General features: G+C 38.3%; 2 protein-coding genes across 2 annotated transcripts; both read right to left on the bottom strand.

Annotated features, from left to right (window-relative positions):
- Positions 1-27,067: 27,067 nt before the first annotated feature.
- PSAT1 (phosphoserine aminotransferase 1) lies at positions 27,068-42,080 on the bottom strand (the record flags this gene model as incomplete). Its single annotated transcript, XM_080638658.1, has 9 exons — positions 27,068-27,173; positions 27,804-27,941; positions 30,320-30,448; positions 34,113-34,282; positions 35,364-35,536; positions 37,159-37,364; positions 38,466-38,535; positions 39,718-39,778; positions 42,021-42,080. 9 exons carry the CDS (start codon positions 42,078-42,080, stop codon positions 27,068-27,070), a joined length of 1,113 nt encoding a protein of 370 aa, XP_080494784.1.
- Positions 42,081-48,393: 6,313 nt separating this feature from the next.
- CEP78 (centrosomal protein 78) lies at positions 48,394-71,834 on the bottom strand (the record flags this gene model as incomplete). The annotated part of the gene is made up of 16 exons (XM_080636771.1): positions 48,394-48,918; positions 50,413-50,566; positions 51,264-51,430; positions 53,149-53,226; positions 59,691-59,834; positions 60,504-60,549; positions 61,337-61,472; positions 62,440-62,457; positions 63,123-63,231; positions 67,400-67,464; positions 67,672-67,785; positions 68,925-69,099; positions 69,881-69,984; positions 70,501-70,573; positions 71,186-71,361; positions 71,582-71,834. The coding sequence occupies 16 exons, from the start codon at positions 71,832-71,834 to the stop codon at positions 48,394-48,396; spliced, it is 2,337 nt and encodes a 778-aa protein (XP_080492897.1).
- Between the last annotated feature and the right edge of the window lie 255 nt (positions 71,835-72,089).

Below are 72,089 nucleotides of genomic sequence, written 5' to 3'. Positions count from 1 at the left end.
TCAGTTGACCAGATCTATTTTTGCCCAGCTGCCAGGATCAAACTCTTGCCAAAGGTTTCTCAATCCAAACTGTTATCTTAAATATTAAACATACTGGTTGAACTTTTTAAATTGATCTCTAACCCCATACACAATATAGTCACCACTTCTGTCACCACTGACAGCCTAAGACCTGATAAGCTTAACCGTCACCTACAGGTGAGCAAATTATATCCCAGTCTCTAGAAGGGAAAACAAATCCCAGAGCCCCAAAGTACTGGGTCTTCCTCAGCCGTCCAAACTGAAAAGTACTAGGACAAACATCCTAGACACTCACCACTGTCAGATTTCCACATTTAGAGGAAGCAGTAATAATAGAAAACACAAGCTGCTTCTACTGTTTCTGTGACTGTGCCTGCGGCAGGCAGCTGGAGTTCTAAGAAAAACCTTAAGACTGTAGATCATAAAGCAGTATTAATGATGCAGGTTTTCTAATGACTTCAGTTCATTTTTGCCTCTCTCTTCGTATCATCTCAGGTGTACTAGGAATTTGTCCCAGTGGGTATACTTCATCTCTATCCCCACCTTTCAGGAAGAGGACAACTTTCTCTATGGGCTCAACAATCTTCAGGTTAGGAAAATGGAAGCCAGGCATGACATGCCTGACAACTCCAAATCTTTATTTTTTTTTTTATTTTTGACAAACATGATGTTTCAGACACAGCTGCGTGGATTTGCGGATGTGTTTGTTCCCCCTGTCCATATTGATACAGCTATAATGACACAGCTATAATTTCTCTTTTTTACAAGGTGCTCTTAGAGCTCTGGAATATGAAGCTCTTCAAAAACTTCCGGACACCAGAGATCACATGAGGCAAGTAACTTTTCATACACGCAGGCACCATACAGAAGCTAGAGATCACAGCATGCAACTATGTTTTAAATGAGGAAGTGCATGCACATTATTGCTAGTGTTCGTGACAGTAATTATCACTTTTAAGTGATACAAAATATTAAAAAGGAATTAAGGTTGCAATAGCCAAAGACAGACATTCAAGTAAACACCTTAGTGTTCATTTATCCCTGACAGAGCAGTAACCAATGCGGTGTGCTCTCAGACTGCTTTAGAAAGGAGTGTGATAGTGTTATCTTTACAGTCTCTCTTAGAGACTTGTTCAGCAAGACTTCCTTAAGTGAGACTAGACAGCGAAAAGAGTAACAGTGAAATTGTTGAATTTGTTTTTTGAGCAACTATCTCACTCTTGTTCAAGAGCACTTGCCCTCAAAGATTATTTTAAATTGTTCTCTATTGATGAGCACTAGCATAATAAAGCATTCTGCCAACATCTATGAACATTTGGCGCTTTTGGTATTTAATATCCCCAAGAAAAATATACTGCCATCTTCACATGGCTTTACACTGATATGTAGGCACATTTATTTTGAGAATTAAAAGCATAAAATGCTTCAAATGTGCAGGTGCATGAGTTTCCAGATTTGAAAATGGAATTTGAAGTATGCTGTTTGACTTGAATTTGTAAGCATTTTTTTCCTATATGATGAGTGGTGATGTATATCAAACTAGGACTGAATACATAAATTACTTGGAGAATGTAACTTCATTACAGAGACTACAATTCCTATTATGCAGTACGGATATACTATTTGTGTTTCCCTATTACAGTGTACTGACTAGAATGTTGTTTGCATTTTGCCTTTCGTTCAGATACAATTTTTTGATTATTTGTTGCTGTGTCAGAATCCACAGGTCTGGGTGGTTCTCTGAGATTTAGTGCTTCCTTTCAGAAATTCAAGCTTATTTCTAAATTACCTTCTCTCACAGCTCTTCCACTAATTTTCATGACATAAGGACTGGACTTGGTGTAGTAATTTAGAACAAAATTACATTGGTTTAGCCTACTAAAGAAGTAAACAACTTCTTTCACTACTGTACAGAACAAACATTGAACAATTACTGTTTGTTTTGTAATTTATGTCATATATATCAGCAGAATTACTATTTTAGTCTCCCATGATAACCTAATTTCTGATTTTAGCTGGTTTTTATTCACTGGCTCCTAACCATAACCTAATAATGCTTTCCCTGGTGCTTTCCTTGATTGCTTTGACTGATTACCTTCCTCATTGTTCAGTACAACTTTTTTCTCAAAATATAAGAACTGTCTCTATGTCTCTACTTATTTCATATGCTTTCAGGCGTGGAACATGATACTTCTCAAGCTAAGCTCATTTTCTATTGCAGAATATTTGATAAATGTCAACATTTCACACAGGTTCCTATCTTTATTAGTAATCACTGGCTTATTTGTTTTCATTGTTCTGAAAGAAAATACATGGTTTTGCCAGTTTTGCTCACATCATCTGTCTGCGGCTGCTATTAGACTTTATTTCGTGCTACCCGGATATTATATTTTATTTTCAGGTTTGTTTTTAGCTTGGCCATACAAAAAGTTATTGGTTGAAATCTTGGTCCCTGAACACCTTTGTCTGTGTTTTGATTAAAAGTTTTCTTACTGTCACTTTTCAGTTTACCTGAATTTACCTTGCCACAGGTTTATTCTGTCCTAACCTTTACACCTTCTGTCAAGGAGCATATTTCCAAAGTGGTAGTGATTGGCCTTCTTCCTCTGTTCATTCTCCTCTGGGACTCATCCCTCACTCATTACCGACCTGCTCCCAGATGTGTCTCAAGTCCAAGTAGATACACACTTCATTGGCCAACACAAGACAATATTGCGTGGTCCCCAGTTTGGACAGGAAGAACAATATTGGCACTTGTACTAAGGTCCTCATACACAGGCAAACATTGCCTACAGGCTTGCCTCAAGACTTTTGCAGTGTGAGTGCTTCCCAGATGCTCACCAGCAGAATTTCCATCATGTCAACAGCTGCATCCTTCTCAAACCCATGTCATGCAATTTCTGCCCCAGTCATCAGTCAACAGAAACTATTGCCAATCCCTGGTCTTGCATGTGTTGGCAATCCTTCATCAGTCATTTAGATCAGACTCAATATATTGAGCAAGATCAACCACTGTTTTCTACCTCTAATCAGGGAAGAAATTAATCCCTGTAATTAACAAAGCTTCACCATACCTAATTTCCATAATGACAGCAAGTGAGGTCTGCACATCTTCTACAGAATATCACTGCTCCGTGTCTTTTATGCCATTCACCATGCTGTGCTCCATTGAGAACTCTTCCCCGGTACATCCAGGAGTGCAGGGTTTTTTTTAAAATGGTCTGTTGGTCTACTCAATGTATGTAAGGGTAACTTACGCAAGTGTCGTTTTCTGGGATGTGATCTGTATGTCTTTTTGCAGTTGGTGTGTGAACTTATTCAGAATCATTTTCAGGGTCTCCAGGTTTCCTATGAAAGTTTTACAAATTTGTTAAACCATCCAGTGGTCGTTCACTTTCTATTTTCACCTGTCTGATTGATTTTTGCAACGCCCCAGGCAACAGCAGATTTCCAGTAAAAGCAAACTGTGTCACATCATTCATTTCACTCACTTCCTCAGAAGCACTTACTGGTTTCTTTCCTCAGATTGTTTTGTTTCTGATCATGTTAGAAGGTGGGATTTTACCCCCTTTTTTTAGCCTGTGTTCTGTAATGATAGCAATCTATATGTGTGTATATCTATGTATTCTATATAGAGAGATATATACAAGATGGCAGGGGAGTTGGAACTAGATGATCTTAAGGTCCTTTCTGACCCTAACTATTCTATGATTCTGTGATCCTATGATTCTATAACAAGATATATTAAATGAAATATATCTTATTTAGATTTTTATAAGATATGAATACACATGTATATAAAATATATCTAATATCTTGACACTCAGGGTAATTATAGATACCAGCACTTTTTGTGTGGAGAGAAGTTGAACTTTAAGCCCTCAGGCCTCCCTAAGTCCTAAAGCATCCTGAAAATGATAATAACACATGCTTTGTTTTGCCATATTACTTAATTAATCCAGCTACTCTAGAATTGTATTCTTCTTTCACTGGATATTAAACCAACTTGTCTATCGTAATTGCAGATCTCCTTTTTCCCTTATTACAGTCATTTTTAGTCAAATGGAAATGCAAAGTATTAAAGGTTGAAATAAAAAAAACCAAAACAACAAGTTCATGAAATAATAATTGTAATTTATACAGAAACTTAAATAACATTTCAAAACATTTTCATTGTAATGATCTTAAAAGTTAGATCTGTGGAACTGTAATAAAAGTCAACCACTTACACAATAGTGTATAGGCCACCGTGTTATATGGATAATTCTAACACATCAGTAATAGATAACTTCAAGTTTTGAGTAAATTTACATTCTGTTCTGTTAAAGATGTGCCAGTTTGTTAAAATGGGCTTGCATTGCAGCTCTGCCACGTGCAGAGGAAAATAAGTACTTCTGAGGAACATCAGGAAATATTCAGTACTTGCAAAATTGCTTCTCTGTGCACAAGCACACAAAGCTCCTTTTTAAAAAGTAGATGCATAGCTTTCTTGTCTTCATTTGAATTTGACTTCTCTCTTCTATCGACACTGAAAGGAAAATATGTGCAGAAGGTGATATAGAGAAAACATGAACAATGTAGCAATGAAATAAGGTAAATAAATAACCTTTCTCCCTCAGACCAGGGGGAAGAACTATCTGGCTCTGATATTCTTGCCTTTCTGAGAGATGTGACCTTTCTGTCATTTTTTGTGTTGTTTTGCCCACCAAACATTGTAGAATCAAGGGCTGTGAGCGGCTCACTTAAAAGTCTGCGGAAGTTCAGCCTTTATAATAACAGGGAATGAGATCAGGCACAGATGAACAAGCAGACCTGTAGACACACAATTTTGCCAGCTAGAGACTGTAAATGAGCCTCAGCTTTTCCTATCGTCTTCCCATAACAGTCCCCATTTTCATTTCTTCTCGCAATTTGTGTTCTTCACATGGCTTTTTTTTTTTAAGTCTCTGTCTGCAGCTTTACACCAGAAAATTTTTGTTCATTTCCCAGGGAGCTGAAACCTAAAAACTACTGAATCAATGCTAACACGTGATACTGCGCTGCTCTTTTTATCTCTCTGTGCATTTGTTTTGATTATTTTCTCGAGTTTATTTAGTGTTGCAGTCTCTGTGTGGAGTATTATGTTTTTTAAATAATGCAATATTGCTGACAGGGTTTGCATGACAGAATCATTGATATTGATGTGACAGCCTTGATGTCTCTCTTCTTATTATTATGAAGTATGTCTGCTGTGATGCAGAAAGAGTATTCTTGATCCCCTCTTCACTCTACATGATTAGTTGTGCTGCCCTAAAACAAAATCTTAATTCACTCTGAATAGTGACAGTGATATTGACAATCATTAACACTCATCCTCAGTGTGAAATCCATTCACAGACTCTTCCTTTCATTCCCATTTTTATGAGGCAATAATCCGGTCCAGGTGGATACATCCAGCACTCACTTGAATCATTCGTCACCCGGAGGAGCTGCAGGCAGCCAGTACACACCAGCAGTACAGAGTGAGCATGCCTCCACGAGGCACCAGGGAATAACAGGAGGGATGAGAAAGAGAGACTTAAGCGTCAGTAAATGGAGAAAGCACTGCAAACTGAAGTGCTAGTGTTATCCGAAGTGAGCTTTCTTAACATTTCTCAGGTTCTGTGTCTCAGCTACAGCTCAGAGCTGTCACATCTAGTCAGAGGAATGTCCTTCTGTCTTACGCCAGATCCTCTGGGAGTAGTACAGCTGTCTTTTGGGAGCTGTTTTGGTCCTGATCCCTGTGCAACAGCCCTCCTGCCCAGGAAAGAGCATAAGAAGGCAGCAGATGCTAACCAGGAGAGGAGTGACAGGCACTGGACTAATAGCCCAGAGTAGAGCTCTGCATCCTTTTATCCATCTTTTGAGACATCTAGTCTCCATTTCCTCCAACAGCACCACTCTTCATTTAATACTTTCACTTCTGCCATCTCAGCCTTTGAATACTAGCATTTCTTTGGGTGTGGAAATACGATGAAATTCTTAAGAGACTTACGTAGCTGGAATCCCCACAACTGTCTTGACAACTGCTTAAAGAATAAAAAGAAAGAGTCTGAGTCCATTCTTGCCAGCTTCCAAGGATGATGAACTATGCCATAAGGGCAGTTCCTGCACAAGAAGCTACAATAAATCAGGCTACTAGCCTCATGTCTGAAGAATACCGTCTCAGCCTGAGAGCACAAATATTTTGATGCCAAGTTTTTAAGCTAAGTTTCAAAGTTACTGCCAGTGAATAAGATGCTGCACTCCATTCCCAGCATCCCCGTTCAAAAAATAAATTAAAAGTGCATGTACTTAAATGAGCTTTAGAACAAATTAGGATTAGGTTACAAGCAGGATTCTCTGCAGACTTCTAAGGCACATTGTACACCCGGAACACAGAACCTATAAATGAACCTCAGTACATTCCACTTCCATTCTCTGAGAAGTTCATGCTCCTGAAACAAAGTTAGTCTGTTTTAGTGAAACCTTCTTTTCTGCCTTAGGGCTATGGGATTAGTGGCCACAGAAATACAGAGTTAGGAAGGAAGTCCACTTTGTCATAGTTAGGTGAGTTGCAGTGAAAAGCCTACCAACATCCACTAGTGTCTACAGGTGTATTTTCTTATGATTTCATACTGGTGCAATGGTCTTCCTGTAGCTCTGCCACTTGTCAATGGCTAGGTTTTATGAGCTGAACTACCCTACTGACTAAAACTCCAGTGGCTTGCACTGTGCCAATCGCTGTAACCAGGAAAGATCTACTGGGAAGCTGGCACAGCAGCCTCATCATTTTAGAAAAGGGACAGTAGAGAGAAGAGCACTGTGTCTGCCACACAGCCCAGGTGGCTCTTCCCAGACTGCCTGAAAGCCCCTTTTGGTATCTATTTTAAAGCTCTGGCTACCCACCGTTCCAGCAAAGATAGTTATTAAATAGCTCAACAGACTCACCTGGTTTGTGCCTATCAATTTGCAACCAAAATTGTTCATATTTAAGGAACTTCCAGATGCTTCTAGAATACAATGGGTTTCTCTAAACTGAAAGAAATTGCTTTCAGGTTGTTCTGCCAGTCTAGAAGTTACACAGATGCTGCATCTGTGTAGCTTAAACACATACCTCCATTAAACATCTGGTTTGCATGTTCTTATTAATAAAGTGGAAGTTAGCTACGTTTCATGAGGTCTTAAATACCCAATATGGTAATCCTTCATTTTGTTTCTGAAGATTTCTTGTTATTATGAATTACATGTGGAAGTAACAGAGCTCTCTGATGCAGTTTGTGAATGTTGTTTAGCTAGTTGCAATTCATAACAAGATGAAGAAAGCTGCATGATTCTAGGTCTGAGAAGAGAATACAGAACTATCCAGTAATCCAATTCTGAATTGATTATCTACAGAGTAGTACTGAACCAATTTACTCATCATCCCCTGAACTTAATTGCACTTTAAAGAATTAATTCCTGATCACATGGAATTACTTTTGCACATTTTTAATCTACCAAAACGTAAGGATTAATTGGTGTTTTCATTTTATAATGTTGTAAGCATATATAAAATACAAAAGCAGTGTTACAATGACAGAGTAGCCAACTTGGTAAAACCCACATGGCTAACTAGTCCTACTCAGCAGTTTATCCACATTATCACTTTGCTGCCTTATTATACCCAGCTCTTCCCCACATCTTTAAGTCAGATGACAGGATGCATTTTTAGATGGATTTATATTTTTTGCTATATGGTTACAACACAAAGTCCATCCTCTGGCTCTTTGATGACCAATATAAGCAGCCTCAGTTCACCTGCCAGCAAGGAGGAAACTGTATCAGCAATCAGAAAAATCAGCAGATTTTCAATCTCAGGAGACAGAAACCAAGTGTACAAGGAAAATTAATTCCTGGGGAGGCTTCTTCAGAGCTATGGCTGTCTCACACTGGCAAGGGCAAGCACATTGTTGTACTCCTACTGTAGAGAAAGAGGGCTTCAGCCTGCCAGATATCAACCAGCCAGCAGGTTTTCTCAACTCTACTTTCTCTGCAAACTATAAAAGACTGTAAAGATGGTGCAGTCATGGTTTGGTATTGTTTATGCCAAGGAATTTTGGAAGAAACCAAGAAGGTTTTAAAAATCAGTCACTATCACGTCTGTTTGTTAAGGGTTCTAAATGAGGAAAGGCACTGCAAAATACCATAAACATGTACCAAATGGTGTTATAATTAAAAAACAAGATAATAAAAAAATAATGCATCTTACTCCAAACATCAGTGGTGCAATCTGGAGTAAGAGACAACACAACCTTCACATGATTTAATGTAATTTTTCTACTGGCAAAGATACCTCCATGTCAGCTATAGGCACAGGCAGCAAGGGAAGACTGACTGTGATACCACTTCCAGAAACAGGCCAAGAAGATGCTGAATTATCAGTGTTTAGAAAAAGGAGAAACTATTTCTTACTGAGTAACATTAGGTGGCAATCTAGAAAGCAATATGGCATGGCATAAATTGTTATATTTAATCAGACATAATATTACAAATCACTAGCTGTATTCCTTCTGTTTCTTTCCTGAAGCTTATTCTCTGCTGCTCTGTCCTATTAACCAAGTCTTTGTCTCCCTCTTGTGTTCCCAGCCTATGATTAACATGAATTTGAGAGAGGTGAACGAAGATCTCTCAAATATTTACAGGCACTGCTTTAAACTCTTTTTTTTTTTCCAAGTAATTTGCAAAGCAACATGAATATTTCTTATATAAAGTAAATACTTTGTAGATAAAAAGTAGTTCACATTTGATAAAAGCAGGTCAGAAAAAACCTGCAAACTAGAATGAACAAAATCAGTGCAGCCCATTCGTGATTCATGATTGATTTCATCCCCTGCTAAAATACTGCATCTAACATTTCTTGGTAATCTGCAATACAGTATTTTGCAATAACTTATCCAAGACCTCTAAACCTTTCTTTTAACTGCCAGACTGCTGAATTTACATGATTTAGTCAATGGCTTTCAAAAACATTAATCTCAGAAGGGAGAAAAAATATTAAAGCACAGATGAAACATACCATTAAATCTTAACACTGATCAATTATTAAATTTTGTAATATCTTAGTAAAGTTGCCTGGTTTTATTTCCAAAGGGAATATATAAAGCTAGGGTGGATATTTCATGCATTTTTGATGCACATACACATCTATGCCTCAACTCATTAAGCAGTGCGAGACTCCTTTAAAAGAAAGATATGACTACATGGGAAAGACCCTTGAACACATTGTATAAAATCTACTCTTTTATTTTTTATTTAATTTCCTTTTTCTCATATTTGCAATGGCTGAGACAACTCTCATGGTGAAACACCTAGTATGCGGTTTGTTGTTAAGTTTTCTAGCGCTGAATGTGTTCTCCTTCTTAAGGGAAACTGTAGGGCAGAGCCTTTCTTTTTCTCTGTAAGGATTTAAACCAAGTCACATTCCTTGGAAGGCACAGCATTTCATGCATAAGCATTTGAATCTCCAGGGTCGGAGAAAAAGTGTTTCCAAAGTGTATGTGCCCTTTTGTATCAACTCTCGGAAATTTGTAAAGAATGTCCTAAATATTTCCAACAACAACAAAAAAAAGAGAGACACAAATAGACAGCCACCATGCACTCATTTTGGGGAAATAATAATACAATGGCCACCATTTTAATTAAATGGAAGTTTGGCACAACCCACAGAACTTCAGCTGTTGAGTTACATGCCTGTTACTTACTATAAGCTCATCCATCTGCAGCAGCTTGTAATCTTCCATTTCTCTTTGCTGCTAGCTCTGTGTATCTTTCCCACAGGAGAATGAAGATCTTGGGCCAAATCCTTTTCTCATATATGCTTTAGCCATATACATCTCAAAGTCAGGTCTCATAGGTACTTTTCAGTAAACTGGGATAGATGATCCAACCCTAGAAGTATTTAAAAGATTTTAAAAGTCCTTTATTTAATGAAAATAATGTGGTTTGTAGACCTTTTGTAGAGCTTGGATATATTTGCTATCATTGCTTTTTCCACTTCCTGCCTCTCAACAGGGTAATTAGAATTTCCAGCTAATTCTTGCTTTGGTTTAGTAAAATAAATAGGAATTGAACAAGAAGATCTTTAGGCAAATAATTTTTTAATTTAGCCACCAGTCTGCAAATAATGAGCTAATGCATAGCCAGTAATCATCTAAAACAATTTACGCACTCTTACTACTATTTTGAGTGACTTGGAGGATCTAAAACAGTTATGAAAATTTTGAGGATTGTGCCTTTAAATGCTACCTGATCTTTATGTTGCTACCTGATCCTCCTTTGACCCAATGGAGGGGTCAAAATTTTTCTTATTTTTCTAACTCTCAGTTTTTCTAAAAGAAAATATTAACAGTTCTCAAAGCGTTCCATGCTCTCAGTTAGAGGAATTTTCTTCTATTGAGCAGTCTGTATTCTTATTTTCCATAAGCCTCTACCTCCACTGACATCAGCAGGATGGCTCACTGCTCTCTAAAGTTGTAACCCATCAACCTGTTATGTTCTCACCATTCCTATTTACAGCAGAAATGAGATAGTGTTAGTTTCATGGCTTTGAGAATCCCTCCAGCAGGGCAAATAAGAGAATGTTGAAGCATTTCTCATATTAACTTTTCTTACCTAGCTAAAGAGGTAGGCAGTATAGTAGAACTGGAATGAAGCTGCTTCATACAGCTTCTTCAGCAGTTATCCACTTTGCCATATCTGCATTTGAATATTTTCTGCCCCCCTCCTTGCTTTCCTTCTTCTCCATCTTGATGGCTAGGGATGTTAAGGATAACAGGAAAGGATTCTATAGGTACGTAGCAAATAAAAGACAGACTAGGGACAACGTAGGCCCCCTCCAGAAGATATCGGGAGAACTGACCACCAGGGACTTGGAGAAGGCTGAGGTTCTTAATGACTTCTTTGCCTCGGTCTTCACTGGCAAAGGCTCTGACCACACCACCCAAGTCTTGGAAGGCAGACACAGGGACTGTGAGAATGAAGACCCTAGGCCCACTGTAGGAAAAGATCTGGTTCGAGACCATCTTAAAAACCTAAACGTACACAAGTCCATGGGACCTGATGAAATCCATCCGTGGGTCCTGAAGGAGCTGGCAAATGAAGTTGCAAAGCCACTGCCCATCACATTTGAAAAATCACTGCAGTCAGGTGAAGTTCCCAACGACTGGAAAAAGGGAAATATAACCCCCATTTTTAAGAAAAGAAAAATGGATGACCTGGGGAGCTACAGACCAGTCTGTCTCACCTCTGTGCCTGGCAAAATCTCAGAGCAGATTCTCCTGGAAGGCATGCTAAGGCACATGAAAAACAACAAGGAGGTGGTTGGTGACAGCCAGCATGGCTTCACTAAGGGGAAATCCTGCCTGACCAATACAGTGGCCTTCTGTGATGGGGCTACAGAACTGATGGACAGGGGCAGAGCAGTTGACATCATCTACCTGGATTTGTGCAAAGCTTTAGACACTATCCCACATGACATCCTTGTCTCTAAATTGGAGAGACATCAATTTGATAGGTAGACCACTCCATGGATAAAGAACTGGCTGGATGGCCGCACGCAAAGAGTTGTGGTCAATGGCTCCATGTCCGGCTGGAGACCGGTAACGAGTGGTGTTCCTCAGGGATCGGTGTTGGGACCGGTCTTATTCAACATCTTTGTCAGTGACAGGGACAGTGGGATTGAGTGCACCCTCAGCAAGTTTGCTGATGACACCAAGCTGTGTGGTTCGGTTGATACGCCAGAGGGAAGGGATGCCATCCAGAGGGACCTCGACACGCTTGTGAGGTGGGCTGATGCCAACCTGATGAAGTTTAACCATGCCAAGTGCAAGGTCCAACACCTGGGTCGTAGCAATCCCAGGCACAGCTACAGGTTGGGCAGAGAAGAGATTCAGAGCAGCCCTGCGGAGACGGACTTGGGGGTGTCGGTCGATGAGAAAATGAACATGAGGCGGCTTCAGTGTGCGCTCACAGCCCAGAAAGCCAACCGTATCCTGGGCTGCATCAAAAGAAGTGTGACCAGCAGGTCGAAGGAGGTGATCCTGCCCCTCTACTCTGCTCTCGTGAAACCTCACTTGGAGTGTTGTGTGCAGTTCTGGTGTCCTCAGCATAAAAAGGACATGGAACTGTTGGAACAAGTCCAGAGGAGGGCCACAAGGATGATCAGGGGAGTGGAGCACCTCCCGTATGGAGACAGGCTGAGAAAGTTGGGGTTGTTCAGCCTGGAGAAGAGAAGGCTGCGTGGAGACCTCATAGCAGCCTTCCAGTATCTGAAGGGGGCTATAGGAATGCTGGGGATGGACATTTCATCAGGGACTGTAGTGACAGGACAAGGGGTAACGGGTTAAAACTTAAACAGGGGAAGTTTAGATTGGGTATAAGGAAGAAATTCTTTACTGTGAGGGTGGTGAGGCACTGGAATGGGTTGCCCTGGGAGGCTGTGAGTGCTCCATCCCTGGCGGTGTTCAAGGCCAGGTTGGATGAGGCCTTGGGTGACATGGTTTAGTGTGGGGTGTCGCTGCCCATGGCAGGGGGGTTGGAACTAGATGATCTTAAGGTCCTTTCCAACCCTAACTATTCTATGATTCTATGATTTAGACAGCAAATGCAACCACAATGAGATATAAGTAGGATGTGTAATCCATCCTGAGGTTGCTGAATGATAGGCAGGTCAGAAGAAGACAGATATTGATGCAGTGATTTGTCTGTGGGATGAAGAAGAGCTCCCACACTTGTGTCACATATCCTTTCTAGTGCAATCTGACAGACTGATCTTGGACTAAAATGTACAGTCAACTCCAATTCTCTTCGACCTTCACAGAGGATTTGGCCTAAGTATTGAAGTACATAGCCCAGAACTCAATAGTCTCCAATAGGAACATTACTGAAATGAGTTTTGAAATGGCAGTAATATTGGTGCTTTCTTTGGCATTAGATGCTGCATAAATTCAGCTGCAGTTAGACAAGCCAAGCTTTCAATTACTGCAGACACCATAGTGGAAAGAGGGCTAGCATGTGGGCAGTAATTTTCATTGTTTGTTTTACTCCTGTATCCTTTGATAGCCAGCTGGTGATGGATGAGAAGTGGTGGAATGATGCAGTTTCCCTCTTCTGAAAGCTGTTTTGTACAGCAATTCAGATACTAATAAAACCCTGTGAAATACCACATTTTTAGGAACTGCTAAATTGCTATGTCTGTTATCATGCTGATAATGATAAATAGGAGGAGTAACTGGCAATAATTTATTACCCTTTTCCTTGAAGGAAAATTACTCATATGGCTAAATGTTACCAGCATACTATGAAAATGAAGTCATTCTCTTTTACAGCTAGAAGCCATATTTGCTATTTTTGCATCTTTCACTGCTGTCCAATTCTGAACTCCATGCAAAAAAGGACTTTTTTTCTCTTCTTTTTGTGGTACACAGAATGCTATGGTCCAGACAAGGAACACAAGATTTTAATCTTGTAACTAAAATAATAGCACCAAAATATTTTTGTAACCTAAAGAAATTGAAAGCAAACATTTCTTTATACAGTGCATAATGATACAGTATAGTTTCTTGACAGGTCACTGACCCAAGATCGTAATCTTATAGAGAAAAAAAAAAATCTAAATTAATTAAAGAGGTAGAAGGAGGGGGTTATCTGAATAATAAGAGTCATTCTTAGTTATTTGAAGCAAGAATACCTTACAAGAGCACATCTTTAGCCCTCATCTCTGAAAACATATAGAAGATTACCTGCTTGGGATGAGAACAAAATTCATTAGATCAGTAGTCACTCAGTGGAACCACTCACCCCAACAAAATCTGGCTTCTATCAAGTTTGTGATTGCAGAGTTTTAATAAACACACAAATAGCATGGAACATCCTTCGAAGAGCCAAAGGAATCATTTTGATGGCCACATGTCTATTTACAGCAGCATGAGCTCCTGAGCATTCATTTTTATAGGAAATGTTTAATTGCTCTTTATTGAGCAGAACCTTTCCTTCTGCTTGTAAAAGAAATTATTGCTTTCCCCCTCTGGTTCAGTCAGAGGAAGTTAATAGTCCCAGTTTCCTCTGGCAGCAGAGACAGTTAATGACTGGGAGACTACCATAAACAGGGTTTATTGTCCAAATTACAATCCAGTTCTTAAACAGCCTAACAGCCTTCCCTATTCAAAGTGCCCTCCTGACATTTTTGATCTTCTAACTTACTTTCTGGTTCACAAAGACAGTTCTCTGATATTCAAAGATTGAATGTAGTGGTTGGGTTTTGGGGATTTGTATATCTATATGTGTATATGTATGTATATGTATATATATATTATTCACAGGATATTGCTGCAAATTCTTAAGAGCATTTGTGATATGTGTATTTATTAACTTCATGACACCAGTCAAAGTTCAGCAAAGGTGATTCTTTGGTATGCAGCAAAACCTATGTTCACATACACAAAACAAACTAGTTCCTCTTCTGCCCTCATGCTGTTCCTCTCACTGTCACATCCAAGAGTTATTATCGATGCATACGTATAAAAAATATAATTGTATTCACACATACTTACAAATTTTTTAAGGTAGAAAAATGAATACAGTTCTGTCTATGTGATAATCATTCTTCCTATGACGTCATAGATGCACAGATATATTTGCTGTAAAAAACTAAAACCCCCGCCTTATAGCACAAAGAAAGAAGTCTAACATAAGGACCACATGTAGCTGGTATTATGGTTGGAAGCCACCATGAAATGAGCAGATTTAAAGAAGTTTTAAGTTGGATTTTCTCTAATTATTTAGAAAAAAAATCACTTTTCTATTTACTTTAGAAGAAAGAGAACTGTTACACAAGACAAAAATTGAGAATTGGGTTTCTTTGAAGGGGAGATTTCAGGAAGGAAGATTTTGAGACTACATATTTTGTTTTTACACTTCATAGTTAGGCCCCATATTTTTTGAATGGATAGATATGAAGCAGACACACAGAGTAAAATACAGCAGGAAAAATTGTAAAAGCCACATTCTTAGCAGGACAAAGAAATCAATATAAGCACTGTATAAACCCAGCCAGTAAGTTCTATTGTCAGAGATGGACAGCAGTAACAAAATTCTATGAAGATTACTTACTTGAAGTGTGACCAAGTCTCACTGTGAATTCCAAAAGCCATTATTGCCTTTGTATTCAACACACCTCCAAAATCTATCATCATTTTTTATAAAGCCAGGTTGTGCAGAAAATTATCTCAAATTCTTTGGAAATGGGAGAAAACAGTGATTCTTTTTAAATGCACAATCCGTTCCCTAAGACTCTCTAGCATCCGAATACATTAGTTCTGTCAGGCTACTTCCCTGATGCTGTATTCAGTAATTCTGACTGGTGGTCTTTTAAATTTAGGAGTATTGTATAAGCAAGACTATTGTATAAGCGTGTGTACTGCAGCTCCTGAAAACATTTACTATTGCTGCATCAAGATTTTTACATTTCGTGTTGATATCTTTATACTGTAAATACAAATCACTAGTGAGATACTGTGTCTTTCAGTTGCTCCTTGAACACAACAATGCTTCTGAAAAGAATGTGGATATTGAAGGAAGAAATAAAAATACTTGGCTTGGAGGTAACCTATAGTTTGGTTATGGTTAAGGATTCACACACAAGTGTACATATATACAGAAGTATCCATGTTTTTATAGAAGGTGTTGCAATAGGTGCCATAAAAACATTCTGAACCAACAAGATGATTTATTGGAATGTTTAATTGATAAAGAGCATTTCAATATCATTGGCTACAGCATGTTGCAGAAGACAATTAAAAATTGACAGTAGCAAGTAATAGAGCACTGAATAACCAGGGCATAAAAGATGAGTAAGTCCAGTGTCAGCCTAGCTTTATTCTTTCCTTATTCTGTCAGTATTCTCTTTGGCTCAGAAACTCATTTATTACAGGGTGACATACCAAAGAGTAATGCAAAAGGCTGCAGGTGATGACAAATCCCTTAATTTTTTTATTTCATATTTTTCCTGTGATATACAACAGCTGATTTTCCCAAGTCAGGTATCACGGTCTTCAGGGACCATAGAACACTCACAGGTCCTTTAGAAGAGCTGCCTCACTCTCCAGTTTCTGCCTGGGAATTGGAAGTTCTTCCACAACATCCAGAACAGCTGCACCCCAAACATCCTACAACAGTTACATCAATCTAGAAGAGAAAAACCACTTTAAATTAGCCCTGCTGAGCTGCACCACTTTCAAGGGAGCTCTGGTTCTAATAAAAGCCATCAGACAAGAAATTTGTTGCTCTGTGTCTTCTGCAATCAAATGCTATCATTTCACATTGACAGCAGAGAAGGGGTTAGTAGCCTCTTTAAAGAAAATCAAACAGACATCCCTTGAGTAGTATGTGAAAGCAAAATTGAGGGTTGGGTTGTTGTCTGCAGCAGATGCTTGTTTCAACAATTCCAGCAGTGGGAAAGAAAAAATGGGACTCTGAGCCCAAACCAGAGCCTCACAACAACTACGGAACAGCTGCTTCAGCATTCCTACTCCTACTGTCATCTTAATTTGTCAACTTCAGTCTTTATTTCAGCATGATTAAATCCTGAGTGCCTTCTCTAAGTGACAGAGTGACAGGCCGACTTGGAAATCAGAGCCTAACATGGGAAGTAGCATTATTCAAAGTGGACACCTGCAAGGACACACCTTAGGACAGAACTGCACCCCGGTTTTTCAGACCCCACTGTCTGAGCATAACACTCACTTATTCAGCCCCATGTTATGCCTTCCCTATTCCCAACAAAACACATTGGCATTCCATGTACCTGCAATGCACATGTCTGATAATTCTGTCATGGCATAAGACCGCAAAACAAGAGAAAAATAACCTGAGATTGGGAGGTTGTCTCTGCTTAATGGGAGACATCCCCTAGAGCAGCTCAGTGCCCTGCAACCTGCTTTGGCACCTGGCATTAAAAATTGGCATTATTGTAAACTCAATGTGATGGATGTGAACCTAGCTGAGAGTTGATTCCAACTCATGACCGAGAGACATAATGAAGTGTGATTTTTGCCACAGTATATTCAGTAGAGTATGTGTGTTTATGTTCATCATGACTGTTTGTCAGAAAGATGCAGGAAATCATAGGTGTGCAGCTGTTCTATGACCTTCATACTTGGCCACAACGGTGGGGATAACAGTGAGATCATGAGAAACTGCACTGCCCACAAGTAAACAATTACCAATCTAGCATAAAGCCAGTTGTTTTTCTAAGGGTATAAAAGCAGGACCCCCTTGTAGCCGAATCCAAAGCCTCCCCTATGGGTGTACGCACTGCACAGGAATTTTCCCAATTACCTCAGACTCCTGACTCCAGGGCTTCCCAGCTTGAAGTGTGGGCCTGGATGAGGATTCGGTGGTAACTGGTGATATATTTCTTCTTAATCTCTGTTCTGTCTATGCAGCAGTGACGTGATGCATTGCTAATTTTCCTCTGTGCTATATGTATATATCTGACTTGCTTTATTGTACTTATTTACTATAGATAGATAGATAGATAGATAGATAGATAGATAGATAGATAGATACCTGAATCGTTAGTGTGCTTTTTTGCTTTGGTGTGCGTGTTACACTGCTATGTGTGATCATTTTTTTGAATACCCTGCCTGTTAGCAGGACACTCAGCTATATAGCTCTATTCACAGGATTCAGAAAAGCAAACTATATGCCAAAAGCCCTAGTTTGTAGTTACTTTGCACATACTTGTTAATGGGACCTTTATTTTTTAAGTGAAAGGAGTTTAAAACAGATTGAGCTGATCCCTCAGCCCCATAGGTACCATGTGTTGGATTAGGAGATAACTGGTTTTGAGCTCTAAGAGCCAGATAAATAAAATCTATATCCCCTTATTCCCAAACCAAAAGGAGGCATGCAGTTTAAAAAATATTATAAAGTATGCTTTAATGGACTATTAACAGAGGCATAGCGTAACTGTGTGGCAAACAGCCTTTACTTTCTATCACTAAATACTGCATTAATGACCAATTAAAGAATCCCCTGAACTAGCGCATTTGCTGATAGAGTTAAGCTTTTAAACCATATTTTATAAAACTAAGTTGTTATCTTGTAGCACATTGGAGAATATTTTGCAGCAGAAGGATCTGTACCAGTAGCAATAACAAGACAGTAAAGTCCACAGCCATTCACCCAGATACACTTCAAGCTGTGGGTAACAGGGGCACCACACTGCCGGCTGCTGGGGGGGCTATCTGTTATAAAGAAGGAACTGAAATAACTTTCAGTGAGTGCAATAAAAGACACTGCCCTTTCCAAAGCCTTGCTTCACTTCATAACTATGGATATTACTTAACATCTATGCCCATATGCTTCGTCTTGAGACTATGGGTGATTCCAGGGTATATTGTCAATTATTGCCCAGGTGAAGGGAAACAGGATGGACATCAAACTTTAGAAGTAGGACACAGAGACCCATCCACCTCTCCACTAAACAGTGGCAGCCTCAGCCTCAGCTGGAAACCTGATCCATCTGCCCTTTGGCCAGTTTATCCCTAACTGTCACAGATTAACAAAGAAAGAGGAAAGCAAAAGGAAAAATGCAGCCCCTTTTAAAAACAAAAGAACTATCAAGGCTTTTGCACCACACCTCTTGCTAAAAGTCCCAGCACTAAGGCCCTGGGGCTACAGACTTCTGCAGACCAAGTTTCTGATGGGAAGACAGCCTACTTTCATGACTCAGAATAAGCCTGGAGTAGTGGTTCACACTAAGGCCCACACCACTGAGGTCTCTGGCTTAGCTACTACAGCTTCATATCTTGTTGCTATAATCAACAATGTGACATCAGTTCCCCTTAATAGCAGTGTACAGTGAAAGTAATTCAAATCATTTAAAAGAGCAGCAGTAACGGAATGTCATAAAATGCCCTTTTAGCCTATATTTTTACAGAAATTATATTCTTTTCAGAGACCAATCACTACTTTATAGAACTGAGCTTTTAATACTATTGCAAGGTTTTTTAGTGTAATGAATGGAACTTTTGAGACTTCATTTTAGACTACAGAATACCCCTTTATAGATAAAAAAATCATAAGGCATCACTCTAAGGATATACTTGAATCAGTGTCCACACTCAGGAACCTGGGACATTTCAACCCATAAGCTTTTTCTGGTGATGTATATAATGATGCATATAGTCTGTAAAAAGGTGCTCTGAACATAGTCAGTCAGACATGTAACAGCTTATTCACTGCTCTTTAAATCCTTAAATGAAATCAACTTCTCTTTCACACTTCCATGCTGCAGTATAAGAAGCTCATGATTTCACAGAGATGTACTGCAACTTGTTCCTGGTTGCCTGTGGGGACTGGAAAATTTCCCATTTGTGAGCCAGAATGGTAAACTGAGGCAGGAGATTTAGGCCTTGCAAGTCATATCAGAGCTACAGCCATCCCTGGTGATGCTATGGTTCAAGTAAAATACTGCTCATCTGGCTTTTAATGCCTGTGCAACTTACAAACGGTTTCTGTTTTGCATTCTTGGACCTCATCTGTATATGGAGCTGAATCATGCTAAGCTATTGGTAGTCCACAGAATATATTTCTCCCTGACCTGAACTACAATTTGCTCTGCAAAGTGAAAGTTTGTTAAGCTTTGTAACATGCTAATGCATTTATTGACTTTTGCCTAGCGTTGAACTTTCCAGATTTACTCACACCTAAGAACCGATCATTTGCTTTTACACTGAATAAGGCCTTGTCACAATGTCTTTTGCTCGCAGAGGCACACAAAGTGCTAGCAGGCACTGTGAGGCACTTAAGCACAGTGAGAAGCACAATATTGTGAACTGCTGATCCTCTTCTGTCGTTGTGGATCTTTCCCAACAGTATCTCCTGAGACACGGAGGACTTTCCAGCCTTTCACATTTTCTAAATGGCTAGTCTGTTTGTTTGCCTTAATTTGAAATAAAAGACGTCTAACTGAAATACAAGGTTATTCTTTGTGTGTCAAAGACATAACAAGGAGCCTTTCACATTCTCAGGGAGGTTAACAGAGAGGATAACGCGTACCAGCACTCCAGATTGTTTATGATCTCTTTGGAGCATCTTCTGTGAATATACTTTTATTATTCTACAAAGACACATACTTCCTACCTACTTCTTGCGCAGCCTTATTCCAGAGCTAAACTTCTTAACAAGATCCCTTTGTGTAAAATGTCCTCCCTTTCACAGGGATGGGGAGAGCCACACAAAGTATGTGCTACTTCATATTGCATCCCCAGACATCTGATCCTTTAAGTAAATTCCTCACTGCCTTTCATTCTGCATGAGCGTTCTTAATAAAGTAAGCTACACATTTTCTACAATTTGGAATGAGAATCTTAAATAAATGGTCTAAATAAACAAAACACAATTTTTATGAAAGTGGGAACTGGAAGCAAATATACCAGGCCAAACAGTCTTCTGATGCTGTTCATTTTGTTTCAGTCAGGATTTAGCAATGCTCTCAGCAGCATTTTGGCTCAATATTTGCAGGTGTTATTTCAGTATTGTTGAGCCATGTTGAGCCAAGGCTATTCTGATCTGTGAACTGCACTTGTTACTCATTTATCCCTTTCTCAGCACAGATTGTCAATCATGCCAAACTTCTATCATTTTACTATGTCCAGAACTGATTCACTGGTGGTACAAATCTTGTACTGAGATTTACACTAGCCTTACCCAAAAATAAAAAATTTGGTCTATCATAGTACCACAGAAGGGTTTGGGTTGGAAGGGACCTTATAGATTATCTAGCCCCAAACCCCGTGCCATGGGCAGGGACACCTCACATTAGACCAGGTTGCTTAAAGCCCTATCCAACCTGGCCTTGAACACTACCAGGGATGCCACAGCCACAGCTTCTCCGGGCAACCTGTGCCAGTTTCTCACCACCCTCACCATAAAAAATTCCTCCTTATGTCAGTTGTAAACCTGCCCTTTTGAGTTTAAAGCTGTTGCCCCTTGTCCTGTCAGTACAAGTCCTGATGAAAAAAAATATCTGTCTTTCTTAGAGTTCCCTTTGTGTATTAAAAGGCCACAGTAAGATATCCCTGGAGCCTTCACCAGGTTGAATAATGCAGAATGTCTCAGCTTTTCTCCACAGGAGAGGTCCTCTGCCCTCTGATCACTTTTGTGGCCCTCCTCTGGACCTGCTTCAACAGGTCTATGTCTTTCTTGTGCTGGGGAGTCCAGATCTGGAAGCAGTGCTCCAGGTGGGGTCTCACAAGAGCATCATTTCACACACAACCAATACATTTATTTTTCTTTTTGTCAGTTTAACATCTTGAAAGCAATACCCATGGAAGAATTATAGAACCAGTTTCATATTGTGTTAAGTCAGTCACATTTCAGTGTATATGTAAAGCCACAGGAATCAACATGATCAGAACACAAAACTCCATAAAAAGAAGTGTACCCGATATTGAGCTATATATGATAACTTTTAAAACTTGACTATTTGTGGCTGATTTTTGGGATGCATTGCATCACAGGTGAAGAAAATAGGTTGGGTTTTTGGTTTTTTTTTTTTCATTCAGGCACAGTTCAGATCACCTGCCAACCACTAAAGAGAGATCAAACCAAGTAAATTTGGCAGAGAGCTAGTATAAGAATCACAGACTTGGTTGTGTCTCTGTACCAACCGTAGTAGGGACAGAAGCAATATCCAGCTCATGGTATGACATATGTACATTTGTTTATTCTGCAAAAGAATGCTAACGGTTTGCTGATAATACAGTGGATTATTTTCTACTTACTAAAATGTACACTCAACTACCTGTTAAAGGTTCTGACTAATGCTGTCAAACAAGCAGTTTGCTTTCAAAGTAATGCTGTAATTAAAACCAGTGCTAGAGGGCATTCGGAACACAATGGGACTGCTTTTCCAATTGCAACAGAGATGTAAAGAGGTAACTGAATGAAGAATTTTGTTCCTCTGCAGTTATCATTACAACATGGATCAATTAAATTACACATTGGGGGTACACTGTGTGGCTGTGCATGCAAAGTGAGAGTTTACTCACATTTAACTGACATAGATGTCAGTCATAGGTGTAACCTATAACATATATAACACCTATAACACACCTATAACACATAGGTGCGTTCTGCCATGCTCCTTGCTCTAGACACATTTTGCTACATCCCTTATTGTGATATCAGTAGTCATGGAACCACAAAAATAAGCATTACTCCTCCTGCATGAGGAAGGCAGGGAAGCAAGGCAGAGGTCTACCTCTTTAAATGATTCTAACTCATATATCAATAGGTAAAACAGCTACTCAAAATTAACATCTTCATCTAGTCTTGCCCTTTTAAGGTTTTTCTTCCATTTCTCTTTAGTTTTACACAACTTAATTTCAAAGCCTTCCAATATATCTATACCTACTTGCCAGCTGTCACCCAACATTTACCTTCCACATACTTCTCTATTAACTTGGCCTAGTGCTTCCTCCAGATGTCACAGAGCACATAGCTCTGCTGTCAGTGTCCATCACCCTTTCTCTTGCCACATGATCACAGGACCCCTCATGCCACCAGAACAACGTCCTGTCTTACCTCACACTACTTCACATCACCAGCCAGATTTATAGAATTGAAGACAAGCTTCCATTCCACGTGAGGAAAGAGCAGGTACAGTTTGTGTGGCTAAGTAAAAAACCTCCAGACAAAACCTTTCATTTCAGTCCTGATACAGGGACCAGACCTGACATACAATACTGAGTACAGGGACATCTGGTGAAGCACAGTCACAACTGAGACAAGCATTAAAACCTGCCCAGCACTAAGACTGTTTTCACAACAAAAATGTGTCCAAAAGCAATGTGATTGAGGCTGCCCTGACAGGGAAGGGAAGCCATGAGCCAGTGTGATCCTATGGTGGTAGGGCAGTGCAAGCTAAGAACTACGTTTACTGGCTTTCATACTTCTTTATTTCCAGTTTGCCCAGCTACTAAACCCAGCACCAGGGTCTGAAAGTTTCATACAGTTTGTTTCAAGTTCAAAAACTAGTGCTCACTAAGGAAGAACATTTATTCAGTTATACAGCAGCAAGAGTTTGTTACTACTATCCCTAGTTTTAGCAGTATGTCTCTCAAATGTCTTCAGTTTACATAATGGAACCAAAACAAAGAATCAGTCTCAGATTTGCTCATTGTGTTATAAATTCTAAGCAGTTTAATGGCAGTTTCTCTTACAATAGCTTAGCAAACTTTCAACTTTTCTTACATGATTTCTTCACATCTTTTTTGTAATTAACCTGTTTGTACACACATTCAATTTTTGCTTTTTACGCATTGTGAATTCAAATTTTCTGCATTTTAGAAACTGCACAGCATTTGTTTTTGTCAAATCAAATACATATTTATTCCTTAACCACCAAAAAAAAACCCCAAAAAACAACAAAACAAAAAAACCCCAAAAAACATTTTCAGAAGCTACCATCTCTTCTGTGTATCTCTTTGCATCTCTCTGATCATGCTCCTCCAACCATTCAGTAATCCATCAGCAATTATAACTTCTTAGCTTCTTTAGCCTAAAAGGGACCAATTTATCACAGACTGTCAGGAATCCTGGTTTTAAATTATCAAGAGTCCAATTACCGACAGGAATGGGGATACCTCTTTCCAAGTGACTGATTTAGTGTGAAACCTTGTAACATTTCACTTTTTAATTATGTACATCCTTATCAAATAAAAAAAGGTTCACCCTCATTTTATTTTCTACCTAGAGAATGAAATACAGCAAACATTAATCATGCACCAATGTACCGCCAGACCTAGTAACACTTGCATCATACTTTGACAACTTCTAATCAATCAGTGTATGATGTCTTTTATTCCTGTTTCTTTCCGAACAGTTCCTTGAATGTCAAAAATAGACTTACACTTTTTACTTCAAAATATCCCTGGGCTCATTTAAAAATATTAAAATAGTTGCAAGTTGGAAAAAAAAACCATGATTAAACAGAAACAGGGAAAAAATATGAAAATACCAAGTGTCAGCTGATACAGGGGCAAGGCTGTCAACACAAATCATTTATATCCACTAGAATTACTAATTAAATAAGGATGCGCCAAACCTGACTTACTTAATTCTTTCATGCCGTGCTTAGAGGTGGTATTGCCATGGAAAGACCCTATCACTGACAACTGACAGTAGTTCCCTGGGATAGGGTACCTTCCTGATCTACAGTTTCCTCACCTGGGATAAAGCACTCCTTACTTTGCCAAGCAGGAACAGAGGGAGCACAAAAAGACAGCTTTCTCTTTTTAGACCAGGCCTGGTTTAGATGGTGGCTAGGGACTTTTAAACTACAAACTAAAGAGTACTCTAGCAACTGCTTTTACTAAATCAAAGACAAATGCTAGGAGATGCAGTAGAGACAACTCACTAGAAGAAGAATTGAAAGCAGCGTTCTTTGAAAAGACTGACAAAAAATCTTACAATTCTCTCCCTACACGCACAAACTCAGATAAGACCAGTACTTCCATTTTACAGCATCTTTAAGTGCCTCAGGAGAATTCATACCACACCAAGAAAAGCCCTACTTTCAAACACTGCAATTATTGACCCATCTTGGAAGTGCTGAGATAAGAGAAATAAATCAGGACTCTCAGCAACCCCTTGCTGAAATTCCTCCTACTAATCTGATGACTGGAAGTGGCATTTTTCTGTCCACCATAGCTCAATACCCTCGTTGCATCTTTCAGGGATACAGCTTGGAAGGGTAGAACTATTGCATGGATCAGTCAAACAAATCTTGGGTAACTAGCTCATTCAGCACATGCTCCAGTTTTCCCAGCATTCTTGCATCCCCCTCACATGAAATTCAGTCTAGTCTTACTACATTAGTCATTCTGCATTTTGCTTTTACAGGATTTTTGCCTTTCTAGGTAGAAAAGAAGTCTTTAATTGACAGGATGCTAGGCACAATTAAGAAGCAGCAAAGAGCTTCCCAGCTGGGTCATGAATCAGCTGCATGCAGCAGTGCAAGCTTTTTTGCAATCACAGGTGAAAGTGTTCTTGCCACAAGGAATGCAAGCCTACTATAAAAACAAAAGTTTCACTAGCTTTTGAAAAGAAGTATAAGCCACAGCTATTGTTGAAAGCAAGTATACAAAATTTAGAGGGAGTGGAATTTAAGAAAGTTAAAAAGCTTGATATGGAACCTGAATTATATCTTCATCATTGGCAGGGTACAAATAGTTTCAAAGCCTTCTTGTATTAATACTCTTGTTTCCATGCTAGTTACAGGAAAGATCATTTTCAGAAAGAAATAAAACATAAATGAGGGAAGCTTGCCTTCTAGGGGAAAAGGACAATACTGGAATCTAAAATTCTAACACATTATGCATGACCTCTCATCCTTCAGAAAGTGACAAAAACAAAAGCTTCAGACACACTGGTACTTCACAGCATGCTGTGATTAGTTTTATTTTCTTCACCAGATCTGTTTAATTACTTTGAATTAAACTAAGTTGACAAAAATCTCAAAACACTAGTTAATATAATGACCTTTCAGATAGGAATGTAACTTAACCTCAGCAAAACTCCACTGACTTGCTGTGAGGTTCCACTAACAAAGGGACAGTCCATCATTATCATTATTAAATTGTTACTACTGTATTGGTGTTACATAAAAATAAGAAAGCCCCAGTCCTGTACCAAAGAGTTTATAGTCTGTAAGCAGCTGCAGTAATGCTAAACAGTATGATACTAACAGATAGATACCTTCTACATAAGTTAAAGTAGGAGGGTAGTGTCTCTATATGGTAAATGGCAGTAAAGTCACAAGCTGAGAAAAAAAAAGTAACTTAAGGGTAGTATAACAGATCTTTGCATAAAACCACAGTTCCTTCTCTAGCCCAGACTATCAAAGTCTGCAAGGACTGAGTGAGAAAGCTGGGCCAAAAGTGTGATGAAGCATCAGGAAAAGGCAGGGAAGTCAAGACTTGTATTTACTGCAGCTGGGCAAATCCCCACATACAAAAAGGTACAGAACTGAAGCAATGAAAAGGCAGAGAAAACACTGAAGCAGTTAGAGAGGGAAGACATTTTATAAGCACCAAACAAAAAAGTCTGCTGTACTTTGGGCTAGGAAGTCAGTGCAGAGAAAGTCACAGATCCACCGAGTGGAATACAGCCATCTAGTTTGGCAGTAGGTTGACAAATTAAAACCAAGTTTTTGGCAGGAGCAGATATGCACACTCCAAAATAAGAATATAAAATTAATTAACCTAGAGAAGTTTAACATACAAAATGCACAAAGAAATAAACAACATCATATAAATTTATGTAATTAGAGACTCATGCATCCTAGCTTTAAACCTATAAATGATAACACAAAAAAAGGCTCAATCCTACAGACTTTAACTACAATGGGTATCACTACATGGAACTGTTGAGGTAGTGCTTCAAGCATGGGAGCAGGAGTCTGAAGGTAAGGTCCTCAAGTTAGGAACACAGACACTAACTTCTGAACTATATTCCTGATGGTGGAATATATCTGATAAACCAACTAGATGTCCTTAGAGAACACTTAACATTAGTTCTAGCTTCATTGTGTAGTCACAGGGTATTTGTGAAGTATTACAGAAAGCCCACGACAGATTTTGTCTCTTGACATTTACTGAAAACAAGGCATTGCTGAAGAAGTCATTTGTGACTAGAAGCAAGAATCAGACTCAGATTCATAGCATCTTACAATGTTATCATGTTTTAACTACATATTAGAACACTGTTTTGCAAATTTTGGAACCAATGTTTATCAGCCTGGGGATCCTTACCCTCAGTGAAATCAAGGCTGGCAAGTTATTGCAAGATTGAGCCTCAATCCCTTACAGTTGACTAAAATAGCTACAGGAACTAAAAGAAAATATAACTTGTGCGCTACAGCTGTGTGGTACCACAGTAACTCTCAAACCCTTTAGCTTTTATTCCATAGATGTGCAGCATGGTTCTAACCCATCAGCATTTATGACTGATGCATCTGCAGGAAGCTTCTCATGAATGCTGCAAGCTTCTGAACATCTTCTACAGTCACCGCATTGTATAAAGAGGCACGGATTCCTCCCACAGATCTGAATTGAAAACAGAAAAAAAATAGACAGGTTTTGTATATTCCGAGAAGAGACATTAATAACATTCACAGACATTTTAACCTACCCCTAACTCCAAAGGGGTAAAAATTCACATTTTATGTGAATAAGAAGCAACATTTAAGTTTTCATAGCAGGCTTACAACCTAGAGAAACTCAAGTGTTTTTTAGTTATTTGTAGCTCTAACACTGTAGCTCTGTGACATCAAAAAGCTATCTGTTTTTAATCCCACAAACACCACTGGACATGGGAAGGAGCTCTTGCAACCAGGCAGACAAGGCACACTGAAAAGCTTTATACGGTGACAGAATCTGACCTCGAGAGTCACCTTCTTTGGAGTTTGCACAGAGCCAGATTTACCAAACTGACAGCAGAATTGAGGAGAAAGCTCTCTGAAGCCCACCACACCTCAGCAGTAGCTGAGCCACCAGCAGTCTCTGGTTATAGTATCAGACTCTCTCAGACTGCTATTCCCAAATGATGTCAAACCAGCATGAGGAACAGCATGTGGGCAAGAAAGGCTGGTAAATCAATGCACAAGCCTGCTGCTATATCACTGTAGTTAACAGTTTATTCTGCACAGGAAAGGGATTCATCTGACTAATACTTACCGATGCCCTTTCAGAGATATCATGTTGAGCTCCACAGCTTTCTCAAGAAATTTCTTTTCCAGTGCTTCATCACCCTTGGTACTGCCAATACGGAAAGAGACATTCATTCTGCTTCGGTTCTTTTTCTCCACTGGACATCTAGAAAAGTTGCAGAATGTGATGATTAATCCATTTTGTGCTAATTTTACATTTTCAGCTACATACACTTTCAGAAAGCGAAACTGCACCTGTTTATCACCAAAGTCATTCCTCCATAGCTGAAAAGTCATTACTTTCTGTGAAAGAAAGCAACCTTCCTTTAAACAAGTATACTAACAGAAACAGTAAGTGGAAGACTTATTAACTCCTCCTGGCATACTCAGAATTGCCCCAGAAGAATGCATAGGCAGCATAATAAAAACCACCACCCCACCCACAACAGTCTCAGTTACATTCCCTAGGGTGAATGAGATTAGGTACAGTGAATTTTGACTAACTCTCAAGCAGTTTCCTCAAAGCTAAAGGAAGTATAAGAAAGAAATTTCCATAGACATTAGGGACTTCTGTCAGTGGTTTCAGTCCACCTTCTACATTAGTATTCAGAATCATGAACATCTCAAGTAGAGATCTGCAAAACAAATCTTGCATTGCATACACGGCCACAGCATCTGAGGTGCATCACAGCTCTTTAACCGCTTAAAATTCCCTTTAATCTAAACTAGAAAATTCAAGATACATTTAAAGCAGAATTTCTCTTCAATTATTTTATGAAGGTAAGAATAGGGGGGTGGCTTGGGGGTGATTTAAAGAGTTTTCTTTAGTGCGTCTAGTTACAAAGGAGATATGAAGCCTCCAGATTTATTCTTTCCTAAGGCTGTGATGTAGTTTCTTACAGGAACTCATTAGGAATAAATTCCCATAAACTGCATGCAAGTTTCATACCTATTATTATTCTATTTGACAAAGAATGGGTATCATTATTTTTCAGTTCCTCCCTTGGTTCCTTTGTACATATATCCATTTTGAAGAGAAAAAAGATCAATCATATCTGCCTATGCAAATTTTCTACTTGAGATGCAACCAGAAAAAAAACTTTTGAAAAAGAGCTATGCATGTGAGCATTCCCATATTTGCAAATCTGTAGCTATGCTATAGCTTTTGGAAGATCCAGTTACTATAAGGCAATCCAGTGTAACTCAGTCAGTGTACAGACTTTGGAAAGTAAACTGCAAATGGGACACAGCACTTCGTGGAAGAAAGTCTCCATTTGCTAACTGGCTTGTCACACTGCTTACGCAGTAAGGCATGCTACATTACAGCTGGGAAAGCAGCTCCAGATGAGTCTCCCTTTGAGTCACAGATAAAACAAAAAAAATTCCAGTCTTGAAGGTATTGCTTATTAAGATGTATATGGCTCTGTTTTGCCTTCCCAATGTTTACAATCCCATCTGCATTGCATATCCCCCTCACAGACCAGCCTGCCAGAAACAGATTTCTCTTTGTCACAAAATATTTTTTCAATGCTTCAATTGCTTACTGAAGTTTATGAAAAACCCTCAGGATTTCAGTACCGTAGGATCACAATCCTGATCATGACAATGCTAAAGGCAAAGTTCTCCTCATTAAATGGATAAGCAGAATGTATTAAATATTATGATGAAACTATATCCCTGCCAATTAAAGTTACAGCCAGCTTTAATTTAAAATCCAAATTTAATTTGCCCTATCCTAACTTTGGCTTGAAAGTTATTATGTCCCAAAAATGTGGATTTTATACTGAAAGTGAAGGAAAACATTTTGCAGTTTCACAGTTATTGGTTTGAGCTTGGCAAATATTACAGTTATTCCAAATTACAACATCTGCTTTTAACTACACATATATTTGGTCCTATGAGATCAAAAATACCTTGCAACAACATGTAAAAATCAGAGGGTTAAGTCTGCTTTGGAAATACATAAAAAATTACTGAGGAAACTAAACTGTATTACATTTTTATTACATCTAGGTCTGATCTTCCTCTTTCTATCCAGAAACTGTTTGAGAACACAGCATAATTAGCTAATTAAAATTCTCTGCTTGACAGAGAGAAAGCAGAGTCTGACTACTGAAAGAGACAGTAGGAAGGATGTGATGCAAAAGCGGTCACTGCAGTTTCTTACAAGCCACTTTCTCTGTTTTGGCCTGCAAGAGATTCAGTAAGCATACTAACCACAAGCTCTATATCTGTTTTTTTGTATACTCTTCTCCTAGGCTCCTGCATTTTATTAACTTTAGAACACAGATTACTAATATGCTTTATAGCTGACTGATACAGGATAACTTGAAATAGCTTCCTCCTGGAATGAGACTCATCTTTGTCAAGTGAATAGTTTGAACAAATAGTTACCAAGTGAATGTTTTACGCACGTAATCCTACAGGAATTTCTATATACTGAAGAGGTAACGTTAAAAATATGCTGCAACCAGGTTCTTAAAAGTAACAAAGGTTTGGCTCTGCAACAAGAGTTGAAAACAGGGGAAAAGCATAGGAACTTACACATAGAATCCGTTCGATTTGTCTATAATATCATAAATCATTTGTGATTTGATTAAACTGAGTTTATCCATAGCTGCAGCTCCACCGTTATTCTTTATCCATTCCAGTACCAGCCCCATGATATAAATACTACAAAAGGAAAGAATATTTTTCAGTCAGATTACTACAAAAAAAAAAAAAAAAAAAAAAAAAAAAGACAACCCCCCCCCCAAAAAAAAAACCCACAAAAATCACAGTCCTATTTATGAGTTCACAAACTGTCTCAGTAACAAAACCATATGTTTGGTTTTAGAGTGCTTAACAACCCAGAGTCTGAAGTATTTTACAAATAATGACAATTTCAAGCAGGCAGTATTTTTTGAACACAGATAAAGAACTTCAGATGTTACACAAATCTGTTGTACCAGACCTCCTCCTTTGCACCACAGAAGCACAAGTCCTGCAGGTTTCCTGCAGCCTTGCTAGGCTGCCCAGGACATCCCCAGACATGCTACAATAACTGCCAGTTCATTGACCACACAACTATCTGTCAAGTCCTAGAAAGAGCCAGAGGTAGTGCAAAAGCGAGTAGCATCCGCCCTGCATGGCTACTATAGCAAAGATACAGCAGTGAACCTCAAATGTATGTACACTAATAATACCAGAAATCTAATAATATTTTCAAACATCAAAAATAAACTATAATCCCATTTCTGTCTAAAAAGACCTTTTGCCCACATGAAAAGTGAAGTTTGGTGAAACAAATAATGATACAGCACACTTATTAACTAATTCGTTACCATTCAAGTTCTAAGTAGAGATCTGGAAGCCTCCTGGCATCAGGTGGCTTGGGTGTATTAGTGTTTCAATGCTAGTTAATAAGTGCCACATAAAAAAATCCCTGAGGCCTTTTGCCCTGGTGCTTTAGCTACAAAACTCAGCTTGTTCAAGGCTAGGCATTTCCCATGACTACAACACTTTACATAAAAAAATCTGTTCACAAGTTTTTATGGCATATTCCCAACAAGTTTGCTTTTATTAATCCCTTCATTACAGATTCCAAGGGAGTGCTCAGAGAACATTACCCTACACATTTCCCTAACACAAAAGTAGCAGGAGGCTGCTTTAAACTTTGCTACTTTTAATTTCTATGGGGATGCCAGCATCAAATCTTTGAACACTGCAGAAAGACTGCAGACTGACTTTCACACAGAGCACCTTACAGCTTTAAGAGGAGAATCCTGATACATTTATGACAGCACACTATCAACTAGCCCAGCACAAAAGATTTAAGTGAAGCCTATGCCCTCGCCAAAAATACAGGGCTACATTGACCTCTTGCCCTCACTTCCTTCAGTGAAGTTTCTTGGGTAAGTAAAGTTTAAAGAAGTCAGCCTTAGAGTCATCCACAAAACCCAGCCAGCTGAAATCTTTTATCCTTCTTTCATGTCAAAGTAATGTTTCTGGAGCAATTTTAAATGCAAAACACACTCTGGAGCTTGGAAATGAGATTTTTATAGCAAATTTATTGTTAATTTTAGCAAAGCAGATCAGGGTCAAAGAGTCAAGCTCTGTAGCGCAAAGAGTTTAAAAGCCATTAGCATCACCTTAATTTAATTTTGCTTAACATCTTGCTGAAGTAGCTTTTGCAAATTCAGTTAATATTTCCTGCCTGTTTGCCAGCAGGCCATTAGAGAGTGCAAGGAAAAGAGCTGAGAAAAGAAGGACTAAAAAGCTTTGCCAGTTACTTGCAGGAACTGGAACAGGCATTTAGAGCCAAGCCAAACAGATGTGCACCCTGCCAACATTTCAGTCTGTGTTACATTCTGATCCTGGAGTCTACTCCGACATGGGTCTGTCGGATGGAGCAAAATCTGGCAAGACAGTGATACGAAAGGAGAAAAACTGCTAGTTCAACTTCATTTTTCAGCTCCCTTAATCTTTCACTAACTTGTTGATGTTACTGACACATATTGAGTTACATCTAAAGCAGCACTTTCTTCTCAGAAGTTCTTTGCAGTGGCTAAAATTAAGCTGCAGAATTTAATTTGGTTTGCTTCTCGAACTGTGTTGCTCCTCTGGTCTAAATGCTGAGATTAAGTAGAACCTTTCAAATGGAAATAGCTTTGTACTTGGACAACATGAATGGCTGGAATTAAAACCTAGCATGTGCAAGTACACAGTGTCCAAATCAGAATGCTGGACTTGGCAGTCAGGAAAATAATAAATCGTGGAACACAGGCTTTTCAATCACTGGGAAAAGAGACACATAGCCCATGTTAAAGCAACATTCAGAAAAACTACAAAAAATCTGGAAACATTTAAGGTAAATTCTTGTCTTAACAGCAGCCCTTAACACAGCAGTCTTAACAGTTGTGTGTACCCTGCTAACAAGGGCAGACATGGTGGCAGCCGGAGTACATCATTCCAGCACTACATACTCTACAGTATGCATACTGCTTGGGAAAACTAGTTGAACATTGTAAAATCTGGGGTAAACATATGCTGATGAGATTTACAGTTCTTCAGATAAATTAAGACAACTGCCTCTGTTACTTAGGTAGTAAGAATCAGCAGATTCAGAAATACAATTAGTATCACTTAAAATTGTACTGACTTTAAGCAGTGGCATTAAGGTAGGCTTTATACACATGAATCACTGTACTTACTGCCTATACAGTGCATTTATTATCCGCTGGACACCATTAGGCAACTTAACTTTAACGATTTCTACTTTTAAAGATAAGATTTATTATTGCAGTCTGACATCGATTTTTAATCTTGACTTTTTCACACATGCCAAAATTCTGAAGTAATTTAAAAAAACTTTAGAGAAGGAAGAGGAAGAGGGAGGGGGGAAGGGGAGGAAATACCTGTTTTGAAGATCTGCTTTTTTTAAATATTTGTTCTAGTGAACACTGGTACAGAAATGCTCCAGATTAAGAATGGGTAGATACTATTGGTCAACACCTAAATATTCCAGCAGCAAAACATCATTTCACTAGTTAACACAAGGTAGGAGCCAGTAATATTAAAAGAGCAACTTGCAGTCTGTTCTGCTTCTTGCATACATGAAATCACCAAGTAAATGCCAATTTTATGATCTTAATTGCTAGCAATGATTATGAAGCTAGATCAATTTCATTTCTGGATGCCAAGTCAAAGACTGAAGTGAGTAGAAAAGAAATAAGGAAAGTTGTACTGGAGAATAAAACACAGCCATGACTAAATTACCTTTGAAAAAAAAAAAAAAACAAACCAAGAAAACCACACACAAACAAAACAACCCCACAACCTTTTGCAGTTTCATTTCAAAACCAACAGCAGTAAATGGTGTAGCTAGAACGAGACATATTTTTTTAAAAATAACATTTATTATTATTTACAGCAGAGGTAGGGATCTGGAGGTTCAAACGCCAAGAAAAACCTCAGGAACAAATTAAATCAAAACTTTACTGAGTGTTCAAGAGGCAAGACTAAGTGCCAAATTATCTATTTGCAAGTGACAGAAGCACCACCACTGAATTGACAAGAGTTCATAAAAGGCAAAATTGGATCCTGAAACTTTCACAATGGAATTAGGACATACAATATTTGCTTCTAAAAATACTTTGCCCTTTATGGCTACCTCAAAGCCTGCTACCATCATGTGGCTGGACACTTCCCATGTTCCCACGGGGTTCCCGTGAAACACACCAACGTATTAGTGGCTTGAAGGCAAATACTGAGCTTGTGAAACTTTTCTCAGTAAGAGCAGCAGATGGCGGTGCAGTTGCTTTCCAGACAGGAGATGTTAAATACCAGGGCAAATTACCTGTAGCACGGTGGAGTGTTATACAAAGAGCCATTCACTGCTTGCGTTTTGTAATCGAGCACTATAGGGCATTCTTTCAGTGCAAATCCCAACAAGTCCTCACGTACTATTACAACAGTAACTCCAGCACAGCCAACATTCTTCTGAGCACCAGCGAAAATCACTCCAAACTAACAGAAGAAAAGAAGGACTCGTTACATGCATCCACTAGTAGATCTTGTAACTGATGAATACTCCACTGTCATTATACAACAGGGTACAAGACAGCATAACAGCTTGGAGAATGTGTTGAAAACATGCAAGTTGTAAGTCAAAAAAGAGAAGTTCTGATTTCAAAGTGCAGTTACAGCTGCAGTTACTATCCCATATATGTCTATTATTAGAGCCATCTACCTTCTTTCAACTGAGGAACAATAAATTTCCCTAAGATTTGCTAAATGTTTATTTAGTAGCCACAAATAATTCTCAAGGCAGCCTGTCCCAGTTTCACCGTACTCCAAGAGAATTTACTAAAATAAATTCATACAGAGATCACAATATTTTCAGCTGATGTGGTATTTCAGAGGATCATTTAATCTACCTGTTTGAAAAGGCAGATGAGGAAAGCCCAAGATGAATGCACTAACAATTGCCCCTTCTTTTTGCTATACACAGATAAAAAAGGTAAAACATGATACCTCAGTGGTCAGTAACACTTCCCACTCCTAACACACTTTACAAACGTAAGCAAGCAAGTACTGTGTTCTGTCTCTGCACTGTCTATAAAACAGGCACAACAGTTGTGAGGCATAGGAAGCTTTATCAGCTTAAAGAGGGTTACAGCTTTTCCATGTAAGAGGCATGATCAAAAACTCTGATTCACAGTACCTTGCTATAGCCATATACACTATCTACAGACTAAACACGATTCAGAAGATATCTTTTTCAGCTACAGCATCAGTGAAGACCACAAAGCAGACAAACTTGGACAGATACTAACATGAACTATTTCAACATAATTCAGCCTGGTTTTACTGGAAAAAGAAAAAAAAAAGAAACAAAAAAGGGGGAGAACAGGTAGACACTGAAATCTGAAACTTTAGATTTTAAATTCAAAAATTTGTACTCACCATCAGATACAAAAATCAACAAAACACTATGCCCTGCATTACACTGCTCAGCATCTCCAGCCACCCAGATGTTTCAAACTGTCTAAATATGTGCATTTAAGTTTGAGAATGCTTTATGCAGCCACTGTGTCCAACACTATACCTTAGAAACATCCACAGGTCTGGACAGGAAGTTTGATGACATATCACAAACCAAGACTGCTCCTTTGACATCAGGTACAAAGTCAAACTCCACACCATGAACAGTCTCATTAGCACAGTAATAAACATAAGATGCATCTGGATTAAGATTCCAAGTGCTTGGGTCAGGAATGCCTGAGACAGACAAAAAAGAAAACCAAAGGTCACTGGAGATAAGGAATTTTCCTGTTCAAGTAAAATGCAGACTTAAGTGCAAACCTACAACAATTTTGCAGTATAAAGCATTCATTATCTTGTTACTAGGAAGATATAATCTATCTGCAAATGAAATACATCAGTGCATTCTCAAAATTCTGTGATGAGCCACCATTAAGCTTGCAAACACCCTTCAATTATCAGCCTGAAAATTATCAGCCCTTATTCCTCAAGGGATTTTAATCAGGTTTGCAATCCCAGACTGAAAACTACTGCCATGGAGTACAAAACAGCATTTCAGAGAATTGAGGCACCGGATCCAAGAATCTTGCAGATTCTCACTGGCAAAGTTCTCCAAAGCTGCATTTCTCAGGATCCCCAGAAGCATTTCAGTCTTGCCCAAGCTGAACACAAGTTTATCTGCCTACCTCTCATTTAAGCTTTGCAACTGATTTGCAAAACTAGTATTTCCTCTGTCAACAGGCAAAATACAGGCATGCCCTGACAGCACAGAACAGGTTTTGCATAGAACAAATGGTTGCTCTCTCTTCTCTCCTCCAAAACACATGGGGAAGAAGTGTGCTGTTACTGCCTCCATCATCACTTACTACCCCTCCCCTCATCTACAGCTGCCAAATGGTGGATACACTCCCTCAACTGGAAAATTGTAGGTTGAATTCCTTCCTTTGACTCAAAGGATATAAACTGATCCTTCAAGTTTGAGCTCTAATCACCTGTTAATATACTAACTCATATGTGGATATTCTTTGCCTTTCCTGTTGCCACTCTTACCAGCTCAAATGCTATCATTTGGACCAAAACTAAGACAAGTGAGCATGACTAGCAGGACTAGAAACCAGAATTCAGGTATCCTTACCCCAAGAATTATTTATGTATATACAAATTATACACTTAAGTTCTTCACACAGACTGTCTCATAAAAATGCCTAATGCTTCAATTACAGTAAACCTTTTTCTTCCTTCTACACTGTGTTCATTCAGATTATGTTATGTCCAGTAATAAGGTTCCAGAGGAAGAGCTGAAATGCCTCTTCTATTTCAGAGCTAACTGCCTGTTATGACACATGGGTGGGAAAGATAAGTATTTGGGAACCCCTGAAAACAGGTAACAGAATGCAGGTCTTCCATCTCCTGGGCCAACAAGGTTAAGATACTAAACATGCTTCTGAATTTCACAGCAATCTCATTGAGTGTACTTGAAACTGAAATACTTTGCAATATCCCTGAAAATAGCTTAAGAACTCAGTCAAACAAACAAATAAACAAAAAAAATACAAAAAGAAAAAAAGAAAATCAGACAGCCCAGACCATTTCCCTACTAATACACGTTTGCTTCTTGCAGCTTATTTTCTGCAATCTGATCAGCCTAGTGTCACAATTGTCTTTTGGTGGAGAAGGTTAAGACACCTAACAGATCTCCCAGTGATGAACATGGGGAGATGGGGCAGGCAATCTTTTGAGTGCTGGACAGTCAACTCTAACTAGTTAACACTGAATAACCTAATAGCTGAGTTGGACCATTTTTTAGAGTGATTCAAAAAGCTAAGCATTCATATGAACAGATGTAGTCATCAACTTACTTGTATAGGCTCCTAGTTGTGGATGAACAATATTCACTTTGGCATATTTCTCCGCTTCTTTAGCTGCTTTTGCTGACCAAGCTCCAGTAATCACATAATCTGCATGTCTTCCCCCCTTTAAACCAATAAGGTTAAGTGGGACTGCACTGAACTGAGCAGATCCACCTCCTTGGAGGAAGAGGACTTTGTAGTTTTCTGGTACATTTCTGCATACAAGAAATAACCATCTATTATTATTCCCAGAAGACACAGGATGCATACTACTTGATATTATGCATTTACAGCATACAGCAGCAGAGGAAAACACTGTCATTTCAGAAGACTCTGCCAAGAGTTTAGACCAAATCTCATTAACTTACTTCAGCACTGGTATTCACTAACAACTTAAGTATCAAGAGTAATGCTATATATTTTACTGCAAAAAATTGATGAAAACAATTTTTTCAACCCCCCTTGGATATCATCAAATAAATTCACTCCTGAGTAGCTTTACTATCATAGTACACACAAGCTTAGAAGATATTCCAGTAGAATTAATGCTGACGTGTAATTTTGTCTACTGCTTGCTTCATGGCTTTTCTGTCAGGCCACAAACTTCGCACCAAAGTGCTCACAGTAGAACTCAGCTCTGAGGCCCTTCAGTCGGAAGTGCAACTGTATAGTAAACTGTGCATGTAGAGCAAGTGCTAGAAGGAGTTGTCCATACAGTGACAAAAATTACTCGTTCAAACTAATCATTGAAACCCCGCTGTAAATAACTCAGCCTGCGATTGACAGTCAAGCTTTTGTATGAGATGATTAACACTGTAAGCTACTATGACAACACTAATTCTAATATACAATATAATTATTTCAAAGTTTGAAAAACGTGTCACACTACAAACAGGAAAAGGGCTCCTGCTCAAGGATTCTAAAATACGTAATGTACAGATCACCTCTATACCACTAGAGAGCTGATTTCCATTGTTTCCACTTATTTCTTGAAGAAAGTTGATGCCCTTAATTAATTCTATGAAGGTGACAAAAATTAAAGTTTCATAAGAAAGGCAACTAATCAGTGTGTAGTAGACATATAAAAAGCATCTTAACCTAATAAAAGCCCTTAGTCAAATCCAAATAAATCAGCATCAGACAAACAGAAGACCAGTGTCCTCTCCAAGATTAATACTCTATCAGACACAGTATCTAAAACAAAAGGCAATCCACTCCCCACAAACAAGTGCTTTCAAGGAAGGGTCTCCACAGTCTCCACATTAGTCACTACTGGTGCAACTAACACAAAAATAAGTAGGAAGTAACTGACTTACAGCAATTCACGCACCAGATTTTCAGCTGTATTTAAAATTTTTGTGAAGTCTGAGGTCCGATGGCTCATTTCTTTGGTGGAAAGTCAAGAAGAAATAACATGAAACAATATGTAATACATCAATGTTATTTTAAAATTGCATTAAGCTTTAAAACTTTTACTCTATAGACCTAAAATGCTGGAAGTCCCATTTCCAGTTTCAAGTCATACTATTCTTATTGCTTAGCCTTCCTAAATACTTAAACAAGACTTATACCTTCAGTCTTGTCCAGATCCAGGCAAACCCAATCCATTCACATTTGGCATTCACACGACCTTACTACCATCAAGAAAAACTACATTTATGTGAAAAAAATAATACTTAGAAAGGCATAAGTTTTTCTCACTCTTACAAATTTTCTCTGCTAGTTATGCTGCAGCAAGTATAGAGTAAGGTGTAGTGGTTTGTTTTGTTCTTTTATTTTTTGCGAGGCTTCTTCATGCTATAATCCTAATTAAATATTAAGCACACTTAGGGTTAACTAACACTAATTCTTTTAATTATATCCATATGCTTCCTTCCATCCGTAAGCGCGTACAATTTAAACATGAATACAAATCCTGCAGACTGGTGCACATTCCACTTCTAGCAAACAAACAGTTTCAGAGAACTAGTAAAATGCTGACCATCTTCTTGCATAAAGTTTTGTGCAACCGGAGCTGAAAAGCCAGTCAGCTACCATATGGTGCAGAAGACACCTCCTCCTTATGACAGGACAGCACTGCCTTCCTAATGAGAAAGATGCTATCCATCAGGTGTATCTGAAGTGTTCTGCCACACAGTATATAAGATCCTATATATGGTATCTATATATACACACATATAGCATTTGTATATTTGTGGATAATATGTGTATACACATATATTATTTTATAGATACATATATATATATTGCCTATATATGAATACACTCCCATATTCCTGGCCAGTGGTCCAAAAGTACTAATGTTCTCAATATGATTAGTTTTTTTTACTGTCTCTAATCCTTTGTTTGTATCGCTAAACATCTGGCTATGTATCACTTTATGGGCCGATGAATGGAAGAAGAAAAGCAATGTGAAAAAATATTCTCTGAACATACATAGTAGCAGAATAAGTTATTAGTAAAGAAAAGGAGTTTAAATACCAAGATGAAAAAGTTTTATTAAACAATTTGTCAAACGTCTAAATTAAAAAAAAAATAAATATCAAAATCTGTATTTTTCAGTCTTACCAAGAACACTTATACCAAGTCCTTTGTAGTCCACCAATTCTTTCTGTGCTTCTAGTAATACCTAACAAAGGAAAAAATCCACAAATAAATTAAGGGAATTTTCCACTATCTGGAGACACTGATGCATCATGCATATGCCAGCTGCTCCATACTGCAGTAACCTGACACTTAAGTAAGATTAACAGAAGTATGGCCACCAATATAATTTTGTTGTGGAAGGCTTTTCATAAGATAGCATAATCAAATGCTTGTTGTGGAGACTGTGTTTTAACTTACTATTTCAATGGCTATATTTCCAGATTTCAGGATGATTTCTAGGAGTTAGATAGAACTCCCAGCCTCTTACAGAACACTTAATGCTTCCATGCATACTCTTTCTAAGCAAGTATCTTAAATGCCCACCCCTCCACCCTGTGTCTTTCACTTGACTTGTGCAAACAGGACAACCAAGGAGGAAAGCAGAAAAGAAAACAATCATCATGGGGAATTGGATACCACAAACTGACACAACAGGACAAGAATGAAGCCCCACACTTTTTGAAGATGAGCCTTCTCTATGCCATCGAAAGTTAACAAAGAAATCAAGCAAAGTTTTAAGACAACCAGAAGCCAGAGGGCACTCATAAAAGCCCTAGTCAGGTAATCTGCTGCTTCAGCCTTCTGTTGTTGTTTCTTCTCCCACAGCTCTTGCGTATCAACAAAGAGAAATTACATTCTATCCATTAAATCTGCAGCTTCCAATTTCAGCAAGCTCCTGTGTGAAAGTCAGAACACTCTCAGCAATAGAAGAGGGAGCCTCAGTACAAAAGCCACCAAAACAAGCACTGTGTTGCATGCACCCCAGGATCTACCAAGAAGCCAGAGAAGTGCTCCAAAGAGTTTCAGGAACAAGAGATCTACTCTGCTGACAGGGTATCTGCATGGCCTATCAACTGTAACAGCTGGTCACCAAGAGGTCAACCAGAAACAACTGTGCTGCTTTTGATGTTAGAGATTGTAAAGTTTTAACCACCATGTTTCACATGCAAGTGTATTCATGTCAGAGGAGGGAAAAAAAGTCAAAGAGGGCACACACATTATTAGAAGAAAGTGCTTGTTGAACTGCTTGATAAAATCCAATTCCGTTAGTAATATTCTTCGGCACGTGTTGCAAAAGACATTTATGGTATGCCTTGTAATAACCACAAAGAGCTCTGTCCACCTTGTTTAGCGAGTTTGAGCACTTCAGCCCATATCAAAGTGAAACAATCGAGGTGACACAGGAGTCCGTGTGAGATTACTGAGTTTTCCAGAGGGAAAATCAGATTAATTCTAGGGAGCAGATTAATACTAAGGAGTTAGCTGTGGTCTCCTCCAACCGTGAGCCCAACTTTCAGTACTCTGTGACAGACAGCTAGATACTGCAGCAGTTCTTCAAAGAGCTCTTTTGGAACCAAGGGTTCAAGACAGAACAACAGGTTTCTTTTCAGCATAACGTGCAAAGGACATTCCCAGGAGAATGAGAGTAAAGAGTAAAAACAAACAAAATAACAACAACCAAAAAAAAGAAAAAAGCGCTGCTGCACAGCACATTTTTTCACCCAAACAAAATTATTAAACAAATAACACATAAAATAAGGAAGAAAATTATGAAGGAAATTAAGAAAACATGGAAAGATCTCCACAATCCGTAACTCTTAAATTGAAAGTCAGATGCACACAATTTCGCAGAAGCCACCCTCTCTCCGTATGTGACTGGATGGATAATCCATAGCTGCTGATGCAACTTTCCCGAGGGTTGAGCCTACACTGCACTCATTAACATTCGTTAAACAAAGACTTCTCGGGGAATTACCACGTTGTTTATCAGTTTACAAGTAACACACTCAACACAGCTACCCTCGCACATCCGAGGATTTACTACTCATCCAGGAGCTGATATAGCCCTTCGTCAACGACCATATGATCAGACTCAGAAAAACAGCTCGGGGCGAGCGATCCTAAACCCACATTAGGGAGAGTTTCCAAAAAACCCACTAACAAGGCATTCAGCTGGGGAGGGAGGGAGAAGAAACTAAGTTTCGCCGCTCTTCAAGTAATTCCGTTTTATTACGACTCACTGGAGCCTCCCCAGCCTTCGCTGTGCACCCGGCGCCCGCGGAAGCCCCCGGGGAGTCGGGAAGGGCCGGTCGGTAGGCACCAGACGCTGTGCCGCCGCCTCACCCCGGCGACAGCCCATTCAGCGCGTAGCTCCGGCAAGACACGTCCGCCCGGACACCCACCACCGCGCCCCGCAGTACGGGAGGAGCCCGGCCCCTACTCACGGAGCGCGGCAGTTTGGCCGGCCCGGCCCCGAAGTTCGCCACTTGCCGCCCGCTCTCCATGATGCTCTTCTCACCGCCCCCGCTTCTGCTGCCGCCGCCACCACCCAACAGCCGCGCCGCCGGCCGCACCGGTATAAACCCCCTGCGACTGGCGCGCCGATTGGTTGCTGCCGCACGCACCCCAGGGGCAGGGCTCTCCCCGGCCGCCTATTGGCAGCGTGCTCAGGGTGGCGGGGCGGTGCGCGGAGCCACCTCTTCTCGCCGCGGTCCCTGACCCCCGACCCGGCTCCCCTCAGCCCAAGACGGCCGGAGGGGCCGGTTGCGGACAAGGGCTCGAAGCGAGGGGTTTAAATAAGCCTTGTGCCTGGCAAGCCTCAGTGAACCTTGCCAGGATTTCACTGGGTGGGTGGGTAGACAGGCAGATAGAGAGAATGCATGTCCTACAAGTAACTGCTCTGTTTTTCCCTCATGCAGTTGCTGCTGCTGCAGCGCTGGGACACGTGTTCCAAAACTGATGTGTCTGAACACACGAGACATTAAAACCAGCAGTCCATAGTTACAATGAATTTCGGGCGGTATTTCATCTTGAAAGAGGTGCCCAGAAGCTGTGGCTGCCCCGTTCCTTCTTGGCAGAGAGGAGCAGGATCCCTACCTTCACTAATCCAAGAAGTACCTGCTTTTGTGCTCTCTTGACCCAAACAGCCCATTGCCAGCAAACTGCTATTTTCATTTCATAGAAAGGGATTAAAAGCAATAGAGGTGTGAAACTTAATGTCACATAATGGATAGCAGAGCTGGGACTTGCCTTGAGGTCTGCCAAATCCTAGGCTAGTATCCTAAATACTAAACCATTCTTTCCACAGATGCCTTGGTGTAAGTTCATTGAAAACATAGGGTTAATACAACTAAACTGCTGTAACTGAAAGAAAGACTTTAGCTCATCCAATTTCTTCTAACTGTTCTAGTGAGAGCCATACTGCCTTACAATCAGTTTTCAGAAGTTATTTTAAAGGCAGTAGCAGTAAGTAACTTTTGACAAAACAAGACATTAAGTATGATTGAAAACAGATGGGTTTTACAGAGTCCCATAATTTTCAACTACCTTGGATGAGATTCATGGTTCTCATATGTAGCTGTATAAAGCACAGCTCTCAGATTCTTTGGTCTGCCCAGTGTAACCCATAATGCTGGCCCAACTTTAGTCCCATGCATGTTCACCCAGTTATCATCAACACTAATAGTCTGTATATAAAATCTGCCTTTTTTTTTTTTTTTTTTTTAGAAATGACAGGTTTTATGTGCATTATTTTGTGAATACTGAGAATTAGATTGAAGGTAATTTTTCATTATTAATTATTCCACTGAAGAAATACTGGCTACTTGAATTTGTTCCTTTTCCTGTCAAGCAGGTCATACCTAGAATGATAAAAAGAATTTACAGATTACAGCCTGATCTGGTCTCTAGTTAACAACAGACTTTCATCTTAATGCAAGTTTTATGTTGTTTTTAAAGACTGTAAACAGAGATAGTGGTTTTAGAGCAAAGAAAACCTTCATTTCAATAATGGCTTTAGCTTAAGAAAAACCTACCAAACTTGCTTTCAGACACCAGAAACTACCTCAGTTCTAAAGAGGTAATAGCAAAATTCACATTACAGGCACAATACATTCTCTTCGAAACACTAAGGTATTTTTAAAGTATGTCTCAAGCCATAACACCTAGAATGACTACATTCATTCTAATCATTAAAATTCATCCTAATTAAACAGAAGCGCCTACTAAAATGCTCACTAACAACACATGTGTAACTGTAATATGATTATTTCTACTTCAGTCTCAAAAACAGGGTTAAAGCTCCTATTACGGGCTTTTCCCAGTATTGAACCCAGACCACCTACGTCTGACTGGAGGGGCAGCTTTGAACTCCAATCTGTTGGGGAAAGGTAGTAAGTGGCAGTGGAAACAGTCAGAAATAGTCTGGTGATTCAGATCAGGCAGCCTGGCCACTACTACAGGGAAGTGCTTCGACACGCTAGCAGGATTAGTCTTGAATCCTAACTGTGTGGGTTTAATTTACCACAAGGTAAATTAAAACTTTGGAATTAAAAGTGTAGCACAAAGAGCTAGAACACAAAACCACACACCAGGCAAGCTAGTGCTAGTACAGGCTCAGAGCACAAGGAGTGAATACCAGGTATTGCAGGTTTTTGGCTCAGGAAAATCCCATCCTGACCAGAAGAGTGAAAAATGACAGCTCCCTTGAGAACAGAATACAACTGTGCTGGAAGCATGGCCACCCAGAGTTTTAGAAAATTCATTCCACATTCTCACTGATGGTAAGTAAATAAAATTGATAAGGATGTATGAACCATAAAGTTTCCTGAACAGAGAATAGTCCATTTTTACTACATGCAACGGATTATCATCCTCCAACCCAGGTTGGAGAGGATGAAGAGGAATGGTAAAGGCCATGTCAGGGCCTTGTTTCTATTTTCTGTTTCTATTGAGATTTCTCCTATTTTAATATTTTGCTGCCAGCAATTATGATTTAATATTTTTGTTATATGGAAAAAAAAAAAATCAGAAATTCATTATGTCAATACTCACAGCTACCCAGTATGAAATACAAGCTTTTGTAAACCAGGACTTCCAAGAATGCTTCTGGCTTCTAGCATTACACAGAGTACCTTTCAAGTGCCACAAATCTCTGCAGTTTAACATTAATTTGCATGATTAATACAAAAGAGGAGAGTGCTGTATTTACTATGATGCAACTGGAAAAATAAAACACAACAAGCAAAAAGCCAGAGGAAATGTAATATCTAAATAAAGTTTCTGAGTTTTCAGTGAACTTTTATGTGGCTCATCACAACTTCACATTATGCTGGACACAAAACCCATCATCAACTACTGCTGGAATAGAATCAGATCACTCAAGGACAGCAAGTGCACATGAGTTATCTGTTTGGTACAATAACCGACAAACTGACGTCACTATTAAAAGACAAATAATGCTGACTACATAGCAACCTGGCAGCTGTGTCAGTCAGCAGCTGGGATGTCTGGTCCAGCAAACTAGTGAGACCTGCAGATTTTAGAGGGACTTTAAACAGATGCAGGTAGTTCAGACAAGGGTTTGGAGGTTATTCTGTTTTTCAGAGATCTAGCTCCAAAACTGCAATTATGAAGTGTGAAAAGTAACTTTCAGAAAGCCCAAACAAAGGCAGAAAAGAAATGCTTGATTTTTTTTAAGTAAACAGTAACATGTTCTCTAGCAAATCTGGCCTATTGATTTCAGGCATTTTTTGTTGAACAAGAACACAGACAAATGTGTAAAACATTGACTAATAGCAAGAGGTTGAAACAGTTTATATACAACCTCAGGGTAAAATGGTTTCATAATAATTTAAAATGTATGTATTATACCCTATTTTTTTTTTTTTACTTTCCATTAAAATGCTTTAACCTTGAAACTTCTGAGATATTAATGACAGCCTTAAAAAACTCTTCCATAGGTGACTTACATTATCTCTATTGACTTCAAATGCAACATTCAACTATATTTAAAGTATGCACTCCAGATTCTCACAGTAAGAGTGCAACACAACAGCACCAGGGATGAGATGGTGAATCCTTCATGTTTCTTGTTAAGATTGAAAAAAAAAAAAAAAAAAAAAGAACAAACAAACAAACATGGTTAAGTAAAAACAACTGAAAAAAACTCATGCGCATCTAAATTATATACTGCCTGGCCAATTTTGCTTTAAATTACGATTTTTGACATTATTCATACTTTAAAAGCAAATACGTATGTTATGTAGTATAACATAAAACGTATTTATGCCACCTGCTTATAGGCATACCATATAAAGAACAATTTAAGTTCTTTATGGTATTTTTAGGGGCAAATAGCAGATTCATAATTTCTAACCTCACAAATCCTAACACTTTTGAATTCCTAATTTTATCTACCATTTCACAGTGACTAGCTTTAGAGTCTTACCTTTGAAAAGGGAACACACAGCATATTAATGCTGAAGAACCTGATTGCATGTAATTGTTCTAGCAAGTCAAAATCACAAGCAATGAATCATGACTGAAGCCCTCAAATGTTTGGAAGAATATCTAAAAAATTGCATAAATTAATGTATTACCTGCTATTATTCTGAAGTATCAAAGTCTGTATAAATAATGTACTTTCATGTGCAATTATTTGTGCAATATTGCAATAGCTAAGGCAATCTCATGCTATTTGCTCAGCAGAAATTTCTATTGGAGAATTCATCCATTTCTTCATAATTGTCAAGCAACTGGAGTCAGGTGTTTCTACAGATCAATCTGTTCTAGAACTCTCATAACAGAGTAGAGAGAAAAGTTATGCAGTGTTCTTTCCCTGCCCCAGCTCAGCACAAATCATCTTCCCTACTTCTTGCCTAGTTCCTCTATCTGAAAAATACCTTCCACTGCTCTATCACCCTCCATCCCCTTCACAATGGAATGTGAAGGGGAATTCACAGGGAAATGTTCCCCTTGCAAATGGCATACATGATGCCAAGAAAAGTCCACATCAAACAGACTAAAATATTACGATATTTCAAAATCTAAGCCAACACTGTAAATAGTGAAATAAAAGCAAAATATTTAATGTTTTCTAAAAAGGCATCTGTTCATGACCACTGCACAATGTAATGAGTTTTCAACATCTGAATCTCTCATAAAGATAAGCATTGTATGTCAGGGCTCGCTACTGAAACTTCAGAGGGTTCTTTTACAAACCAGGACTGATACAACCACATGCATGTGAAAAAAAAGTCATAGAGAAGTTATTTTAAGGAAGTAAAATTGACTAGTTAGTTCAAAAACTGGAAAAGAGAAGAGAAGGCTGCGTGGCGACCTCATAGCAGCCTTCCAGTATCTGAAGGAGGGGCTATAGGGATGCTGGGAAGGGACTACTCATTAGGGACTGTAGTGATAGGACAAGGGGTAACGGGTTAAAACTTAAACAGAGGAAGTTTAGATTGGATATAAGGAGGAAGTTCTTTACAGTGAGGGTGGTGAGGCACTGGAATGGGTTGCCCAGGGAAGTTGACAATGCACCATATCCCTGGAAGTGTTCAAGGCCAGGCTGGACAGAGCCTTGGGTGGCATGGTTTAGTGTGAGGTGTCCCTGCCCATGGCAGGGGGGTTGGAACTAGATGATCTTAAGGTCCTTTCTAACCCTAACTATTCTAGATTCTATGATTCTAAAACAGAATTCACACCCACTGCTGAACCAAATGACTTACGCTTAAACCCTGAACTACAGTTTGTTTTGCATTTGGAAGAATTAAACATTTTACGTTGCTTAAAACACTTTTCCTAAAATTTCCTTGAATGCTTAACATCTTCCTCATCTCTATAACCCTTCCTCACAGGTTGATTTTTACAGTACTCCAATTTATATAAAAAAACAGTAGTGAAGGAAAGATGTAATTATTATATTCAGCTCTTGACTGACAGCCTTCTCATGGCACTCTGGCAAGTGTACAAATATAAAGAAAGATACCGCTTTCTTTTTCAGGGCTGTACTGAAATGCATCTTATTATTATTCCTGGTGCAAAACAAAATGATTTTCTGTGCCTCATGAGGCAAATCAAAGTCTATGTTAGTCTGTGCTATAGTTCTGAAGTAAATCAGATGCCTGTGCAAAAAGGACAGGAACAAAAAGCTGAGGGCAAACCCCAGGAGTTTTAAAACAATAATGTGCTTTTGTTTTAATGTTCTCACATTTCTTTAGGTCCTGAGAACAACCTAACTGAATTGGATTAGACACCCTTTACAGGTCCTTTCCAAAGTGTATTATTCTATGATCTGCAGCCACAGCAATAAGGAAAAATGGCTGGTTTTAAGCATTTCTGGTAGACCTGTTTCTAGGCTCATTTTTCAATCCAAAACTTCACTGCCTTTGGAAATGTCATACCCCCCCAACTCTTAGGCATAACTTGCTGTCTGCCCCAAACCCACTTTTTCTACTTCCATTGCAATACACTGCAAATTAATGCTGGGGGAAAAAAATGTAATCAAATTAAATTTATTAGCTCAAGACAGTTTACACTGTATAATGAGATCTGTGATACACAATAAAATCCATATGCCAGGAATCCTTTGTATGCAGTACAAACTTAAGGGTAACATTCTACCAGTGTTATCACCTTTCCAAAACAAAAAATCTAGTAACAAGTGATGCAAACATGGAACAGGAATACTAAACAGCATGCAATGCTTAAAAAAGGTTACAAAGCCTACATTGCTTTACAAAAAACTCTCAAACTATACTGAGGCATCCAAAATCAGTAAAGTGTAAAAAACAGTCCAACCATTTTAGAATTATTTCAAATACTGGTAAGACTTTTGATACTTTCTTGCATTTCAGAATCAGATCCAACAGTATCAGTTCTAGAGCAGTTTACTGTCTGCTGTCTGCTTTGGTCTCCGCTTGCTCCATCATTTGGAATTGCCATTTCATTTGCTCTAGGGATGTATTTCTTTAAGGAACAACTTTTGCTTTTTTCTCCAGAAGCATCACTGGATATTCTGCTACCATTACTTTTAATGTGTACACTGGAATCAGAAAATGAATGCCAACTGGTAACCAATTGCCTTGCTGATTGATGCCCTTTTGATTGTTCATTTTGTTTGACTCTCCTCTCAGGGAACGTTGGAGTAGTATTTTGAGGTTTATCCTCTTTGTTTTGGTTAATTATTTGAGCTTCATTTTCGTTCTGTGAGCTGGGCTGGTACTGCTGCCCAGAAGCCTGAATGTCTTCTATTTCTCTAAGAGCAGAGAAGGCACTATTCACAGCCATCTGGGATTGAAACGTGCCAGGAAGAGAAGGTTGAATGTCCCCAGCTCTGTTCTGAAATAAGAGATTATAATAAAGGTACTGATGCAACTAGAGAAAAAAAAAAATCCAGTATTGCAACTGCCATATACTAAAATCTCCACAGCAAAATAAAGTCCTCACATAACATCGGAAAGACTCGGAGATAACAGCACAAGCTTTATTACCTTTCAAAGCAAGCGAATTTCAGGAGATTGACAGGGTGATAATGATACAGTTTCACATCTAGCTTGAACTTTATACTACAGAAATGTGTCAGTTACACTGAAGCAGCCAAAGCCTAGTCACATCTATTATTCTGAAATACCCCCCAGTTTGCAGGAGTGTGGTCCCAATAGTCTAGCCCACAATACTTAGCTGCTACAAGAATCCAAACTAACCAATACTAGGAGATAAGTATGAGAGTAGCATTAAGTGTTAGTTGAAGCTTTTTGTAATCATCCTTTGCTATGTATGCTTTGTACACTTAAAAAAAAAAAAAGAAATTAAGTTCAGGCTTAAGTGGCTAAATTAGATAAACAATTATTCAAACTGCATGAAAAAAGCTTACATCACAGTGCAGAAGAGTCAATCAGCTGAAAACACTGTGGCAAGCCAAACACATGTCAAAAAACCTGCCACATAATTTCAGCAGATTCAAACTGCAAAACTGGAAATTGCATTCCACACCATTAAAAAAACCCAACACTTTTTACCATCATGACTTGGAAGCTCATGGTGTTCTTGGAAGAATTTGGAACACTTAATGGGGAAGACATTGGGTATAATAAACATACCAGAATGCAGAATGAATTTTAGCATGACAGTTTTATCCAACTTGGACAAGTTTGCAGGCTGACAGTATCTTAATTTTTAATTCCTTAAAAAAAAACTTTAAGCCTGTTTGGTTGGTGTTGTTTTGGTGGGGTTGTTTTTGTTGTTTTTTTATGGGAACTTCAGTATCTCCTTTGAAAAATCTGCAAGGTGTTCTACTTATTGTCTTCAGAGTAGAAACTAAAACCTTACGCTGTTAATATTCCAAATTTTGAGTTGCCTGAAATTTGGCAAAAAACGGCCCACACAGAAATCTAACTGAAGCGGACATGTGCACTGCAATTACTTAACAGAAAATTCATGCTTTTCAACAAGCTTATTGTACCTTCTCCTATCAGACTAAGATCTTAAAAACACTATACATCACTATTAAGTATTTCTAAAAAACATAGTCATGGTATTTTCAATTTTTAACAGATGTATACCACTACAGGACCTTTGTATTCTGGAATAAGAAACAACATGATTATCACCAGCATTTTCTTTAGTAAATTACAAAATATACTCCAAATGGTAATCACTTAAAAAACCTACATTGATCATTGAATCGTGATCTGTATAAATACAGCTACAGCAAAAAGTTGCATTAACTTCATGGTTCATTTTGTAATCATTACTTTCAGTCAGGGGGGGATAACAGCAGAAAAGCATTATAGTATCAAGTACTTGCCACCAACATTCCCTCTACAGACTTACTTTGCTATTCTCGATATGTTCATGCCTTTCTTCTTCAAAAGACTTCTCCTTTAGAATGTTAGCAGGCTTACTGAGAGTAGAATTCATTTGTGGATCCCCCAAAAGACCAAAATCTGACTGGTCTATCCCAGCTAAAACAGCAAGTTGTCCAAGTCTGTAAAATACAGTTTAATAGGAAATGACACAAAAAAATTTAGCATGTGAAAAATCTAAACATTCAAAACCAGAAGACGACACAGAAACTGTTTGAAGCTTTGAGGACAGTTTTTTCCATTGTTTTCCAAGAAGCCCAAAATAGCTTAATAAAGATGAAAACAAGTAGCTAAAGGTATTTTCAGATCTTCGCACAAATTAGGCTGAAGGTTCAAAACTGTCAGTCTTTATTCAGTGTTATGAGGTTAAGAATGAAGTTCTCCCAGTTAGCATTGATCTCAAACCAGGATGCTGACAATCAGATTGCCTCTCAGGTAGAACAAAGATTAGAACTCTGTAATTCAAGCAGAAGATTGGTGCAGATCTCCCAAACTAGCACAATTGCCAATAGCCAAATCCAATTACATGCTGCGTAAATACAGTCATGTTGTTTCACCTGCCAGCTTACAAGTTGGCCAAACCCGCACTTGCGTGTTTTAAGCCTCAATAATAATTGAGAAGTTGCAGCTATCAATCGACAGCATAGCGTATTATACATAGAACCTTATTGAGAAGAGCAGTCTTTGTGATTGGTATTCTGTAACTTTCTGAGCAGCTCCCTATTATCATGAATTGACGGAGGGCCCATCCGAAAAAATTATTTTTATGTAGGGAAAGAGACCTCAGCAGGAAGAGGTAAGACTTAAGGGATGACCTACCCAGCATCTTTAAGGAGGTCTAAAAAAGCGTGAAACTTTTGGAAAGAGCTCTCAATGCTGCCCAGAACACCTTCATCTTCCAAAATCATGTTGGTTACTGACTGCGCATGAAGAACCTCAGACAGGGAGACATTTAGATTCCTTAATCTTGCATTTTCAATTTCCAGCTATTAAGGGTGAAAAAAAAAGGGGGGGGGGAGATAAAGTAATTTCTACCATTGTCAGTTAAATCCCCACAAAATACCCAACCCCTCCTTTGCAAGCCTATAGAGCAGTATCACAAAGAGAAATACCCAAATTAACTGTTGCAACTGATACAGAGCTTACTGCACCAGAAATATTCAGGGCACTGTTAGACTGAGCTCTGTGCAGGTTTGTTCATCTATGGCTGCAATTCTATGCTACCATAGTGAAATTGCTGCAGGCAGTCAAAACTGCTGGCTCATCACTGTCTTCAGTACATACAGAATGTTGAGAGCAAGTCCAAGCAAAAAGATTAGCCTTCCTATCATGTTGTTTTGCATCTATTAACACCAAAGAATTTATTTTACTAATAAAAACCTTAATGAAGGCAAATGCTTCAAAAGGGACTGGATATGACTGCATCTCTCTCCTGCACTATGCATCCCAAACCTGAAAGTTTAAGATGATCCAATTTCTCTCCACATTGAATATTAATCAAATAAATTGAAAGTTGAATGATAACTCTAAGGATATACATGGTTTTGTGTTTGAGGGAAACACTAACTCGGACACTTGTTTAAGATTAGCTATGCAATCACTTCCACCACAGGTTTTCCTTCTTCCATCTTTTATGTGAGGACAAAAATTATAAATCTGTGTAGTGCACTGTAGCTGTTAAACTAGCACCAAAATGAACAGGTTCAAAGATTACTGCTACTTAGTTTACCCCTTCTCCTGAGACAAGGTGCTACGTCTAAGCAATCTAGCACAAGAGATAAATATTTCTTGCACTGGGTATTTAGCCTAAAAGTATTTAAGTATTCAAACAACCAACATCCAGAAGTGCACTCCAAATTACTGAAGGATGGGGATGGCCACACTGGAGAACTACAAGGAACATTGTAGACTGCAGTCATTTGTGGGTATCTGCTCCCCGTACTGTGGGGTACCACTTGTTGCTCAAGTTCCAAAGCATACCAGCACTTTCATTCCACTCCAGATCACATCTAAAAACCAAATCCATTTGTTTACATTACCTTACACGCAAATCTATTACAAGAAATTCTGCTTACTGTTGCAAAAGAATCTTTTTAGCTCAGTAACAATAGACAAGAGGGGAAACAGACCTTACAATTCAACTGTGACAACTTGTTAGTTTGGCTCTATCATAAAGCAAAAAAACTGTGCCTCACAACAACTGATAACTATGGCCAATATATAAAACCATCCAACACTTTCGTTGCCTGCAGAAACAAAACTTAAAAATCAAAGGGACAGAATAAGCCAAATTAAACAACATTTGCAACAAACAGCTTTTCAGCACAAGTCATGATAAGGAAGGTGGGAGACCTCAAAGAACTATCCATTTGCTACAAATTGAAAAAAGACTTTATCATTTTCTTGAGAAAAACAAACATCAGAATGCTCCAGATCCTAATACACCAAATGAATAAAACACATTGGAAGGGTAGCTTGACCCAGAGTTCATGGCTTTGGAATAGGATCTGGAGAACAAGCACACATTACTAAACCAAGATTTCATCATTGCCCTCAAGCTAGTAAATGATCCACGTGACTTTGAACTGAAACTCTGAAAGCTACCACATTAGAGGTCATTGCTAATTACTTCTAATTAAAAAGTAGATAGTTTGATTGGTGCCTCCTTTAAAAGTAAAGATGATTAACAGTTAAAAATAATTACCTCTGTTATCCGTTCCTCAGCCTTTACTCTGGCGCTCTGTTCTTCCTTTAATTTTTCCATGCATTGTTCCAGCTCCACCTATCAGAACACAGATATAAACTGTCACAAAATTTATTTCAAAATGTCAGATCAACATCCCAGATTATGCAAAAACTCAGCACATCCAATTAACAACTAGCACATGGGATTCCAAGCAATAATTTATCGTCTACAAAAATACGTGACAGAGGTCCACTAGTATGTAACTCAAGGATGAAAAAAATTAACACAGGCAAGTAGAAATAATCGTGATTCACTCAACAGATTTGCAATATAGCAATATGTAAGATTATGGACAAGTCTCTTGGGCCTATGACATTATCATCCAGAATATATGTTCTTCTCTACATCTTCTTCTTCCACTTAACCTTTTCAAACCTTATTTTTAACCTCATCAATGCTCAAACCGGGCTCTAAAAAAGCCCTTAGTAGCCATACCTAGATTTTCAGAAGGCATTCTTCATCCAGGACTGTATTCCTTATTACAGCAGTAGAAGTACAAAATTCTGAACTGTAAGAACGGTACTCTAATTGGATTCAATTAGTTGTTCAGCAGAAAAATCTAAGCTTTTCATAATCCCAAGATGCTTGAGTTAAGCACCTTAAGTGTTAAATTAACAAAACCAATACCAAACTTTAACATCTAACAAACATATTCTAGCCTTACTCATGAGGTGCCTATACTTGTAATTTAACTTTTAGTTCCAAGAAGTGAATCTCTCTGCTTCAGTGAACAGTCGTGAAGATTTAATAAGCAATACCATGTATTCTCGTACCACATCAGAGCGTTATCATCTTTAATTACAGAACCTGAAGTGTAAGAACAAATAGGATTTTATTTCTTGCATGCCTTATCACAGTCTTCTGGTTCCAAAGGTAAAAACCGTCAAAATTATCAAGCTGCTGTATTTTTCAGAGGGTAACCTAGATGAATGAACAGTATACAAAGCTTCTTCATTTCTCTGCATATGTTGTATACCAGCACATATGTGACATAGGACACTGCTTTTTGTACACACCTTATCAATCAGTTCTACAGAGGAGCAAAGATCCAAATAGTATTGAAATCCTTTTTTTATGATCAAAAGCTTATTCAAGTGCATACAAGCAATCAACTGGGAAGACTGGTGTGCAACAGAATGCATAGTGAAAATAATCCCTCTGCAAATGCACAGAGGTCCTCACAAGTCACGTAGCATGAGAGGGACTTTTGCATCTAATTAAAAATGAAGTTTCTAAAATGTTTTAGATATAGCCTGCCCAGTGACAACCACTCAGAGGGAAGACTATGAGTCTGGCCCTACTGGCCAGTGAAGCCCCTCCCAGGATCCCTAGATTAGCATCATCCAAGCTAACCCTGGAGCTCAAAAGCTAGTCATATCTTTATCATCTGAACATGAGAAAAGACTCTCAGATGTCAGAACATATAGGAAAACCACATTTCAAAGACAGTATTTGGGAAGAGATTTAACAGTATCTAACTGCCATGATATAAAAAAATTGACTCCAGGTATGAGGTAAGGGGGAAATCTCTGAGGATAACTCTAAATAAAAACCACAGTCTTACTGCAATCTACCCCAGAACATGTGGAAATAACAGGAGCTAGAAATCCTGTTACAGATACAGAACCACAGCACAGAAAGTAGCGCCCATAATGTTCTACATTCACAACTTGACATGTAAGCTACAATCCTTACAGGCTTTGAAGATCAGTCACAGGTACCACAGACTTGAAGAGTTCTTCCAGTTCCATTTATAGTGTGTGCACATATGCATATATGTATGTATTTCAAAGTTTCTAGTGTGTAGGGTTCTTTGGCAAGCAACTCAACTTTAGAAACCACAGTTCTATAGTAATTTTGTTCTGGATAGATTTTAGACAATGCTAAATATAACAGCACTGAGCTTTTTTTCACATTGCTGGTTTGTATTTTCAAAAGGCAAAAGCTAAGGAAATGGTTAAATTAAAATTTTTAAAAGAAATTTTGAGGTTTTGTAGTATTACCCTGTAGATGTACACAATATTTGATGATTATGGGCTGACTTCATAAAAAAAAAGCCTACATTTAAAGGGCAATGCCTTGTACCTGGGCAAACATATCTGTCACCATTAAATTACAAGTATATGTATGCTTTATTCTCTGATTTCCTTTTGAGTAATTCATTACCTTATGCAAGCCTCTAGTCTTTTGCATAAAAAAGCTCAGAGACAGATAAATGTAGATCCAAGTTATGAGATTGAGCCTTCTAGTAGTGTAGTCCAGAAAAACAGAACTGATATATTTGCTATTGTCGTGGTTTAAGCCCAGGACGTAAATTAGAACCACGCAGTCTACTTCCCCCCCCACCTTTCTTCCCCCCACTCCTGGAGGGACGGGGAGGAGAATCGAAAGAATGCAACTCCCATGGGTTGAGATAAGAACAGTCCAGTAACTAAGGTATAACACAAATCAATACTGCTACCACCAATAATAATAATGATAAAGGAAATAAGAAGGAAGAGAATACAGCCGCTCACCAACCAGTACCTCACCCCCACCACGCAGTGATCCAGCCCTTCCAGGCACTCTCAGTTCTACATCCTGGGCATGACGTGCTATGGTATGGAATACCTCTTTGGCTAGTTTGGGTCAGGTGTCCTGTCCCTGCTTCCTCCCGGCTTCTCCTCCTCCCTGGCAGAGCATGAGGCTCACAAAATTCCTTGGTCAGTCTAAACATCGGTGTTATCAGCTCTGTTCCCAGGCCGAAAGTCAAAAACACAGTGCTGCAACAGCTACTAAGAAGGAGAAAAACTGACTGCTACTGCTGAACCCAGGACAGCTATTCATCTTCAAGGCTATTTGTATCCCTCAGAATTACTCTATGCAATACGATAACTCATACCAGACACAGGTATAAAACTGAAGTTTATAAACTAAAAGCATAAAAATATGAAAAAAAAACTTTAGGAACTAATTGGCCATGTTTTTCTTCTTAATTACACTGTTGACCTTATTTTTAAAAAAAGGTTATACTGTAATCTCTACTTCAACATAATTCACATAGTATTAACATGTAAAAAGAATTACACTGCTAGCTATATCAAGGGTGAAGTTCTAAGTTATACTCTTATTTAAGGATTTAAGAAAAATCTGGGAGTTTCTTCAACTGCATTCTTCATCAGAGACAATTCTGACATTTCAGATTCCATGTAGTGGAAGGGAAGAATACTTACCAGTTCTCATTTTTCATTTCAGCAGAAATTCAGCTTTTCATTAAAGATTTTGACTTTTTTTTTTTTTAAATGAAAGCACAACTAACACCGTTTCACCAAATAGTATCTTTAAAGCCCCTTTTTAGAACAGAAGGATGCAAGGAAGTTCATAAGGACTTGCACACTAAAGTGGAAGTCTGGTCATTTAGTCATATCAAGGGATGTTTGAAGAGCTTTTTTGGCACACTAGAAGTTTAAGGAGCTCCTGTCTCTTACCGTTTATTCCATCTCTGCATCCCATCATTGCTCTAGCACAGCTGGTTGTCCCACTTTACTGAAGGGCTGTGCCAATGCCTGCTACAGATATACACTGTCTTACTTTCCAGCTTGATCAGTCCCTTAAGTCAGCTCCTCCCCCCCCAAGCAGCTCTGCAGTAACAGCTGTTTAATAACAGTACCTAAGCCAAATTAACGCACATAAAAAGGGTCCTCCACTTCCCCTCACACATCACCAGCCACAGACTTCTGCCGCTTACTCTGCTCCAGTTCTAGAACACAATCCCATAAGCCAAAGTGAGCCATTAAAATGGCAGAAAACTAATCTGGAAAAGTATCACGATCACTGAACGGTCAAGGCTGGAAGGGACTTCTGGAGGTCATCTGACACACACCCCTGCGCAAGCAGGGCCACCTACAACAAGCTGCCCAGGACCACATTTAGATGCTTCTTTAGCATCTCTAAGGAGGGAGACTCCACAACCCCCCTGAGCAACCTGTGCCAGTGCTCAGTCACCCTCACAGTAAAAGTGAAGGTTCAGGAGAGGTTCAGGAGAAAACTCCTGTGTTTCAATTTGTGACCACTGCCTCTTGCCCTGTCACTGTGCACCAGAGAAAAGAGATGGGCTCTGTCCTCTTTTCACCCTCCCTTCAGGTATTTACATATATTAATATGGCCCCCTATGAGCCTTCTCTTCTTCAGGATGAACAGTCCCAACTCTCTCAGCCTTTCCTTACAGCAGAGATGCTCCAAGCCTGTCAGCATCCTCATGCCTCTTCATTGGACTCTCCCTAGTACCCCATGTCTCTCTCATACTAGGGAGCCCCAAACTGGACATGGCTCTCCAAGTGTGGCCTCACCAGTGCTGAGTGAATACAGGAAAAGGATCACCTCCATCAGCTGACAGCATTCCTCCTAATGTAGTCCAGGATGCCATTCACTTTCTCTGCCGCAAGGTTATACTGCTGGCTTGTGTTCAACTTGCTGTCCATCAGAACCCCTAGGGTTTTTTCTGAAATACTGCTTTTTAGATGGTCTGCTCTCTGCATGTATTTGTGCACGGGGTTGTTCTTCCCCAGGTGCAGGCCTTTGCACGTCTCTATTCAACTGAATGAGTTTTCTCCACATAAACAAGTTGGATCAACTCACTTTATGATCAGATAACAATGAAAAAAAGACACAAAAGAGAAAAAGACTGAAGTAAAAAATGGAAAAGCATTAAGGGATGGAAGGGAAATAGACATCACAATTCAATAGTGACAAGTTGCAAGTTTGGATCTGCCATAATGTGAAACTGTGCTTTGCATAACAAACCAACATAACAAAAAGGATAGGTGAGGCACAGAAACAGTTCAAGACTGTTTGAGCAGTACTGTCAGATATGTAAATATGGCCTAAAAAAGTATTTTAGTTTTCAAATTCAGAAAAATCAGGAAAGTCTGGACCTCTACAAGCACAGGAAAATCAGAACTAATTTTGGGGTAGGTTCCTAAAATTTCTAGTTTTACCTCCCTGGAAGCTAACATTAAGCACAATAATCTCTTCCTTACACTTGCTCTATATGTAATACTACAAGTAACACTGACAACATAGGTCAATATGACAATCCTTCCGCAAACCACAAAACACGGTATTCCTCTGCAGTGTGTCCTGAAAGTAATATTCCTACCTCTTCAAAAACCAAGAATTAATACGTCAAAAATACATGCTTTTCTGAAAGCACTGTCTTTGCACTAAGCACCAAATACAGTTTTTGGTGCAATATCCACGTGACATGGAATTCCATGATTCCAGACACAATGCTCTTCATGAGAACATTGAAGCCACTGCACAGCACAATGTCAACATATTGCACACAAACAGTAATATAAAATCACCTACAAAGAAGAAAGCTGCTATACAACAAGTCCCAGCAACATGTGAAAACCTTGAAAATCTTCCTGAACAGAAGCCCAAGAAAGAAAAATGGTAGGCCTAAAGAAAAAGTGGACTTCCACTGAAAAAGAAAGCAAGTGGTTATTTATGCAGTGTTTGTACAGTTCTTTTGCCTTCCACCGTAACTCTAAACCACCCTAACCCTCCCATTACGTATAGACCTGTAACACTAAGTTTCAACTTCACTTCACTTACATAAATACAGTCTTCATATTTATACACATGAACAGATCATTCCACCAGTGACAATCCACGACAACCACCACCAAAACCAAACTGACTATAGGCCTTACTTTTAACAGTATTCATTTGGAGGCAGTGCAGATTCTCCAAACAAAATTCAAATCCTAACATTTCAGAAACAACCCAGTTATTCTGCCTGAGGGTACTACTTTATAATAGTGCTAGATTACCTCATCAGTGTTACTGAGGCACTGAAACACACCATGTGTTTTCCCTTCCTTTTATGAGAACATTCCCTGTCAAGACACTTGCAGCAACAGTCAGTCTCGCTACTGCTAGTTTTATAGAACTGCCAAAGAAGCAGAGGGAATAATAAAAAGGAAATTTAGAAGTTTATACCAAGCTCAATTATAAAATGGAGCTTTAACAAACTTTCAGTTATTTCTGTAATTATTTTTACACCACAATAATTACAATATATTAGCTATTTTTATTTCTATAATTAGAAATAACATTAAATTATATTTATAAAGGAAACACTTGGAAGAAAATACTACAAGCAATAACACTCATCAAAAGATTTGTTAACCATGAATCAAGACTGAAACAGAGAAATTATGCATGTTGCAGCTGTGTGTATTAAGTGGGGTTCTTCCTCATTATGGCCTGTTTTGACAATATACTTATACTGTACACATCTTCATTAGAACTATTCAGAGACTGGAAATCCACTGCATATTTGATGCACATCTTTTGAAACTGAAGCCCGCCTGACATAATGAAGGATAATTAAGTTATTCAGAAATCCTGCTGCATGACTTGTTATTAGCTTAACCATAATTTTCTGAATAAAACATGGTTTAATTGATGCAATCTCCCTTCACGGATTTTAGTGCACAGAACATGCCTCTTACCTGTAACTGTTGGTGCTTTGTTACACTAATCTTATCTAACGATTCTGACAAATCAGGGTAGTGGATAACAACATCTAAATCTTCTGTGTCTTCGGTTTCAGATGTAGAAGCACTTTCCACTGTCACTTTCAGAGGAATACCTGTCTAATTACACCAGAAAACCACACCCACTCACAGCATTCATTACACTGTGCAATAAAAATCAAACACAGTACTGAAAGTTTAATTTAAATGCAGCAGTTTCCCAGAATCCCTTACAATGCATATACATTGCCCAGCTACGCAATTTCGAACTGAATTTGCATCAAACAATATTTAGAAAAAAAAAAAAAAATCTGTGTGCATATATTTTGCATATATGCGGCAAGGATTTAGTAGCAAAGGCGGCCCCTATGAGGAGCAGCCAGGGGTGCCTGGATGCTGGACAGCTGTATCCAACCCACAGCTGGTCCCAGCAGCCAAGATGGCAGTGCCTCAGAGAAAGCATACGTAAGAAAGGCAAAAAAATGCCAGACATGCAGAAGAGGAGGGAAAAAGAGTGAGAAAGAGCAGAGGGAACACCAGGCTCAGAGGAAGAGGTGGTGCTCTTAACAAACTGAGATACTGATGACAGAAATGGGAGTAAACTAAGTATCAAAAAGAAGTTTCAAACAAATGCTGACATAAGCTGGTATTTTGCACTTCTCGGACAGAAACTTCTCAGTGAATTCCAATCTTAACTTTTAGATAGTAATATTCTAGTGAGAATACTTTCATCTTTCTTTTCAGGCATGCATCTGCTAAATAAACCATCATATGAGAGAGTGAGTGTACCTCAATCTTCACTGGTAATTCTTCAGTACTATCCACTGGCCCTCCTCTGAAGTTAAAAAAAATAACACTTTTGAGAAAATTAAATTCATAATGTACCATTGCCATTTCATTTCCAAACACAAGACTGGTGAAGCAGTGAGAGCAAAACCAGCAACAGACACTGCACTGTATATCTCTGTAACTCTCGTTACATCCTCATTTTGTTCTATAGTTCTGATAGAACATAAACTAATTTTTTGTGTATACAGCTCCTATTTTGAGAGGCCAAGATTAAGGGAATACATTCATCAAATCCCAACCAAAAACTGTTTCAAAAGGAAGCATGATAAGAATGTTACGGCTTCCATGTGCAACTTTTTTTTTTTTTTTTTTTTTTACTGCAAAGGACTTAGATGATCACAATAATTAAGTTTGTATTGGGAGCGACAGAGCAGAAAAAGGTGGAAAAATATCTAGGCACCTTGAATTGGATGCCAAATCAAACTATACAACAAGTTTAGAAAACTAAATTGCATCTTCAGCTACATTAAGTTTGATAAATAATTAGTAACAAAAAAACAAGCAAGCAAGATGGGTTTGGTTGTGGAAGTTTTTTTGCTACACCTGAATATGGCCATCAAATTATACCTGTCTGGGTATTTTAAAAACCTACTGAAATAGAATTTACGTAACATCCTCAAAAATTTTGTAAGCAGAAAAAATTATGGATGCAATATGTAATTCTGTGTATAACTTTTAAAAACATATTTTTAAAAAACTAACATTGCCCTTTACTATATTTGTCATGCAGGTTTAATGCTTTAGTGTTTTCCCTTGTACTATGAAAACCTCACCTGCATCTCTTTGCACGTTCTGCAGTCCGCCATGGAAGGAAGCCTTTTGTGCCTGGTGGTAGTGGTTTTGGTGAGTAAATGTCTTTCACAGACATACTTTTTTTCCCAGGGCTTACAGACTTTTTAGATGGTAACCCTGTATTGAACAGCAATGGGAGAAAAGTGGATTCATTATACTTAATTATTTACATAGAAATTCACAGTTTACTGTTTCTAAATAAAATCTCCTATGTAATAAAAGGGACTGTCGGAAATCTACTTCTCAGTCTAATTTTGTTGAAGTTCTCAAAAACTTTTTGTTTGCTTCTTAGAATTAGGGGCGGCCAGTCTATCTGCTTGCAATTATAAACTGGTATACTTAACTGCTATGTTAGGTTGATGTGAGAAAGATATACTATTACTCAAAAAGGAAGCAAATTTTTGTAGCTGAGGGGTTTTATTAACATTACTGATTTCAGATACCTAACTGCACTGTCTCCAGCGGAAGCACATATAGTTCGCATAGGTAACAGGGCTAACTATATGCTTCAAATTGCCCTCTAGTGGCTTTTGTGAGAAGAACGCCGATTGCATAACTGGCAAAATGCGTATAGCTAAAGCTGGTCCTCGTGTTGATCAGTTCTACAGAACACTAGCAATATCTTCACTTAAGAGGAATAATGAAATGTCGTGTTCACTAGTCCAGTCTTCTGTTGCTCTTTAAATCATACTCTATCACTCAAAGTAATTTAGATAATCTAGGGTGAATGATCACTTTCCCCTAGATTCTGTGTAAATTAAGAAAACTGTTCACCTAGTATTTCATGCAGATAATCTCATGAGAGCTCGGGTTATTGTTTCTCTGAGATCATTAAAACAACTAATTTTTTAATAGTATAGAAATGCATAACTATGGTAAGAGGATTCCAAATCTCAGTTCAAACAGGATGAGTAATTTTCACCTCCTAACTCCTCCTCTTCAAAAACAAACACCAAAAAAAAGAAGAAACCACTGAAAAACAAAACCCACCACAATTATATTTAAGTTCAGGCATTTTCTTCTTCCATCACCCTGGATCCCAACAGTTTACTTGTACAAAGACTTCAATCTGATTTATGCTTACCTCTCTGCTTCCAGATAACTAGAGCAAAGATGAAAGGCAGCCGAATGCATTACAGTGGAAATTTTAGTAACTAAGAAATATGGAGTGTGTTACAGCTATCAGTACATAATTATATTCAATATTCAATTATATTCAAGATACCTATGTTATTTTAAACATGCTATTTATAGTAGATTTATATGAAATTAAAAAAAAAATTAGAACATTCTGTACATCAGTAAAATATGCATACTTGTTTGTTCTGGCAGAGGACAGTCTGCTACAGAAAGGTTGTAGCATCAGAAGAACTAGGAAACTTAGTTTAGAACTAGTTAGAACTAGTTCTAAAGTTAGAACTAGGCAACAACTGACAAGCTTCCTGGAAGTGAAAGCTCATGGTGAGGATGCACTCAGAATAAATACATGCAATGCTTTCACATACCTAAGTCAGTATTTCCTAGCATTCTTCCAGCCACATATCTAGTAATACTAAAAACAAGAGCAAGTTTTGTACAGAAAACACTGATGGTAGAAGACACGTTATTGAATGAGGAATAAACGGATTTTTCTTTTTTGAAGAAAAGTATTCTGCAAAATACTGACATTTAGATACATTGACTATTTCATAATTAAAGCTTTCAGACATTAAAAGATTAGTTTGTAGACAAAATTACTACAGTCAGAGTAAATAAAGACAGTATTACCAATACGAATAGTAGCTTTTCCTTTTGGACCACTTCCTAGGACAATAGTTCTTCTCTTCGGTCTAGTTTTCAAAACATCCTTGGAAGATGGAGACACCAGCCACTTATACTGGATATATATTTTTTTTTAAACAGAAAGACAAATTGGTTTAGTAACTGGTATTAAAAGAGGTGCACATTTAAGATTAGAATGGGTTTTGTCAGATATATGTAAAACAGTGCTAGTTACAGAAAACTTAATAAACTGTAAAATTAAGGAAAACAAAAATCCTACAAAGCTCAAATTCAAACACAGATTCAAGTCTGAGTGCTACATTACCAGAAAGTGTTCCCAGAACACCACTATAAGATCCCATCCAATATTTTCCTTTCTCCTGTGCAAAACACTTCTCCTTTTATAGTAAAAAAAATGGCATCAACCCTATAAAAAGGAAACTCTGGCTTTTGCATTTCATTCTCAGAAAGCTGGCTTGCTAGGAATGACTGGCTCAGGCCAAAGTTCTCCAGAGTAATAAAAGCCTTCTTAACATAATTTTGTATTACCAAAAATGAAGTTTAATTTTCACTTCCTATAATAAAAACCTCTCCAAACTATAATAAATACATACTGGTAATCAAAGGCAGTTGATGGACTTCAAACTTCATTTCTTTTATAGCAACAGCTCTATTATTTAATTATTCCAGGTAGATACTAAGTTCTGCTGTCACTTATTTTTCAGTGTGCATCTAGCTTTAGTTAGTACACAGTCTAGCGCTGAAGCAGCTGTTGAAGGAAATGCAGTTGACAGTAACACAAAGCTTACCTCAAGAGAGCTCTAAACCCCTCATCATAATACTAGGAATAGTATGCTGAAGTTATTCTCAGCCAATGCACAGGCAAGATTAAGATGCCATGACTGTGCTCTAAGTTTAGTCCAAACTTATCATTGGCAAGAAAACCTTCATGCAGGGGAAAAAAAAAAAAAAAAAGAAAAAAAAGTTTTGAATTCATGTAAGTTTTGCTGGGTCTACAGCTGTATCTGGCTCCTGAGACAAGTGAATTGTTCATTTTAAATTAAAAAATAGACAGAAACGGTAAACTTCGAAGAACAAGAGTATCTTCATTTCATTTTACTACACACATAAACGAGCATCTATACTAGGTTAAGCCCGAAGTTTATCTAGTCCAGTAGCCTGCCTTTTGTCTGGGTGCCTGCAGCTCTTTAACATGCAAGTAATAAAGACAGTGAACATGTTACGACAGTGTTCAAAAATTACTAAGTCATTGAGTTGAGACTATGAAAGCAACTTGTTTTATAGACACCTTCAGAGAACTTTTCCTTTAAGTTATTCAGTCTTTCTCAGAATCTACACAAGCTTTCACCACTTACTATGATCAATCTACGATTACAATCCACTATACCAGCAACACAGTGCTGCTAAGATAACACAACTTTCCTGTTTTAGCTCCCATCAAATCTAAAAGCATCAATTAGCAGTAGACATCTCTTCCTGTAAACTTGAAAGCCCAACTAAAAAGGTAAGCACCTACATGCTACTGAAAAGCAAAGAGATACAACCCGTTTTCATGCAGAACTGGATGGACGGGCTGTTGTGGCTTGTATCCAGTAAGCAAGTGGTGACAATATATTACAGACTATTTATGGCAGCCAATACATCTTTTGTAGTTATGGTGGCTTATTACCATAAGTCCAGTCAAAAGCCCACTGAACTTCTCTTTCTAAAGCAACACAGTAGGACCTTATTTTCTGCATAAGCAAAACCACAGTGTTGACAAGATCAGATGGCACAGAACACAGCTCTGCCATTTCTCTGATAAAAGCATCACTTTTCTGAGTTTTACTCATGAGAATTATGACAGTTAGCCTTTGGCACAATAAAGAGCTGAAACTAGAAACAGATGAAATTGGAGGCAGTACTAGGGATGATCATCTATGCAGCTTTAGCTCTCTGTGGGTGAGATACAGTTTGAGTTAGGCCACTTGCTGCAAGAGCAGACAGCACATTAGTTTCACAGAGAATTATGTCTTACACTTTATGGTCAACAAGTGTCTACACATAGGCTAACATCAGTCCAACTGATTCTCCATTTTCCATCAATATGAAATCCAGATCTCTAGCAATTACAATAGATAAAATTAAAAAAACCCTCTGCACCAAATTAAGTAATTTCAAAGACAGAACCAATGTTTTCTCCACTACAATAAAATGGATGAGCACAAACTTTTAAAACCTCACAGGTTTGAAGGCAGTACACAGATGACAAAAGGAAGCAATGTAGATGCTAACTGACTATATTCTGTTTGACAAGCTTAAGCTACAAGGAACAAACATTGCTTCTTCAAATTTGTAAATGTAGTCTATAAAAAAATAACAGAAAATCTGAAAAATAACTGGAATTTATGTTAAAAAAAAAAACCAAAGTGCTACTTAGATACAGAATTTAGAATATGCTGTTAGGACTCTCACAAATGCACTCAAATTATTTTTACTTGTGCATTGGGGTTTTTTAAATCAAACAGCTGAATTTTGACTACTGACAGAATGAACAGTCCTTGCAGTTCTTTCTGTAACACATCTTAGTGAGCAACTGTTTCTTTTTGTTAACACCTCTGACCATTCATTAATTTATTCCCTTAGTTCTGACCCCTTAAAAAAAGTAAAAAAAAATCAAAAAGCCACAGAACACCACACCACTAACACCCCACACACAACAAAACAAAACCCCACATTACTGACTTTCAACATAGAGCATATGAAGGCACTCGTGCACTCCTCACTCCTCAAAGAAACTCAACTGGTTTTCCCTTCATAATATCCAGACTTATGCAACTAAGATGAAAGCCAACTGTAAATCCTAGGTTAAGGCAGTAAATGTTTCACTTTCAAACGTCTATCAACCTCAAATTTATTTGAGTATTAGCATTCATCTTGCTAACCAAGTGGACCATCCCTTTTTTGAGTGTCTGCACCATTCCCACGAGAAACTGCAAGTGTTAGTACAACAGCCTACTCACAGACCTTTTGAAATAAAGTATCTAGGCTGGTTTTATTTGTGGAAGAAGAAAAGCTATCTAGCAAGCTTATGGTCAGTCCTTTTTCATTCATATTGTTAATGAGGTATGAACAATTAAGATCACTGCCAATAACACTACCTGGATGAATATAAAACAAATGTCTTGGATGATCTCTTAGTATATGGGAGATTACCCAAAGAGTTACTTCTTTTCACAGTTCAATTTTCCAATCATCTTGAGCCTCTCCAGGCAGATGCTATTTTCATGTGATCCCTGCAACATTTTAAAAGTGTTGATTGCATCTGCAAAGGAGAATGAGTACTCCTTCACAACCAACCTCAATTTCTCCAAAAGAAGTCTTTAAGATGTTTGAAATGGGGAACTTTAATACCCAAGGATCCTACACACAAACTTCTTAGTTTATTATATACTCCCTACGCAGATCTGCAGCTCTGACTTTTAAGCCATTTCAAAATCAGAAAGAGCAGTAAGTTCTAAAACAAGAACTGGGATTGTTGCAGCTCTGTGAAACCAACAGCAAGAATACACTAATTTGTTTGCTGTCTCCTTTGGGAACTGAATCCAATTTTTATGTTACAAAAACACAGAAATCAGTATTTAAATAGAATACCTAATCATAAATGGTCCAGATACTCAGCTTTTGCATGCCATTGTAAACTCTCTGTGGCCTATTAAAGATGGCAAGAGGTACTCTACTTTAACTTAACATGGTTAGCATCGGCAAGAAAAGTAACGAGTAACTTAAAAAATCCTAGCTATGCAAATTATTGGAGAAAATAAGTTTCCAAATATATTTTTAAAATGTAAATTGTGATTTTCTTTACTTTTTAGAGAAAACTTATTACTACCATGTTAACAAGACAAGGAAGCAGTCCAAAAGCAGTATTTAGCTGACATTCTACAGTAACGCCCAAGTATACACACACATTTCCATTTTTCTTTTCATTAAATTGGTATCAGGTTTTATTACATATAGTATCTTAAATTACATAAGAAATCATACAAAATGCCCAATAAAATATGATGTTGCTGCTAGCATTTTTAATTTTTTCCCTCTGTTTTTTCTGATTTTCTGATTGTTTCAAGTTTTTCTGATTGCTTTTTAAACTGCTTAGAAGTCAGACTTCTGTTTATAACTAGAATAGCTGGTTTAGATATACCCTAAAGTTTTCCTTTACAAAAATGCAACAGCAGCTACAAAAAAAGCCCCAAATTCAATCCAAAATGCCTAACACATACCTCCAAATTAGCACCATTTCCATTCATAAGAACTTTTTCAATAACACGTTTCATCATAATGGGATCTAGAATGAAGATATTTTATTAAGAATTTCCTGCATGAGACAAGTGCAGATCACAAGAGCAGATCACTGAATAAACAGCACACACACACACACACACACACACACACACACACACACAAAACAAACAAACCCCAAAACAAAAAACACAACCAAAACAAAACCAAGAAAAAAACCACAAAAAGGACAAAGGCAGATACAGATACATACCAATTAATGGATTTTTTCTTATATCAAGTACCACTAATGTTGTATTAGTTTGAAGAGCATCTAATAATGACCTTGCTCCTTCATTAGATATTCCACACTGTTGCAAATCAAGTGCTAAAATGTTTAAGGAGGAATAAAAACAAAAAAAACAGCATTATGATAACAGCCATGTGTAACACCAACAATACTACTTTCAGAGAATAAAACTAGAAACTAAAATCAGTGTTACATGAACAATTGCTAAACAACTGCAAATGAAGGAATATAAAAATCACAGTTAAGTAACTGCTCTTGACAATTCCTAGTAAATATAATATTCCCAGGCATCAATTAATTCAACTGCCCAAGGTAACAAATACACAACTTATGTCTGAACAGTCTGAGTCAATCCTTCTACATGTTCTTTGCTTGCAAAGGTAAGTAAATTACGCAGTCATTAAGAAATAGTACTGTTATGGCTTTGGTATTTATTTCATGTTGTGCATTCACAGTATCACAGAATGGTTGAGGTTGGAAGGAACCTCTGAAGATCATCCTGCTGAACCCTCTGCTGAAGAGCAGGCTTGCTTAAAGCCCGTACAATGTCTGGTCAGCTTTTAAAGACCTCCAAGGATGAAGACTCTACAACCACTGCAGGCAACCTGTGCCAGTATTCACACACCCTCACAGAAAGAAAGCATTTCCTGATGCTCAGGAGGAACCTCCAGTGTTTCAGTCAGTCCGCACTTCTGTCCTGTCACCAAACACCACTTGAAAGAGCTTGACTCCATCTACTTTACAGCCTCCCTTCAGATACTTGTGTGCCTCCAGGAACCCCACCCTGAGCCTTCTCCCGGTTAAACAGTCCCAGCTGCCTCAGCAGTTATGGATTCATCTCTATGGACTTCTGTATGTCCGTAAGTATTGCTTAAGTATTCTCTATTCTGATCTGCACACCAGGCTCAAACTATAAAACAATTTCAACAGTATGTGATTCCATGTACTGAATGCTGATTTACACCACCATCATTAGCCATTTTGTACAGATACACTGTAGAACAAGTAACTTCTCAAGACTAGAGGACAGAACTAGATGACAACTGCACTCAGATACTTTGACTATCCAAAAGAGGAAGAAAAATTTCCTTGGAAAACAGATTACTCTTTTCTAGCTAAACAGGCAGCTACTCTTCTGGCTACATTTGCTGTAACTGACAATTTTAAGTCTTCTGCCTGCCAGTACTGCATCTTCAAGAGTCAATATTTTACAATACCTTTTAGCCAAAGGTCCTCTCCTAGACAATCTGCAAAGGCAGTCGCTCCTCTATCTCCAACAAGCATGTTGCAGTTGAAAGTAACACGCCTCAAGCCAGTCATATAGTCCAGGTCAGGTCTCCTATATCGCAGGCTTTCAGCCCAAGCTTCTCCATGTCTTTTCATTGCCTGGTGCTTTGCAAACAAAGAAGCTGTTACCAAGTGCAAAACCAAAGCCATTATTGATGACACGATCACAAGTTACCTTATGTTTAAGGTAATACATCAGCATTTGGGTGCTGATATAAGAATCACAGATACACTATTTCTGAGTTCAAGAAATACAAGTAATTTTTAAATATTACAGTTAAGTTGTATGTATTCTTATCATCCAATTTGCAATGCAGATTACTAAATATGGCTACAAAACATCTTAATACCTTCTTTTTGGCAGACAGACACTTTCAAGACATCTTGGAATACAACTCCAGGAAATTATGTTCTTTCATGTAAACCACTGCTAATTAATTAGAATATTCTACTAGTCACAGGCTTACTAATGAGTTAATTAGTAACCTCCAAACTGTAAACTCATTATTCTTACCTAATGCTTAAGAATACTTCAGACATTTTTCAAAATCTGTGACAATTAAAGAAGCGCTCCCTGAACAGGTTTTACATATTTAAAGCCCTAATTCTCATTTTAAAAAAATATATCAGTTTACTAAGAAATACTCATGTTTACTAAGAAATACGAGATTTAAATCCCACACCAGTAAACTAAGCTACTTTTGACATACAAAGTCACAAATTTCAGGACTATTCACATACTTTAGGATTCGCATAATAATAATTCACGTACAGCCTGCCCACAAAGCGCTTTGATGGATTTATAGCTTGAAAATAAAATAAAAAAAAAATCAAATGTATTTAAGATCTTGTGAACATCTGGTTCTAAGAAAGGTGATTAAATTACCTTCAATATATTTGCTATATGTTCTGCCCCTCGCCATGTGAGGCTACATCCTGTGAAGTTTACATATCTGATATTAGCTGAATTCTTTAAACTCTGACAGATTGCTGAAGAAAACAAAAACATGCATGTTATCTACATGCACCACAGCTGGATTATCAGAACACACTTTTTCACTGCCATATTAAGCAGCTGAATCAGCTTTAACAGGAAAAAGCCCTGACAAAAAACTTGGGTTGAAATAAGAAATATATTTAAAATACATTTAAGTGTTCTAAGTTTATGTATTTCTAGCACAAGTGTTTAGCAAAGACTGTATGAACAAACTAGAACATATTTTATTTCTGTTTACTTATGTAAACATGAATAATAAAAGCTAACATCAAATATTATGACTGTTGTTTTAAACAAAAGTATAACTATAAGGTACTACAGCTATTTTCTAGCATGTAATGAAGAAAATAAATTTTTTAAATGCTGTTAAATCATGTAGAATAATGTGAAGATTGTTATTCTAATCACTATAGACCAATTTAAAACAGAATGGAAATACTGAAAAGCTTACCTATTTAAAGAGCTAAAAAAGAGAGAAGTATATTTAAGGTTTTTGATTCTGAACTTACTTTCTAATCCTCCATCTCCAATTGGACAGTGGGCAAAAGAGACACTCTCCAGAGATGATGCTGCGGCCAAGCCCTTCAGAATAAAAACAGTATTTGTTAACTGGCTTGAAAGGCAAAACTACAGAGCAAAGACTGAGTCACCCAAACTGCTCAGAACACTTTGTGCTTCCTACAAGAAACAATAGGGGGTTCAGAGAAGGTCAAAACGAGTGAACCTTAAGGTTCGGTTTAAGCTGGTTCATTTCTTTAGCGCTGGAGGAGCCATAGCCTACGGGAAACAGCAGCAACCTCTTTTCCTATAAGCTACTTGTGTTCCAATAACACCTCCTGAAGACCTGCTTTTATCTCCTTGGTGTCCCTCAACATTCCTTCTGTCATGTACATGCACTGTAGTTTCAGTCACAAGCACAAGCTACATGCCCCAAACACATGGCAAAGGTGTTGCTAAGAATGCTCTAATCAGCCTTGATGAATCAGGGCAAGGAAAAGTTATACCATTTCTACAGGTTCAGGAAGAATAGTTTATACAAAATACCTCAGCAGAATCATTCATATAAAGGATAACACAAAGATACCTTAGAAGAGAAATAACCTCATCTGTGACAAATATTTATAAAATTTAAGTTGCTACTTCTCTATGTTCTAAGCATGTTTTCCATTTACTTGCATAGTAACATAGTCTCACCTTTGTTAAAAGTATTAGATCTCTCTCCCTCAGAAGCAAACCCTGCAGTTCTAGATTTTTTAGTACATCTGATATACTGAGACAGCATTTGACAGCTTTGCATAGTTGGCCAGTCAAGTCTTTTGATCGAATTGCTGGAATTCTCCTTCTAAAGTAAGTTTTGTATCTTTCAACACCTAGTAAACAACAAAAATTACACATCAGTAAAATCCAGTTCCTACTGACTTAAAGGCAACCATAATCACACCTCGCTTTTTTGATGCTTTTCTTGAACAAAAATACTTTCTTAGGTATAACAATTTCAATACCATGTATCCAGGTAACAGAAAAGTTTTATGCAGCGAATTCTAAAATTCTACGTCAACATATTTATCTTTTATAGTTATCAATACAAACCTGATTCTTCAAGACCATGTTGATGAAAAGCTCTTATTCCAATAGAAGTCAGAGTCTTATTATGCCTGATAGCATTCAGAAGTGGTATCCAATCAGCAGCTTTGATGCGATCTACAGTTAGATCAAGAGCACGACGACTCAAGTTAGCCTTCACAGCTTTCAGTGGGACAGAGCCTTGAAGAGCACAAAGATGTTCATAATGCGAGTAGAAATCCAGCATGCACTGTCTTCTTACTCTGACTGACTCGATCATTTCTTCTATGTGATATATGTCTCCCTAAAATAAGAGAGGAGAAAAAAAGCCCCAACTTTATCCAATGGATAATTGATTTTGCAACACACTTTCAATTCAATATTCATACCCTAAATGTGGCCATGTTCATGTCTGCTGTATAGCATTTACGTGTCTTTGGTGTGGCAGCTAAAGCACTGATGTCTTGTGATCTCATTGCCTGTGTGAGTACAGCTGAATGAATAAAGGGGTGAAAACCTCCTGCACCTGCTTCCA

This window comes from Psittacula echo, assembly GCF_963264785.1.
Source record: "Psittacula echo genome assembly, chromosome: Z".
NCBI lineage: Eukaryota > Metazoa > Chordata > Aves > Psittaciformes > Psittacidae > Psittacula > Psittacula echo.
The sequence above is the reverse complement of the archived record's forward strand: the minus strand, read 5'-3'. Positions and strand labels throughout refer to the sequence as shown.